Source organism: Eleutherodactylus coqui, chromosome 13 (assembly GCF_035609145.1).
Source record: "Eleutherodactylus coqui strain aEleCoq1 chromosome 13, aEleCoq1.hap1, whole genome shotgun sequence".
Lineage (NCBI taxonomy): Eukaryota > Metazoa > Chordata > Amphibia > Anura > Eleutherodactylidae > Eleutherodactylus > Eleutherodactylus coqui.
Genome location: NC_089849.1, coordinates 66,783,920 through 66,854,726, shown reverse-complemented (window position 1 = coordinate 66,854,726; position 70,807 = coordinate 66,783,920). Strand labels below are relative to the sequence as shown.

The following is a 70,807-nucleotide window of genomic DNA, read 5'->3' as shown; positions in this document are numbered from 1 at the left end:
TCCACAGTAGCCCCAGTAGTAATATTAACACCACAGTAGCCCTAGTAGTAATATTACCCCATCAGTATTAACCCCGCAGAGGCCCTAGTAATAATAACCCCCTCAGTAATAATAACTCCACAGTAACCCCAGTAGTAATATTAACACCACAGTAGCCTCAATAATATTATTAAACCCCTCAGTAATATTAACCCACAGTAGCCCCAGTAATATTATTCCCTTCAGTAATAGTATCCCCAGTGGTATTAACCTCTCAGTAGCCCCAGTAATAATATTAACCTTTCTACTAATATTAACCCCACAATAGCCCCAGTAGTAATATTAACTCCACAGTAGTAGCCCCAGTAGTAATATTAGGTACTGTTGTATCTTGTCTCCACCAGAATGATAGGTGGAGACCTAGTGACACACAGCATCTGCCCAGTTAATGCCCCCAAGCTCCTGATTGGCTAGGGTGACGTATTGGCGATAGGGTTAGGATTATCTTGAAAAAAGCCTCATGTGGGCCGAAACATAGCTCATCCTTTTATAGAATAATCATGGAACAATAAAGATTATTTTATGAGATCCTTATATGCTGCCATTTCCTTCATCTTTTCCGTGAGGGTTAGGATTAGGGTCTGTTATGCGGCTCCCCACTTAGCAGCTATGTGCCTTGCTGTGCTGCTCTGCTGTTCGAAGCCGCTCATACCTTCGTGGCTGTGCTGATTGACTGCTACCTGCGGGGAGGGAAGGCGCTTGTGTTGGGCAAACGATGCATATGCTGCGTCGGCCGCTGTCTATGCAGGTAGGAGCGCACACGTTAGTAGGCCGGGGAGTACTGCAGTCACACCCGGAGACTGTGACAGTGTGCAGCTGGGAGCACACGTGAGTAGCCTTGTGGCTGTGTAGGGAGTTGTGCGCCGGCAGCGCAACACATGGCGGTGAATGTAGCTGTGAGGTGTCAGCACAGCAGCAGCAGTAGGGCAGCGCCAGGGATGCGGAGATCTGAGGCCCAAATTGTCAGACAGACCAGATCAGGAGCCAATCGGAAGATAGTAGTGTGACAAGTGGCGTCAACTGCAGCTAAGGTCGGTCAGCCCCTAGCTTCCAGTGTCGACAAGATACAACAGTACCGTAATATTAACCATACATTAGCCCCAGTAGTAATATTAACCCCACAGCAGCCCCAGTAATATTAACCCCCTCAGCAATATTAAACCCATAGTATCCCCAGTAGTAATATTAACTCCACAGCAGTCCCAGTAATATTAACCCCCTCAGTAATATAAACTCCACTGTAGCCCTAGTAATAATAGCCCTCCCAACCCACATACTTACCTTCTACTTGAAGTTAGTGCTGCTCCTTTTCTCAGAGCTGATCCCGGGGGAACACTGACGGCAGTGTGTGAGCCCGGAACGTTTCCTCCCTTCTCCGCTCCTGCGGAACTAAGGAGGAGTGGTCAGGGGAGGAGGATCCTGCTTTCAAACTGACAAAGTGTGCACAAGGATTACCGCCGCTGTGCGATTACTGGCCAGGGAGCGGTGGCACCCCGGACGGTAATCACTATCTTGGTGAACAGCCGATGGCGCGTGTGCCATAGATTCACCACCATGGACCTAGCCCCTTGGTTGGAGCCCCTGACTATCGCTCGCGGAGCCCAGTTTGGGAAAACACTGCTCTAGAGGAATCCTCATATTTATTAAGGATATGCACCATTATTTGGATGCAAAGCCATAAACCAGCCAAGACGTGCCATAAGGAAGTGTCTAACATTGAAAAGGTGATTTTGATGCAGATTTTGGTGTGTATTTTCCACTGCAGTAAATGTGCACCATTTCTGCTACATGTGAACTTACCCAACAAAGGTGACGTGGCACTGATTAGTGGTTTCAAATCAAATACAGTATGATGGCCCATCCCAAGGATTGCAATGCAAAGTGTGAAATCCATAGCATAGCCATAGAAAACATGTACTATGTGCAGGAAATCTTAGGGTAAATAATAGACTTTCTATACTGTGCACAAGGGACTGGGAGTTGGAGAGATCAGTCTAGAATGTGGGAAAAAATCTTCTGTTTTTTTTTATAGGGATTACCCGCATGCCGTATACCTTGTGACTTTATCTAGTGAACAGCTGCACGTTTCATGCGTTGTATTTCAGTTGGTAAAAGCCACATGTAAAAAAGGTTTTTTTTTCCTTTTCAGCAACTGGATTTTTTTTTGTTACATGCAGTTCACAGCTAGTAGCTCATAACCCTAATTACCCTCCGAAAAACATACAGCGACAGTACCGCATAGTATGAATGCCCTTTTTTTAAAAATCCCCTTCCTTACTACAGTCTGCCATACAGGTGTCAATACGACTAACATCTGTATGGCGGACATGAAAACCGCTTTTATGGTTCCATCATCAGTATGGGAAAGGATTAGAATTGTGGAATGTTTTTCCACAAGAGGCAGGGTTCTATGCCCTGTATATCGCCCGTGCTAATATGCCCCTGTAAAGTCAACACATGCCAATATTCTATTCAGTATTTTGCATCAGTATTTCTGAGCCACACCTGCTAATAGCACTTGGGAGAAACTTCAGACTGGGCCACGGAAAAGTAGCCCACCTCCGCCAATGCTGTGGCAAAACAAGCAAGTACATTTTTTTTCTAAAACTTTGATTTACCCACGTTACAGCAGATGCTGAAAGTGGTCCCCGTTCATTTCTACACACCTTTGGGCATGTTGCAACATGTAGGCTGATACTATCTGCAGTTCTTCAACACTGTGGATAGTCATTTTTCTCTTGAGTTCATCCAGCGTATGCGGATTATTGGTGTGCAGGATGTGGAAGCCATAGCCCCTTGATCAGTTCGCTCTTCAGTAAATAGTTCATGAATAGAGATGAGCGAACCTACTCAGCCACGCCCCTTTTTCGCCCAAGCGCCGCGATTTTCGAGTACTTCCGTACTCGGGCGAAAAGATTCGGGGGCGCCGTGGGTGAGTGGGGGGTTGCAGTGGGGAGTGTGTGGGGGGGGGGGGGGGGGGGGGGTAGAGGGAGAGAGAGAGGGCTCCCCCCTGTTCCCCGCTGCTACCCCCTGCTCCGCCACGCCTCCCCCCCCGAATCTTTTCACCTGAGTACGGAAGTACTCGAAAATCGTGGTGCTCGATCGAGTAATTACTCGAAACGAGTATATTCGCTCATCTCTATTCATGAACCCTATGCTACTGAGTCGTGGAGGTGTGCTATGTTGTTCCCTCTTGTTGAAAATAAGGTGGATGGAACAATACATCTGCAGCGCCACCTATTGGAAAGCAGCATTCCTGCAAGCCAATGTCAGACTCTTTATAATAAGGATTGGAAATTGAAAACCAAAAGCCAGACTCCATGCACAGAGAGCTGTTTTTTAGTAGGTTTCTGGCTTGGCTAGCCAGAGAGTACGCAAGGATTTCATTCATCTCTCCTTGTTGGAAAAAACGGTACTTTCTGTCTTCTGGTGTTAGTTGGTCATAAACCGGTCCTTGCCCAGATAAAGCGCAAATACTCACAGTTGGTGCAAAGAGAATTGGGTGCTTTTAAACAGGACGATTTGTTTAAAAAAAATAGTTCAAACGAGCAACAGGGTACGATAATCGTTCGTTCTGAATGCGAAGCCAAAGACTGGACGACGACCGTGAATCAACGGCTGTGTTGGCTCGTTCGCGTAACATTCAGTTTAAACAGCAATCGTTCGGTCTTTCACAACCGCTTATACAGGGACGGAATGATTCTCATTTGAATGACCAATAGTGCATTTGCTTGGCTAAACAGGCTGCACACGAGTGAATTAGCTGGCGGTGACGTCACTCGCTCCTCCACTTGTTCAAATGAGAATCAATGGATCTCTGAGTCTCAGGTTGTGCATTTAGATCCAGGATTTGGGCATCCAAATGTGCAACACGCTCACATCTCATACAGCAGTATGTACCCTCAAACAACTGTTCAAGGACTACATACATGGCGCAAGATGTACACTGGCCGGCACTGTCAAATATGGAGCCCATTCTAAGCGGGGATCATACAAAAAGTAATATATGCAAAAATTACAATAAATACAAGCGACTCTTCGAAAGTTCATGAAACCAAAGTCAATAATCTTAAATCACACACTTTAGCTAACTTAACACGGGCAAGCGCAATATGGGGCTGTGAATCCCGCCCCCATATCATGCTTGCCATCCATATGAAATCCCCAAAGATTTTCATGGGAAAACAGCCTTGCATCACTTCGGGGATCCCCATCAGCAGCACAGGGTCGCAGAGTTTCTCCCCTTGCTTTCAATTGGAACAGATAGAACATGCTGTGCCATGTGGGAAAACATAGCTCATGAGTATGACCCATTCAAAATGCACAAATCTTGTGCGATTTTATCGTCCATGTGAAGCCGGCCTAACACGTCTGTAAAAACTTCCCTAGACCTAGCCAACCCCTTTAACCCCTTAGTGACTGAATTTTTTTGCTTTTTTTCCTCCTCCCTTTTAAAAAATCGTAACTCCTTTATTTATCTATCGAAGTCGCTGTATGAGGGCTTGTTTTTTGCAGTACATAAATTTTTAATGGTCCTATTATACCATATAATGTACTGAAAAACTACGATACCAAACCTCTATAGTTTTTTTAAAAATTAAATAATTTTTAAAAATTATTTATTGTGTCCATCTTCTGCGCACAACTTTTATTTTTCCGTCAACATAGTTGAGTGAGGGCTCATTTTGTGCGGTATGTCCTGCCGTTTCCGTTGGTACCATTTTTGCAAACAATTGACTTTTTGATCGCTTTTTATTACATTTTTTCTTGGAGATGAAAGTGTATTTCTGGCGTTATTTTTTTATTCCATACCACGTTCCCCGTGCGGGTTAAATAATGTATTAATTTGATAGATCGGACTTTTACGGACGCAGCGATCCCAAACACGTATTTTTGATGAATTTTAAGTTTTTTTTTTTGCAAATATGGCAAAAGGGTTTTTTGTTTTTTTTAACCCCTTAACGACCAATGACGTACCTGGTACGTCATGGAGCGTCGGGGTATGTATGAAGAGAGGTTGCGATGCAACCTCTCTTCATACAGTGCGGGCATCAGCCGATCGCGGCCGCGCGGCCGATCGCGGCTATTAACCATTTAAATGCCGCTGTCAATTCTGACAGCGGCATTTAAATCCCCCGAACGATGTTCGGGGGTCCCGCACGGCCCCCCCGCGGTGAGATCGGGAGAGCCGTGCATGTGTCATGGCAGCCGGGGGCCTAATGAAAGGCCCCAGGGCTGCCTTAGCAGACTGCCTATCAAGCCGTCCCCGTGGGGTGGCTTCATAGGTTGCCTGTCAAAAAGCAATATGACGTAATGCTATAGCATTACGTCATACTGCAGGAGCGATCAAAGCATCGCATCTTAAAGTCCCCCAGGGGGACTTCAAGGTAAAGTAAAAAAAAAAAAATCAATAAAGTTTTTTTTTAATTGAAAAAAAAAAAAAAAGTTGTAAAAGTTTAAAGGGGTTCTGTCATTACAATCTGTATTTTTTTTCTCCAGTAAATCTGCCCCGCTGGCACAACCTGTGGTAAATAACACATATAAAACGTTTTTTTCAGAAGTAGTACTTACCTAGGCTCCATTTTTCACCTCCATGCTCTGTTTACATCTTCAGCCCCTCCTGCTAGGAGGTCATCTCCCAGCACCCCTTGCTGTGCTGACCACTTCCGCCCTCACAAAGCTACTTCCGCCCATCCAGTGCAGTGAATAGTCCTGCCTGCAGTCTACCAAAATCTGCTAGTGTTTCTCCCTGGGTCTCTGAACACCCAGAGTTTCCCAAGGGCCTCCAGATCTTCCCTGCAATCTCACAGTAGCCACTCACTGTAGTCACTCATAGCAGTCACTCATAGCAGTCACTCATAGCAGTCACTCATAGCAGTCACTCATAGCAGTCACTCATAGCAGTCACTCATAAAAATCACTCACAGTAGTCACTCCACATGGTAAAAACAGGAATATTCCCCATGCAATGTATTGTATGAGTGTATGTATATATACATTTATCTATGCGTATATGTATCAAGATGTGTGTGTATAGATATATGTATGTATGTGTGTGTGTGTGTGTGTATATATATATATATATATATATATATATACACACACACATACATACACACACACACATATAATATGTATAGTAATATATCTACACACTGCATAGGACATGTACGTTCCACGCTTACACCCATGTGCGGCTGCCCTCAGAGAGACAAAAAAGTGCACAAAAGTGTGCGCAACTGCACTTACATCTGTGTAAAGCTGGTCCTATTGTATGTATATATGTATGTCCTGTTGTACCGCCTCTAGCTTGGATACAAGATGTGATACAGGGGGCATGCAGGCTCTAGTACCCTGTTGTACCACCTCTAGCTTGGATACAAGATGTGATACGGGCAGGCATGGAGGCTCTAGTACCCTGTTGTATCGCCTCTAGCTTGGATACAAGATGTGATACAGGCAGGCATGCAGGCTCTAGTACCCTGTTGTACCACCTCTAGCTTGGATACAAGATGTGATACAGGCAGGCATGAAGGCTCTAGTATCCCGTTGTACCACCTCTAGCTTGGATACAAGATGTGATACGGGCAGGCATGCAGGCTCTAGTACCCTGTTGTACCACCTCTAGCTTGGATACAAGATGTGATACAGGCGGGTATGGAGGCTCTAGTACCCTGTTGTACCACCTCTAGCTTGGATACAAGATGTGATACAGGCAGGCATGGAGGCTCTAGTACCCTGTTGTACCACCTCTAGCTTGGATTCAAAATGCGAAACGGACGGGCATGGACGTTCTAGGACCCTGTTGTATCGCCTCTAGCTTGGATACAAGACGTGATATGGGTGGGCACGCTGCCACTTGGGATGCATTATGCATTGACACTTGGGGGTCAGGATAACAGCATGCTGACAATAGAGGGCAATGTATAGCTTTATGTCTTTGGTGATGTTAAATTCATTCTCTGTGGCTGATTTTACACAAGTGAGCACTAGATCAGCACGAGAAACTCAAACCAATATCTTGCATGGCAAATATGCGAGTGTGTCTGCCAGTGCAGTGCGCCTTGTAAGAACAATGCCTTGTGATGTGCGTATGTGTGTATCATATATATACACATACATACATACATACAAACAAACACACACACACACCGCTGTAGGAGCAACTGTAAGAAACAAAATAAATGGTGGGAATACGGCGGCCGCCTGATCTTTCACGCACATAGTATTCATAGGGGAGGTCCTATATTTTATCGGTCAAGTATTAACGAGAGAGAAACCACAGTAATCATAGGCTTAGTTTTGTCCCAATATACGGCCGTGACAATCATGGCCGCATAAGGGAAGAAAATTACATTCGCCTGAAACCGCCATATACACACACACAGACAAATAAAGCTAGATAGATATATGTGTGTATATACACATAAACATATAGATGAATAGACGCGGATGGATAGACGGGCAGACGCAGACTGATAAATGCAGACGGATAATTACAGACGGATAGATGGATAAATACAGATGCATAGAGAGATAAATGTAGACGGATAAATACAGACGGATAGACGGATAAATACAGACGGATAGACACAGACGGGTAGACAGATACAGATAGTATATATATATATATATATATATATATATATATATATATATATATATATATATATATATATATGCATATATATATATATATATATATGCATATATATATATATATATATATATATATGCATATATGCTTTTTATATATATACTTTTATATATATATATATATATATATATATAAAAAAGCATATGTGTGTGCATATATATATATATATATATGCTTTTTATATATATACTTTTATTTTTATATATATATATATATATATATAAAAAAGCATATATGTGTGTGCATATATATATATATATGCATATATACATATATATACACATATATATATATATACATATATGCATATATACATATATATATACACATATATATATATATACGTATATATGCATATATATATATGTATATATGTATATATGCATATATATATATATATGCATATATATATATATATATATATATATATATATATGTATATATATATATGCATATATATATATATATATATGTATATATGCATATATATATATATGTATATATGCATATATATATATATGCATATATATATATATATATATATATATATATGCATATATATATATATATGCATATATATATATGTATATATGCATATATATATATATGCATGCATATATATATATGCATATATATATATATATATATATATATATGTATATATGCATATATATATATATATATATGCATATATATATATATGTATATATGCATATATATATATATGCATATATATATATATATATATATGCATATATATATATATATATGTGTATATATATATGCGTATATATATATGCATATATATATATTTATGCATATATATATATATATGCATATATATATATATGCACACACACATATATATATATGCATATATTTATATATGCACACACACACACATATATATATATGCATATATTTATATATGCACACACATATATGCTTTTTTATATATATACTTTTATTTATATATATATATTTATATAAATAAAATATATATATGCTTATATGCAGAAGCTTGCATTTCCATTGGCTAATAGAAATATATTCTGCCTGACAACAGTGTCAGGGATACATTTCTATTGGCCGAGAGGCAGCAGAAGCTTGCATTTCCATTGGCTAATAGAAATGTATTCTGCCTGACAACAGTGTCAGGGATACATTTCTATTGGCAGAGAGTGTGCACGTGTAACGTGCTCCCAGGCGAGCGCGCCGCAGACTCGCGCATGCGCAGTCGTGTGCCGCTGTCTCGCGCGTGCGCAGTCGTGCCGTTGTCTCGCGCGGCTACCTTCATTCCGCGCTTCCTCACAAGACAATGTACGCACACGTCACAAGTGACGTATGCGTACATTGACCTGAAGGAAGCGGAAGGTAGCCAGTGTACGCTTTTTGACCGGATGGAAGAAAATCGGGTGCTGGAGGTCACGTGACCGAATTGACAAGCGGCTCCAGGAGAAGATTTGGGATAAGAAGAAGAGGTAAGCAGGCTGCCTGGGGAGCAATAGGTAAGTATAAAATTTTTTGTTTTTAATGACAGAACCCCTTTAAATCACCCCCCTTTTGCCATATCTATTATTAAAAAATCTAAATAATAAATTAAAAATATGTATTTGGTATCGCCGCGTCCGTAAAAGTCCGAACTATCAAAGTACCACATAATTTTTCCCGCACGGTGAACGTCGTTCGAAAAAAGAAATGAAGAACGCCAGAAATGCATTTTTTTAGTTACCCTGTCTCCCAGAAAAAACGCAATAAAAAGCGATCAAAAAGTCGTATGTATTCCAAAACGGTACTATCAGAAACTACAGGACATCCCGCAAAAAATGAGACCTTGCTCAACTACGTCGACGGAAAAATAAAAAAGTTATTGCGCGCACAAAATGACCGCAGAAAATAATTGAAAAACATTTTATGTCTTTAAAAAAAAAAACCTATACAAGTTTGGCATCGTAGTAATCGTACCGACCCATAGAATAAAGTTATCATGTCGTTTTTGTTGCCATTTGAGCGCCGTAGAAGCAAGACGCACTAAAAGATGGCAAAATGTCGTTTTTTCATTTTACTCCACTTAGAATTTTTTAAAAGTTTTTCAGTACATTATATGGTACTTTAAATAGCACCATTGAAAAATACAACTCGTCCCGCAAAAAACAAGCCCTCATACAGCGACGTGGATGGATAAATAAAGGAATTATGATTTTTTTAAAGGGGGGAGGAAAAAACGAAAATGGAAAAAGAAAAATGCCCGCGTCATTAAGGGGTTAATAATTAGTAAAACTTTTTTGTTCTTTTTACACTCTTTTAGTCCTCCTAGAGGACTACAACCAGCGATGCTTTGATCGCTCCTGCTATAGCATTACGTCATACTGCTTTTTGACAGGCAGTCTATCAAGCCACCCCACGGGGATGGCTTGATAGGCAGTCTGCTAAGGCAGCCCTGGGGCCTTTCAGAAGGCCCTCGGCTGCCATGACACCCGTACGGCTCCCCTGATCTCACCGCGAGGGGGACGTATGGGACCCCCGAACATAGTTCAGGGATTTAAATGCCGCTCTCAGAATTGACAGCGGCATTCAAAGGGTTAATAGCCACAACCAGCCGTACGGCACTATCTCACTCCATACACGTCCTGCCAACGCAGGACGTAAAAACACTATTGGGCCGTCACTAAAGGGTTAATAGACATGTCCGCAAACACCCCCCCCCCCCCCATGGCCAACCCCTACAATAGACATGTGCGCACCCCTCCTCCAACAAAGAAAGCGATTACACAGCGTTAAACTCAATTTTATTTTTTGTTAGAAAACATTAAAAAAAAATGAAATACAAATTAAAGAGGGAAGGGACTGTAAATTACCAGTGATCACAGACTGCAGCTTAAAAAATACACATTTCCTGTATGTTGATATAATTAATGAAGACACCCGCGGCTAAGGTTCATTTAGATTGGGATCATTTGGCTGCTCAGGGAAATCTCTGGGACTTATGCGATCGCAGCAAAATTACTATTTCATTTCTCGCTCCTGGAGGGTAGTAGGTTTGTGCTGTATTTAATGTTCCGGATTTCTAGGGGAATTATTAATTAAATCACTTCAAAGCAGCAGCCGGAGAATGAAATTTACTCTGTCTGCCAAGGGATAAGAGGTTTCTATTGTCTCGTGTCCGCTGTCCAATAAGCGGAGGGGATATAGATGATGTGTTTTGTAATATATAATTAAGTGCTGAACCAGGTTATGGGGTCATTTCATGGGATTATAAGAAACATGACGTTTGTCCATGAGTTGTGTGCAATAGTAGAGAGCTGCCCTATGCAAGTAAATGGGCTGAGCTGTAATGCTGGACGTAGCCAAAAAGGACAAGAGTGGCGCCGTTTCCATTTCTCCTCATCTGCTATACAGCTGTGGTTAACATTATTAGCACCCCTGAATATTAAGTACTAGAGGTTATAAAACTATCTCCTAAGACATCTTCGCTTCAACAAATGTTAACAAGAAATCTGCTACTCATGGACCAATCAAGAACCTTCCAAGATGCGGTGGAAAGAGGAAAGTTGATGAGGGAACCCCATGAAACTTGGTTCAAAAATCAGATAAAAATCAACCATTGAGATTATTCAAAGAACTTCATGATAAACTGGAGATGTCTGGAGTGATGAACCAGTACCATAAGGTGCACACTGTACAAAACAGGGCTCTATGGGCAAAGGCCAAGGAGGACCCCATTCTTAAAGAAAGGCATAGAAAAAAAAAGCAACTGAACTTTGCCAGAAGTTACACAGACAGACCCCAATCCTTCTGGGAAAATGTTCTATGGACAGATGAAACCAAACTACAGCTCTTTGGCAATGCATGCCAGCATGATGTTCATAGATGATGAAATGAAGCCTGTGAAGTGGAGCCCACCTACTGTGAAGAATGGCGGAGGATCCATAATGTTGTGGGGCAGCTTTGCCGTCTCCAGGACGGGAGGCCTTGAACGTGTTACAGGAACAAGGAAATTAAAGGATCAGCGTGACATGTGCTGCCAGGGATAGGAAAACTAGATTGCATCAAACAAAATAGGTCCTCCATAATGACCCAAAGCACTCATCCAGATGTACACAAGAACGGGGAAGGAAGAAAGACCGTCAAACCGGACAGAAATTATTCCTGATCTCCATCCCATTGAAAATCTTTGCAGAACCGAAATCTGCTGTCGAGAGAAGGAACCGGCAAACATTCAAGTGCTTAAAAAGAACTGGAGCGGAAGAAACTACACGCAGACCGAGACAAGAAGCCAACTGATGGCTACAGAAAGGGTTTGGAGGCGTCATTGCCGAAGTTGTTCAACCATTAGGGCCTTTAATCCTGTCCAGGTCACATACTAGGCCTATTCGCCATCTCTCCTTAGAAAGACGGCAGGTATGACAACAGGGAAACGTTTCTGTTGAATGTATTTGCACATGCTATTAAAAATGTTCTAAAAAGACACAATATTAGTACAAATCCACTTATTTCTGAGGATGCTGGCTTTCTGATAGTAAACAAACAAGGGTACCAATAAGGTTGGCCACAACTGTACATAGCAGAATATGAATTTATCATAGAGTTGGAAGGGACCTCCAGGGTCATCGGGTCCAACCCCCTGCTCAATGCAGGATTCACTAAATCATCCCAGACAGATGTCTGTCCAGCCTTTGCTTGAACACTTCCATTGAAGGAGAACTCTCCACCTCCCGTGGTAACATGTTCCACTCATGGATCCCCCTCACTGTCGAATATCTAATCTGTTTCCTCCCTTTCAGTTTAATCCCATTGCTTCTAGTCTTTCCTTGTACAGATGAGAATAGGGCTGATCCCTCTGCACTGTGATAGCCCTTCAGATATTTGTAGACAGCTATTAAGTCTCCTCTCAGCTTCTTTTCTGCAAGCTAAACATTCCCAGATCCTTTAACCGTTCCTCATAAAACATAATTTGCAGACCGCTCACCATCTAGGTTGAATTTGCATGCAGGAGCCCGCAGCGGAATCCGACCCTGCCTGCAGCCAGCAACCCTACTTACCTGTCTGGGTCTTCTTTTTTCAGTACTGTGGATGTGTGCGGAAGCGCCGGCCAGCGCACATGTGCAGTAGATTTTTTTTATCCAAACTCCTGCTTTCCTGCGGAATCCACAATATCAGTTGTGGACGTGCCACGGATTGGACGGCTTCCATTAACTTCAATGGAAGCAGTCCGTGCAGGAACCACAGCAAAATGGAGCATGCTGGAATTTTATTTTTATCCGCAATTGGTTTCCGCTCATGGACATGAAGGATCGTTTTACCATAGATTGCTATGGAGTCTTATAGCTGCGGAATCCGGAGCAGAACGCCCACTCCAGGTTACGCAGCAAGAATCTGCCTGTGGACATTAGGCCTGAACTGAAAAACCTCATGCAGGTCAGCAGAGATGTAACTTGAAGTTGCTGAGGGCCCCAACTATAATGCTTCATTCATATGCGACAGGATGATAGGAGTTGTAGTGGATGGGAGGTATAATTTTCCTATCATGCTGTAAAGCAGCAAGCTCACCTGCTAATTAATTAAATTAATGGCCAGCATCCGTAGTTGTGTGTTAAAAGGGCAGAGGAATTGCACAGCCTCTCTCTACGTCTGGAGACAGACACCCAAAGCTGTGGGAGCTGCTACACTGTGTAAGTACAGGACTTCTATAAGGACCCGTTTTGCTTATACAGTTAGGCTGGAAGGGGGTAGCCCACCAGTCGGTAGTGAGGGCTGTGCTATATAAAAAGTTAGATCCAGACAGGCGGAGTATTTCTGTATCAGTACCCAGATTGGCCGATATTTGTAAAGCTGCAGCGAAGAATAAACGGCATTTTGAGTTTGAAGATGAATATCTGGGCTGCTTGCACTGAAGGTCTGACTTGTCATGCGCATCCCGGCTGATCCCGAGCCAATTCCTACACACATCGTACTGGTCTCCTAAGATGGGGAAGAGAGAACTTATGGCCCTCTAAGACTCCAGGGCCCAGATGCGACCATATCTTCTGCACCCACTATAGTTTTACCTCTGTAGGTCAGGTCTAGTCCTAGTGCTGGAACTTTGGAGGATGTGCTGGTCCCAGTGCCGATTTTAACGGGCAGACAAGAACATGCCTTACATTAAAATCACCGCCAAGACCCACATGTTCCACCGCGGTTCACCACAAATCTAATCCATGTATGACTTACATAATGTCAAATCAGTAAAACGAAATCATTTTAACTTTAATTAGATAGAAATGATATTTTTGGCATTTCCATATTAATATGAAACGATGTAGTAAAGATTTTTACATTGATCCTAGAACGGAACTGAGAGACCATTCAGTAACATGACAGCTGAAGAATAAAAACCAATCAGCAGAAAAAAAAAAAAAGTTAAAAATTCACATTTGGACAGAGGGTTTGCATAGGGCAAGATCTTACAATCCAACCTAAAGACCAGGGAGATGCAAATCATGAATGACCATAGCGAAACTGCATAAGGGGTTGCGCTTAGATTGAAAGTTATCCCTATAGTATAACCATTCAATAGGCGAGGGTCCAACGATGAGACCCCCGCTGACATGTGCAAAGGGGTGCCGTAAGTCCCTGGATGGAGAGGCAGTCCTGTTAATGGAACTGCTGGAGACAGCCGAGGGCTTGAAATTTGCCATGTCCAACAGTCCTATTGAAAGGAAGGGAGGGACATGCTTTAACTACTGCTCCATTCACACGAGGCTCAGGACCCTAATATCTTGCGGTTAGCAGGGGTCCCAGTTGTTGGAGCTCCTCTAAGCAGATATTCATCAATACATAAGATACTTTCAATCTCGCCACAACCCTCCGGGTCTAGACAAACAAAGATGGCCACCGCTTCTCCGATTACCTGATGCACACTGTGTCTTAGTATTCATTGATAGTCTAAGACACTGCATGCTGCTCTGACTGGTCAATCAATGCAGGTATAATGTCTTAAGACTAATGATGCATCTTAATACACATTGTGCACCAGTCAGAGAAGCTGGTGCGGCCATCTTTGTTAGTCCATGCCCAGAGGGTCGCTTTAACATAAATTGAACAGGATCCTTTAGTAAATATGCATTAAGGTATCCATCAGACACCGCTATGGATATGTTATTGCATACCATTTGCTGACCAGTGCCCAATATTACTCAGCGGGCAGTCACCGGGCAACCATAGCAGAGCTTCTGGATGTCATGGGATAATGATACCCTCTGCATTTTACTCAAAAATGAATTGAAAAACTTTAGAGAATGAGCTAATGAACCAATGTGCCACCCGAAGGTCAATGAAACAGGCCAAGTGGCAGCTTCAACCTGCACAGACCTCATTTGCTGCAGGAGCTGGTGTTAAAACCACTGAACTATTTAACGTAACTGACCCGGAGGACGTTGCAAAATTAACGTATAATTAATTGCCTGTTTAAAAACCTAAAACGTGATTCTGAGCATGCTCAATGCAGATAATTTCCCAAGAGGCATTGCTACCATTCTTCATCCGGTAAGGACAATTTGAGGCTTCTCAACCCTTGCCAGTCATCATTTCAGAGGGAGGAGTACAGAAGTTAGTATTCATACCAGTAATGTACTATATATAAAATGGTGGCACTGAGCTTGTTCTGTAGATACCGAGCAGCAAATTAGGGTAATCAGAACTAAGAAACCGTCCCCTTGGGATCATGTGCAGGAACCATTTCTGTCTCTGGTTGAAACACTGTGTCCCGGCTGTCACCTGGAGGAGCTCCGCTCTTTGCTGACGCAGTCATCCTGCGTGGTGCTGTCTCCGTTCCCCATCCCACTGCAGGTTCTCCTCTTCTTCTTTCTGTGCGTCATCGTCTCCGCTCCAGAGCTTGAGTCGTCCTGTGGGGAGAATAAAGTGGGAAATGAGAAAGTGTTCTTAAAGGGAAAGAACATTTGCTTGTATGCTAGAGGAATGCATTTACAAAAATACCAAATATTGGCCTCCTGCACACGGACGGATTTGCATTACGGAATCCGGAGTGGGCATCCGCCTCCGGATTCCACAGCAAATACCGCCCATAGCATGCTATGGAAAAGCGTTTTTTACTACCCACAAATGGAAATCAGTTGCGATTTTCTGGTCGCGGAGGAAAAAAAAAATTAAATCGCAGCATGCTCTCTATTTTGAGCCAAATTCCGTGCGGACAGCTTCCATTGAGGTCAATAAAGGCCGTCCGACCCGCGGCCCTTCCGCAATCATCATTGCGCAAAGGTCACAGCGATGGCACGCCATAATCTGTACTGTGCATGTGCGACGGCCCGCAGTACGGAATCTGAAGACTGCGGACAGGTATGTGGGGTCACCGGCTGGGCGCAGGGTTTAATTCCGCAGCTGGATCACATATGCAGAATTTGACCTGGCCGTGGGCAGGCGGCCTAAGTATCTAGAATTGTAGCTTTTAAAGGGAGACTAGGATATGAAAACAGTGTCCAGTGAACCCATGTGACCCTGTCGATCCTTACAATGAAGCGACTAGTCAAGTCCCCGCCACTTCATCTCTTGTTGGCCTTTTTCCCAGCAGCCGAATGGTTGACAATCTACTAAAAGGACCATCCATTCTTCTACCCAAGAAAAAAAAAATCCTTATTATTCGGTATGGAAAAGGGAGCATCTAAACCAGACAATACATTAACCCCTACAGTTTACTGAAAAGGACATTACAGTTTAGGACGAACTGAGCTTCTTCTACTTCAAATGGCTGTACCTTTGTTCTATCAGCGTTACCGACATCTTGGTTTTAAAATGATACTAAAAACACATTGATAGCACTAATAGAGCAGGAGATCCAGCTGTCTGAAGTGGGACCAGGAATACAGAACTTACAGCGGTCATGTCTGTGTGCAAAGCAGGGGGGGAGAATAATTTGTGTACGGTTCTCCTGTCTGTCCAAGGGGCGGATAATGTGGACTTTTATTCATGTTATCACCCCCTTTTATCAATTGGAGAACATATTTGTCTTTGATTGTCACACTCCTCTACGCTTTTCACCTCCACAGATGTCGCAGTCATTGCAGACAGCTGCATGTTAACGTTTTACAGAAAAAATTTGTTTTTGAAAAAAAAAAAAAAATCTTGCTTCCACAGAACAGAAATGAAAAATAATCAAAAAATCGTTTTATCAATAAAAACTACAAGTGATCCAGCAAAAACAAGTCCTCATGCAACTCTGTTGATACTGTAGTGAAATAATGCTTTGTTCCTGGAATGTGGCGACACATTTTTTTCTTTTCCTAAATGATTTATATTGTGGAACAGTAGTAAAACATAATAAAAACCTTTTATAAAAGTTGGTGTTGCCATAATCGTAATGGCCTACAAAAAAATAGTTAACATAATATTCATACCGCATGATGAATACCGTAAAAATATATCCCAAAAACAATGGCGAAATTTATACTTTTTTTTGTGGCAGGTCCATGAGAAAAAAAACTAAGTTTCTATAAAAGCGAGAACTCATCCCGCAAAACACAAGGTGCCGCGCAGCTATGAGAAAAATAACGTTATGATCGCTGGAACTCAGAAGAGGAAACTATTTATTGGTCCTTATTGCTAAAATGAGTTGTCACCAAGGCTGTATTTACACGGGTGAGAATCTTGTGCAAGTTCAATCCAATGCAACAAAGACTGACATATGAAACACCGCGACGCATTCTGAGCTGAACAGTCCAATGGGCGAGGCTATCAGTGATTGACAGCTATCTATATGACTGTACACACAGAGGGCCGTCAATCACTGATAGGACCACCCAATGGACTGTACAGCTGAGGAGGTGCCCAGTATATGTGCTGTGGCTCCATTCAACACTGTATGATTGCCAGAGATAGAAGAACACAGGACCCGTGTTCTCACGACCACTGAAGGTCCTGGCAACTATTCTGCAGGTAGATGAGAAATGTCAATTCTAGGTATACCTCTTTAAATCCTCTGAGCTCCTTGGTCTCCTACACAGAGGACAAGTCACTATTTCTATTAATGTTTGGTGGACATAGTGGCACCAACATTCCTTAAACCACAAAGCCAGAGATGTATGAAATCCATATTGTAGCGACAAGCTTCGTGCGGAAACTACTAATCATATTACTTCCGCTAGTTGCGGTTTTTAGATGCAGGATTTACCTTCACTGGAGATCTGTCACAACAGATCAACCCAGTGCTACAATCAGACTTGTAGAGACATCCCGTCTGCTAATGCTTATTACCATGTGCTGCCAAGTAACTAAACTGGTGGAGGGAGGCGAGAGGCTCCTAGAACACTTTAGAACTACCTCTGATCCGGATTCGGAGGAGCTGGAGGATGAAGAGCTGGATGAGTCACTTGAAGAGTCAGAGGCGATGCCGGTCGATTCCTGTAAGTCCACAGTATCAGCCAATGCTGCCAGCTCAGGACGCTCCTGCTTTAAGATCCTACAGAGGAAAAACAATGCAAAAAAAAATAAAAAAAATCACCAAGAGTAATATGGGGCAGTGTACAGCTTCCGGAAGGAGCCGAAAACGTCCGACAGAGTAGAAGCGCTCCGAAGGTGAAAGTGCAGGTACTATAGCAGAGAAGCCGTACGTAAAGTGTACCTGCAGTTTCACAAAACTTTTGAGAGGTCATAGTGACATGCCAAAAGTTTTGATTAGTGGCAGTTTCTGAAACAAAGGGGCGGGAGCATGCAGCAGAGCACTGTGCCCTTTAGACTGTAATCAGCAATGCTCGGCTGATCCTCAGACCAGAGCAGAGCGGTGTAGGGATCCACAGAGAGTATATCCAAGTCCGTACGCTTGTGTCTCCTAGCGGAGCCAATCATAGTTAAAGGGGCGCAGTGCTGCTTCTGCCCCATTAGTTTAGCAGTTAGTAGAAGTCCCAGCACCGGCCAGGATCCTCAATGATCAAAGCTTCTAACATGTCAGAGGTTTTCTGAAACTCCAGGTACACCTTAAAAGGGTACTCCCATTTCATTAATCAACGTCCATTGTGTCTAAGGGTGCGTTTACATCAGGGCAACAAAATCCAGTGCGGATTTTCTGCTGCGGAGAAGCCGCTACTTGTGAAAGCGCCCTAATAAGTGAAATGGAGCAGCTCACCAATTTGCTTGCTGCATCCAAAAAGCAGAACTACAGAGAAAGCTTCACTTTTCTAATTTTGCTGTCAAGAGGACCGGGCATCTCCGTTCTCCTGTGGCAGCGCTTGTGTGCGCCAGTTTCTCATGACTGGGTTCTTGGGAGTACCCTCCCGGCTTGGCCACTGCTCTGCAATTCATCTCAGGAGGACAGCTTTTGGGCATGTGCAGTAGCTCCGAAGCCGTATAGATCTTGTTTATGGATCTGCTGAGCCCTTCTTGGTGCTGAGACTGTGCCGGCACTAAAGGCCCTTTTACATGGAACGATTATCGTTCAAAAAAAAAAGATAATAATTCAGACTAATGAAAATGAACGATAATCTTTTGCTTTTCATTTATTTTCTACAAGCATAAAAATCATCGTTGGCTCATTCACTAATTGTTGGGTTTTAATACCAATTGTTCAGTCATTCCCATTCACTTATTTATACAATGAATGTGATCAACTGAACAATTTTTCCATTTGAATAAGCCAACGATATATCTGTCTGTAGAGAACTCGGACATCGTTCGCTCCTTCAAACCATAAATCGGCTCGTCTACTGGACCCCAAATGTCTGGACCCCATTATCTCTATGTAAGTTACAGAGATAGCAGCCCAGGCTGTAGAGCCGGCACCTTCTGTATCTCGGCAGCATGTGGGTTGAGCAAAACAGATGTAGCAGGCGAAGGCAAACATGAACAGATGGTGTAAAGGAAGTCCCAAGTGGTAGGGGGACTGAAGAAGAGCAATGGCGGAGAGAACAAGACAACTAGCACAGTTGGATGAACCATGGAAGGTGGTTTTTAAGGCAACAGCGCTATCAATCAGCAGGCGAGGTCCCACTGCAGGGTAGCCAGGAAGTGGCCAGCCGCAGAAGATGTACAGGAGAGAAAACAGGCAGAAGGGAACATCCCTTTAAAAACCAGATGGAATTCTGTTATTTTTCCCACTAGGGACTCGCATTTTCTTGACGGCTTCAGTAGGTCATAAGAATCATGCAGCAACTTAAACTATAAAATAAATAGATCGTACTCCCCACTCCTCAGAGCTGAGCGACTCACACTGCCTCAGCTTCCAAGTAGGCGGCCAGGCAGAAGCAAGTGATCGCAGCGTCACAGTTAGCACTCCTGGCATCAGCACTAACATCCTGGGTGCCATGATGCCAGGAGTTTGGTGATGTGACATTACAGCCTTTGATTAGGCACATGCTTCTGCCTGTCCGTCTACCCAGAAGCCAATGCCAGAGCAATGTAAGCCGCTCAGCTTCGGGGGTCCTAGAGGAGAGGAGTGTGATCTATTTTTTTTTAAATTTTATAACGGGCCCAGCTGCTGGAGAAGAAGTTTTTCATAGTCATGATAAAACCCCTTTAAGGCAATACTAAACCTGGAAAGTATAAAAAGAAATATGTAATCTTCCAGCCCTTCCTTAGAGGGAACTAGTCACCAGGTCCATGCTTCCTGAACCACGGCAGAATGAACCCTAGACAGGTATGTACTGCACCCCCATGTAAGTGCGATTCTGAAATGCTGTAGCATTTCAGAATAAATGATTTAAAGTCCGAGTCAGAACAGAACTAATGAGTCTTAGAGGAGAGTGGCGCCGGCCTCCTCCCACCCACATCATACTGACTGACAGCTGTCTCACTATATACAAGTGGGCACAGAGCTGACAAGCTACATGATCAGGAAGGGGAGAAGCCGGCACAGCCTTCCTCTGACTCCAGAACTTTTAATTATCTTTTATCCGACAGTTACATGGGGGATGTCTCCGGTTCATGCTGCCTGTGGTTTTTCCCTTATTGGGGGCCACTAGGATCCACTGATGACCCGGTGACTGTATCAAATGCACTACTGGTTGTTATGTCCAGCACAGAAGCAAAATAGGTAAGATTCCACCAAGTCCCCATCATTCCCTACATGTAGTCCCATGAGGAGATCCGCCTGTTTTAGTTCTCTTTTATTACCCATCGCTGACATATGGATCACTCTCGTAGTGGTGGCATGTCTACATGTGTATTTCCAACTCTTACAATGCCCACAGGTAGGGATCCAGCTCTGAGCTGCTGATTACAATTATTTTTGCTCCCTAATGCCGCACTGGATTGTTGGAAAGTTTTGTATGAATAAATCCATGTCATAGTAATTACAAATTGTCAGGAGGAGGAAAAGCCAAAATCCTTGAGATGACGGACGGTTGTACTAGATCAGTGGATGCGCTGGTGAGCGGAACAACAATACTGGGAGGTACAACACAGGCTAATCCAACTGAAACAAAGACGGTGATAGTAGAGCGGAGGCACATCTTGATCTCCTACTTCACCATTATCCATAGGGGTCTAAGCAAGAAAACGGAACGGGGCAACTCTGACGGGTACTTTTCATTACTATTCCATTACTACTAGCACCTCCTCTTACCTGTACCACTTTCTGGACAGTTTAGGCCTCCCTCTGACAGTCTTGTGCCAAACCACCGGGAAGTTAGTACAGCTGGCAAAGTTCTGGGTAATGGCGATAGCGGTGTCTAAGTTCAGTACAACATGCCACCAACCACCTGGGGGAACAAAAAGATATATTTTACAGGACTTCACAGGATGCATTGATAGGGCAACATGGCAGAAAATAAACTAGTTCAATACAAATTGCGTAGAAAATACACTGAACGGCCACTTCCTTAGTCACACCCATCTAGTAGCGCGCTGGGCTTCCTTTAGCTTTCCGAATCGCAGCAGTTTGCAATGACAGATTCCATTGTGTGGGATAAACTGTGATATTTTAACCCTTTGCAATCCAATTTTGGATTCAGGGTTTCCTAGGGTGCTTTCTCTTTTTGCCATTATACAATGGTGCCATCTGCTGGCTAAAGCCAGTAGTGCAGTATGGGACATGCTGGAGAGACAATATTGTAGTATATATTTTTTTATTTAATTTTTTAATATTGCCTTTGAAGCCTTGCCACGGGCATGGCTTAAAAGGCAACTATGCATGGCAGCCATGGAAGTCTTCAATAGGCTCCGGGCTGCCATACTAGCCCATCACCACCCACCGATCGCGTCCCAGGTGCGGGAAAGAGTTACCTCCTCCTGCAGACTGTTTAGACACACGGACAGCTTTGACAGCGGTATCTAAACAGGTAGCTGCCATAATCAGAGCCAACTCTGATCACAGCAATTACCAGCAGTTGTTAAAAACAGCTAATAATCGCCGGGTATGGAGCAGACTTCGCTCCCGAGGCCGCTCCATATACCCTGCATTATCGCATGACGTATATTTACTTGATGTGGTCAGGAAGGGATTAAAGACAACATACAGATCCCATCTCCTCTCCCATAAGATCAGTGGAATGCGTGTTTTACATTGTAGGTTATTGAAGTTACTGACTGTCAAGTGCAAACTGCTGATGCCAGCTGCTATTGGATAGATAGTTGAGCCAAACTCTTTAAGGTGGTCAGATGTGCGCACATAACACACATTGGTGACAGACTGTTGGATATACCACCGACGAGCAGGGACCGGACCACCGTGACTCCAGACGATCACTAGAACAAAGTGGAATCCCAGCTAGGAGGACACGTCATTTTAACTCCCGTCAGTTCCGCATATATCGCACGTTGTGTACGTCAGCAACACAAGTATTCCCATTCGCTGACCGCAAACACAGGTCCAGAAAATGGTGAACGCAAAGCGTCATAAGACAAGATACACAGATCCTTCCCTTGTGTGACAGATATAGCAGAGCTGAATTTGTAGTTTAACATTTAACACATTAGGATATCACGAGGAGTTGTGACAAACTCTGTGCAGCTGCGCTAAAACAGCCAGCTCTGCTATGTCTGCGGGTATCAGAAAGGAGTATTTACCTGGTACAAACACCGTTTCTCCAGGCTTCTGTAAGATCTCTAATGGCTTAAACTCAGCCGGCCAAGTGGGCAGCAGCGTACGGGGATAGATGACATTAAACCAAGTGATGGCCTCATCCTGCTGGTTACCTCCATCTTCTCGGGTCACTTTGATCAGCTCACGTGGAGTATTGGTGGGGAAGAGGCACCAGCGCTTGTGTCCATGGACCAGAGCGTTCCACGCACTGGTTCCTAGCGGGTCGATGTGAATCCCTGTTCCAGAGCGAGGCGGTCCCATCACAAACCATCTGGAGGGAGACAAGCACATGCGTCATTTCAGTGACCGGTCATAAGCCACAACCTAAAGTCTACTAGTCTCTAAAAATATTTCTAGCATTACTAAAGACCAACAGCCTCCAGCCTATTGCTCTCCAGCGCTCAACAATTTCTTTAACCCCCCCACCCCCTTTTTTTTTTGTATTCCTCATTTTTGGCTTTCCTTCCCCACTTAAAAAAAAATAAAAAATAATTATATATATATATATATATATATATATATATATATAATAACTCTTATTTATCGATCAACATGGATGTCTGCGGCTTGTTTTTTGAGGGACGATTTGTCTTTTCCAATGGCACTATCTAATGTACCCCATATAATGTACTGGAAAACTGTTAAAAATCTGCAAAAAAAAAAAAAAAAGCACATCTTGGGGTGGTGGTGGGGGTGAGTTTTGTTTCTACGGTGCACACAATGCAGCCAGAACGACATAATGTTATTCTATGGGTCAGTACGATTACTACGATTCCAAAGCTTTAGTGTTTTTTTGCCGCACTACTACTTTTAAAAAATAAAGTTGTTTTTTGCCGCCATCTTCTGATAGCCAGAATATTTTTATTTTGTTTCATTGACTTAGTCACTCATTATTTTCGGGACATCCTGCAGTTTCTATTGGAACCATTTTGGAGTACATTACATTTTTTTTTTCTGGAGACAGGGCGACCAAAAACTTTGTGTATTTTCTGATGTTCACCGTGCGGGGTAAATAATGTGTTCATTTTATTGATCATACTTTTCTGGACGCAGATACACCACTTTTGTTTTTGTAAATATGAAAAAAATAATAATTTTGCTTTTTTTTGTACTTTTATTGCCTTTTGTTTTAAATTATAAAAAAACTTTTTGAAACTGATTTTTACATTTAAGAAAAGAATATTACATTTTGCCCCCTATGGGAGGACATGAACTTGCGATGGTTTGATCGATCCTGCACTATGATGTAATGCCATAGTATTACATTATACCGTGATCTGACAGGGAATCTGCAATGGCAGCCATGGGGGCTCTCTGAAGGCCCCAGGCTGCCAAGGTCAACAAACAGCACCCTGAGATCTCATTGCAGGGGACCGTTCAGGACCCCTGAACTCCGATCGGAGCATTTAAATGCGACTTTCAGAATTGACGGCAACGTTTAAGGGGTTAACAGCTGCGATCTGTGGTAGTGCTGAACACAGCTGCTGTGGGCGGGTGTCAGATGCCACATGCATTGTATGGAATGGCATCGACTCCCCATCCCCCTCCAAACAAACCCTGAACCTTCATGATGCAACTGTAGGTCATGATACATTAAGGGGTTAAAAAAGGTTTTGGGGCCTTTTACCATTGATCGATCCTCAGGTATAGTCATCAATAGTTAATCAGTGGGGGGGGGGGCTACAGCTCTGGATCCCCACCAATCAGCTGACCCCTGGACCCTCTAACTGTGTAGACAGCACTGTCAACAATGCAGTGGCCCAGTTTGGTACTGCAGGCCCAACTCTCATTGAATTCAACAGGTGCTGGGCCTGCACTACCAAACTGGGCCACTGCAATATGAATAGCGCTATCTGCTTCCAACGCCGTCAACATTAACAGCTGGCCCGGTGACCTCCCAAGCAGCAGACCCCCACCGGTTCACTATTAATGACTATACCCCAGAATAGGTAATCAATAGTACAAGGACCAGACAGCCCCTTTAACAAATAAACAACTTTGTCTACCATGGGTGACAAGGATACCCCCCCTTTTTTTTTTTTTAAATAAACCAGAACTGGAGTGTTATCAGGTACCGTAGTACTGCCACACCTGTACGGTGGTCGCCTTTTCTCTCCTGCGAACTGAAAAAGGTCATCTTGAAAATACTTTGGCACATCATAATCTTCCAGCAGTTTCCGTCTCTTAGGGTGCTCCCCGTAGCTGCTATCAAATATGTACAACGGACTGTCGTCCCGCGTCCCTTCCATGTACTCAATGTAATATTTCATCTTCATCTTCACCGAATACCCGTCGTTATCTTCTCCGCACTTGAACTTCTGGTTGCGGTACTTGCGTTTAAGTCTTTCTAGGGTCCATTTCTCTTGAGCTGGCCAAGTCAGTGAAGCGTTGAGAATCACCACCGGCTTGTAAGGCTTCTCGTAGCGCTCGATGAACTCTTCAGGGGAAAGCTGTATGGAATCAACACGCTCCACATTGTCCTAGAGTAAGAAGAGAAGGAACACATGAGTGATACCGGCATTACTGCGGCTCTACGGAGTACGGTAGACCAGTGGGGTCTCCAGACCATCGGATGCTCAACTCATCGAAGTTTACTCTACATATTTCCTTTTTTGATGCATCGACCCTCTAAGGCCCCGCTCACACATAGGAATTGGCCACAGAATCTCACTCCATTCATACTCTATATCAAATTTGTGGCAAATAAGCGGCCCATTCAGTTGAACGGGAATCAGCGCTACGGTCTATACGGTGGCATGTCACTTCACGACAAGGATGCCATGTCGGGATACCCAAATGCAGATCAGCCCCATTCAATGGGGACAATCGGCACGCAGAGGGGCAAGTTGTAATGCAAACGTGCGCCAGAAATCCGCATCTACGTTTTCCAATACGGATTTTAACCCCCCTACAGTTTAGAAGGAGCCCTGTTGGTTCTGCAGGGAAAGGGCATTACGGTTTTGGACGAACAGAGCTCGTTCTACTTCACACGGCTGTAGCTCCGGTTCTCGGTTCAAGTTTATTGGCCGGGGTCCGCCGATTGGGACTCCGGCTGATCAGACACCGCAACACTCAGCGATTTGAAGCGGAAGTTGCTGCTCTACCCGTGTAGTGCGGACACGGATCCCATCCATTGTAATAAGACCAGCGCCTGCAGTTACAAGTGGCAGACACTGCCAGTGTGGGGGCAGCACCTTCCGCTCCGCACCCCGCTGTGTTGCAGCGCTGACAGAAAGCGCTTGATTAGCCGCGGTGATTACTGCTCCCCTCCTGCCAGTCCAGTCTGCCCACTCCCCGGTGAACCTCACTTCCTGGAGGGGAGTGATGCCGACATAACACCGGGTCACGTGAGTGCCCCAGCTATTTACCAGCTGAAGAGAGTTGGTGATTGGCTGCAGCAGTCACATGCCCATTGCCGGCTCGCTACATTGTGAAGTTCACCGAGCACCGGAGAGTGGCGAAGGAGCGCGACGGGGCGAGTAAGGGTCCTTGAGAGGAGGCCATTTTCATTTTAACGAGTGAGTGACGTCCCCGCTAACTCGTTAAGCCGTTTATACAGCAAAAGCATCATTGGCTCGTTCAGACGGACCGAACGGGCGCCGTTTAACCCGGACGATAAACGAACGAGCTAACGATGGCTTTTATGGACGAATGAGAAGCAAGCGATTCTTGTTTACCGTTCGGCCGTCGCTTCGCGTTCAGACTGAAGCATAATCGTCCCGTCTAAATGCAGCATAAGAGCTCCGCTATTTTACTACCGCCGACTGAAGGGGGACAGAAATGTGTGCTCCCTTTAAGGCGACCGAGTTCTGCCCCAAATCTACTAATACGAGATATCAATTCAAAATCTACAATAAAACAAGCAACATTTTTAAGAGGGTTTTTCCAAAATAAATGTGACTGTTGGGAGTTAACCATGTGAACAGAACATGAACCGTCCCTCTAGTGCCCAACAACCAATTCACTGCAGTACCTGCACCGCAGCGCTCTACTCCAGGAGGCTGGTTGCTATGCTGCAGTACCAGACACGGCCACATGGGTATCTCTGTGAGGTACTGCAGCAATAAGTCAAAATTTTCCAGCAAGCTCCACGGCGCCTTCTCACTATCCCCTAGAATGACACACTGAGGGCCGACAAGCAGGATGAGAGCCATACTAGATCTATAAGATTTAAAAATACTACCGTTAGGTGATATACCCGTGTGTTGTGTATTATATATACTAGGCGATATACCGGGGCGTCGCACTGTGATTTCATGAACAGTCCTGGAATATATAAAGTGGGCCACACCGCACTGTTATGGAAGCTGCCCTAAAGAAAATCTGTGGTGCCCATAGCAACCAATCACAGCACAGCTTTCATTTTACTTCAGCAGTATAAAAAATGAAAGCTGCGCTGTGATTGGTTGCTATGGGCGACATAAATTACAGAGGAAGTGGGTGGGTTTTCGATATTTAATTCTGCCCGTATTTATCGTTTGGTGCTGAAGAACGCTCAGGCAACATTTCACTAAAATCGGACAGAACTGCGGATTTATATATAACAGGAACAATTAGTGTAAGGCCGCCTGCAGACGGCCGGGTCGGAGAATTCTCGCAGCGGGACCCGACCCGGGCCCCTGCAGGCACCAGTCCGGCCCTCACCTCTCCCACGGCTCTTTAATGTGCCGGCCAGCCAGCGCATGCGCAGAGCGGAGTTGGCGGCCCGGGAGTGACATTTCTGTGCGGGCCTCTGCGAGCTCCGCACAGAAATAGAGCATGCCGCGATTTGTTTTCCGCGTGTGATTTCGCGCGGACAAATCGCAGCCGTCTGCCTAGGATTGCGTTTCTAATGCAACCCCATGGCAGCTTCCACAAGCGGAAATATTGCGGGAAATCCCGTCGCAGAATTTCCGCCCGTGTTCAGGGGGGCCTAAGGGTTTATTAAAAAATTGTAGCAAAAAATTGAATAAAACAGTGAAAAGATATACAACACTTCTAGGTTGGCCGGTCCAGACCGCCTCAGGGGCCCCACAGCCGGTCCAGACCGCCTCAGGGGCCCGCACTGTTCAGGTATGTTCACACGGCGGAATCCAACGCGGATTTTGCCACTAAAAACCGTGACAGAAATCTGCAGTCAAGTGCCAAAGTTCTGTTGCGTATTTAGCCTCGTCTACGAGCAAAACCTGCAGGCGGACTTTCCAATGTGACTCTGCGCAGATCTGTGGTAATTAGTCACTGGTCACGTCTAAACGCGGATCCTGACAGGAAATTCTCTCCGCAGATTTTGCCGGTTGACAAGGCTAAATCCGTATGCGAATCTATGAGAAAGAAATACGGATTATTCACACCAGCGTATTTCCTGGCCGTATGTTTTACTGAATACGGCCCTATTGAATTAGTGTAGTCAGACGGGTTTTTTTATGTGCGCCAAAAAAATAAATACAAGAATCCCAGCATGTTAGACAACATCACAGACCTAAATCGCCCACGAAAGTCTATAGGAGTGTAAAAAACGTACGTAACACCCGGTTTCACGGCGTTTTAACACTTCTATAGACTTCCATGAGCGATTTTGCATCGAGATGTTGTCCAAAATAAAACATGCTGTGATTTTTTTTTTTTATTATTTAATTTTTTACGCACATAAAAAACCCGCCTGAATACACTAACTCAATAGGTCAGTAAAAAATACGGACCAAAAATACGCCAGGGTGAATAAGCCGTATTTTTGTCTCACAGATTCGCGTACGGCTTTAGCCTCGTCAACGGGCAAAATCTGCGGGAAAAATTTTGTGTCAGGATTTGCGTTTTTTTTTTTTAAACACATGCTGCCAGTGGGAAAAAGCGACAACAATTTGGGTTTTTGCGTATTTTTTGTACATGTGAAAACCGAAATGAATGCAGATGTGCCACGGACATAAAAAATGCGCAAACGCACATGCAAGCAATGAAAACTGCGTTTTTCACGTCCCCAAACTGTAAACGCCAGTGTGAACGAGGCTTTAGTGAGAGAGGTCTGGCGTGGTTTTCAGAAGCAGGATAATGGTTGTTTTGCGCCGAGCGCGCTCACACGGGACGTGCGGTCCGTAGGGGGAAATCTCTTTAGGCGTTGCTGTAAATTGGCGGCAAAGTCCAGATGTGTTTTGCGCAGACGCGCCGCGGACTTTGGCACGTATTCACCGCAGATGTAATCCCCTCATTTGAAGGACTGAAAACCGCGGTGAATATCCGCAGCACAGACCGCTTTGCGGTGGATTTAGTATCCGCGCCGCAGCTCCGTTCACGCTACAGATTTTCCCACGACGCGTGGATGCGATTTTGCTCGGGCGGCTGGTACTGTAACGCGCTCAGTATTGTCCGCATGCGAATCCACAATGTATAACGCTACGTGTGAACATACCGTTACGTGGGGCAGGTACACTCAGGTACCTGCGGGGGGCGCACACGCCATTATGGGGGCGCTTGTGGCTTATGTTCACATCGGCCATTTTCCCAACCGATTTTCTGTCTGAAAAAAATAAAAAATAAAAAAAACGTACTGAATTTGGACGGAAATAAAGCGCAGGATTTTATAGGCTTACATCGACACGGCGCATTTTTAAAAATCGAAAAAAAAACAGTCCGACCAAAAAAATATTAATTTAAGGAAAAAACAAACATAAGAGATCACAGCATGTTTGAATTTTGTTGTGATTTTCGGCAAAAAAATTAGTCTACTCAACTTTATGGGTGCGTTATGCCTGTAACCGTGGTGACAAACAAAAAAAAAAAAAGCAGGAAAGGACGAGCATTTTTTTTTTTTTTTTTTAAACTTTAAACGCAATCATCAGGATGAACGTACTTTACCGCTATTTGTTCGCTTCTCGCTCATTTCACGCTCGCCTAAAAATCACCGTTGGCTCGTTCGCTAATTATTCAGTTTAAATACCAATCGTCCACATTCACTGTACAAAGCGCCATTTACACCGGATTATCGCGCAAATTCATTCAAACGAACGAAAATGCGCCATAATCGTTACATAAACGCACAGCTATCGTTTACCGTTAATTTGTCGCTCACCGCTGATTCGCCGACTTCTCGCTGCGCCTAAACACTCCCCGCTCACACATAGCATGTGAAGCACTGAGCGCCGACAACTAGCGGTGACGCCCCCTGCAGGGCGTTTAGCCAAAGGCTGTCCCGTATAAGTGGTCTGAGAAGGACACAACGAGCGCCATTTAAGCTTAACAATGATTTTTACGCCTGCGTAAAACGGGCGACGAGCGAAAAGCGACTGGTACTCGTTGGCGTGCGTTCAGACTGAACTAGTCGCTCACTGCTTTGCCCGATAATCGTTCCATCTAAACTGAAGGATTTGTAATTGATTGATCTGCCTGCAAGCTGCTCCGTGTAAGAGCGCCCGAACAGCGCTTGCACTGCTCCAACCCTGGCGCAATGCGCTCACCTGCACGCTGCTGGGGCTCAGCCCGAACAGCTCGGCATAGTTGTGGCGGCTCCAGTCCTGAGAGTCCTTGAGCTCCGGCCGGGCGCTGCGCTTCGCCTCCTTGATCCTCTTCTTACTCTTGTGGTTCATCCCGGTGTCGCCGCCGATCTCCCCAGCGCTCACCGATGTCCCCGCAGCCCTCACGCCCCGCCCGCCTATCCCAAAACCCATTCCTATTGCCCGACAAGGAAGCAGGAAGTGTGGCGTCGCATTGCCGGCGCTGTCCGCAGTGGGCGGCCATGTTGGGAAGGGCAGCAGGAATTTGCTGTGACGTAGGCAGGTCTCCTGAGGCCGGACTAGACGGGGTTTAGTTTCTTAACACTTGTATACATGCAACGGAGCCGAAATCCTGAGTGTATACAAGCTACGTCTAGGTCCGCGTAAAAGTGCGCGTAAACTACCAAGTGCGGTCGCCTCTACCAAGATGGCTGCTGGAGCCATACACTGTCAAGTGCGTCATCACTGTGCGACACTATGGCGCCCACGTGTAGCGCACGGCGATGTCTGGGGGTGAGAGGAGCGGGAAAGAACAACGGGTCGTGTGTCGGGAGTACTGCTACCGGGAAGATGAGCGGACCGGAGGAGCGGAGCAGTCCCGGGAGCTCCGGCTTCGGATCCCCGAGGTGCTTATTCATGTACTGGCCACGTGGGGCGCCATGGCGTACGTGCGAGAATGCAGGCTGCGAGTTAACCCCTTGTGTCTGGTTGGAGAGGGAGCCATGTTGTACTGTATTCTAGCCATTGAGAGGCGCTATTGCTGTAGATTGCACTTGCTCAGGCCGCATTCACACCATCGCATGCAATTGTGTATTTTTTAACTTAACAGAAAATCTGCGCTTGTTAACGAACTCATTGAAATCAACAGGTTCTGCTCACTGCGTATTGCGCGTGCGAATACAGCCGGCCCTAGACAGTTGGGCCACATTCCACATGCGGAATCCGGCTCGCCGTCGGACATGCACAGTACAGATTTTTTTTTTTTTAAACTCCTGCTTTTCCTGCATCATGGCCTGGTAATGTAGTGGAATCCATGATCCTTCTGCAATGTCAACTGTGGAAGGGCCGTGGATCGGACAGGTTCTGTTCACGTCAATGGAAGGGATCCATGCAAAAATGGAGCATGCTATGATTTTTCATAGGGGGTCCGGTTACTGGGCAGCAAATACCCCTATAAAGTAACAAAACGAGCAGTACTTAACCCCTCCAGCGCTGTAGCCCCGCCATGGTCCCTGGGTTTATTGTTGCTGATGATGTCATCAGAAATCACCTGACCGCTACAACGTCACCATCCTGAACTCATGGTGCCCAGGATGTAGGTGCTGATGCCAGGAGAACAGGTGGTGCCGCAGCAGTCATGTGACGTCCTATGACATCACCAGCAACAACAGATGGCGGGCCGACAGCGCTGGAAGTATTTCTCTCTTTCTCATTTTAACACGGAGTAACAGGCAATGTTGTCTGGTAATCAGACTTCCCAGGAGTTTTCTTGGCCTTTACTATTGCTGACCTATCAGGTCGTTTACAATGGGACTTTAATATACCATATAAGATGCTAAAAAAAACGTTAATATTTGAGTGTTGTGAAATGGGGGGGGGTGGGGGAGTGCAATTGTGACATTTGGGGGGGGGGGGGGTGTTATTCTGTGAGTCAGCATGATCACGACGCTACCAAAATTATGTAGGCTTATGTAGATCACGGTCGGGTCGGATTCCGCCTGCAAAATATCGCAGTGGAATCAGACCCGGCACCTCCCAGAGACCCTACACTCACCTTTCCGGATCCGCCATGAATGCCTCGCCTGCGGGCCGGTGCGCGTGACGCAGATTCTCGTGGTACTTCAGCAGGGCTCACTGCCTGAAATAACGCGACACAGACAGCTACCGTTGATTGCAATCGAAGTCGTACGTGTGATTTTACCGCACAGAATAGAGCATGCTGCGATTCTCTCCCGCAAGCAGAAAATCGCAGTTGATTTCCGCTCGTGGGTATGGGAGAATCATTTCGTATGTGTGTGTATAAGGCCTCCTTCACACGGGCAACACAAACAATATCACCGTGATATCGCATCGGTTCAAATATAATCGCTAACCCAAAAATAAGCCCTAGCTGTAGGGAAAAAAAATGTTAAAGAATACATCACCTTACAAGCGCTGTCAGCTATGCTGCATCTTCCCCCGGCACTGGTCTTCATCATCTATTGGCCAGGGATTGAAAAATCCCCGCCTCCTGGAAGTGCTGCTTCTGATTAGCTTAGCTGTGATGTTTAGCCAATCAGAGCCAGTGCTCGATGAACCAATCACAGTCATTCAATGATTCATTGAGTGCTGGCTCTGATTGGCTGAGTGCTGTGATGCCTAGCCAATCGGAGGCAGTGCTTCCAGGAGGCGGAAATTTTTCAATCCTTGGCCAATAGAGATGATAAACAGTGCTGGGGATCGGGGAGAAGATGCGACGGGCGAAGGTTTTTGACTCCCAATCTCGAATGCTACAAAACATCGCAAATGTGAAGGAACCCATAGGAAGGCGTGGGCTTCACATACATGCGATTTGTAGCATTGTCGCAACACAAGAAAAATCACGCAACTTTGTCGCCCCCTTTTGTGACTGAGGCCTTTTTGCTTTTTATAAAAACCTTTTCTTGGAGACGGAGTGACCAATAAAGTGCACTTCTCTTATTTTCCTCATTTATATCATGCATGCAAATTGGCGCAGCCCTGGACGCAGACTGTCCTCACTTGATACTGGGTTGTGACCCCACTGGGACCCACATCCTACAATGCCATTTTATTAGGAGTGTGGAAACCCGCACAAACACTGGGCGCAGGACTAATAATATTTTTATAAATTATGACAATAGTTAATATTTTCACTTTTTATCATTAAACTTGTAGATATGCCCCTATGACAGCGGGTAATCCTCCCGTGGATCTGCTGTGGGCTATGAGATGTGCCCACCGCCCGGTACAGGGTTTGTAACACTATCTCTTCTCTTACCTTGCAGGTGCTGGAGTCGGAGTACGGGATGTACGTCTGGCCCTGTGCGCCAGTTCTTGCCCAGTACGTCTGGTTTCACCGAGTTGCCATGGCTGGAAAGAACGTGTTGGAGGTCAGTCTTGTCCTGGTGTGCGAATCTCTGGAAGCCATGGTATAATACGGGGAATCTTCCGAGAACTGTCTACAGGGGACCCTCTAAAGTGTACGGGAGCCTTCTGACTCTCGGTAGAGATAGGGACCGGGCGGTTAAATTTTAATTTCCTGGTCCCGATGTCTGACAGCGGCATCTTCCCCAGAACTCGTGCATGCTCATCATCTGCACCGAGTGCGCGTATAAGGAGTGCTGAGTGAGCATTCCACTTGGAGCGTTCTAAAGTGGATTAGTAGCCTAAGGGCGCGTTCCCATGTCCTGATGAGTGAGCGTGCCCATACACAAATATGCTATGTCTATGGCTAGCTCCAACAGGACTTGTCACATTGTATCTATGGGCAAGAGGAGCAGAGCAGATTAACATACAGGGTGCCGTAGAAATACCCTGGTGCAACGCTGAAAGATCTCTATTGCCCCTGGATTAGGTATGTGTGGAGCTGCTTATTCCAGTGCCAGAATAAGTGGTGCACCATGATGAACCACTTCTCCTTCAGGACGTCTTATGGACTGGAGGCTCCTTGCTCCCTTTTTTACTGATGGCACCCTAAATTGTGATGGATATCTGAGCACACAAAAATAATTTTGGTAGTTGAAGAAAAGAAACTATAGCAGTAAAATCACCACATGGGTAAAATCCCTAAAAAATTGTCTGGTCTGTAGGGTCCCTACACACGGCTGAGTGCGATATCGGGCTGCGAAGCTCTGCGATGTATGGGCGAATGTGCCTCACATCGCACGCCATAAGATTTGTTTTCCGGTCCCATTGAAAACAATGGACGATGAAATTCAGAAAAAAAATTGCTCATGTGTATGACCCCATTTAAAAGAATGGGGTTCATGTTTGTGCGTCCTGCAACGTACAAATCTCGCACGATTTTCACGGCTATGTGAAAGCGGCCTTAAAGGGGTTTTCTGGGAAAAATGCTGTCCTCAGGATAGGTCTTCAATAGTTGATCGGCTGGAGTCCATCGTTTGGGACCCTGACCAATCAGCTGATTGTGCGCCCGCTGAGAGTGCCACAATTACATGGGAGTTGGAGCAGAAGTCTTCTGCTTTTACTCTGTCTAGTGGCCAGCGCTTGTAACTGCAGGCACAGTTACAAACAGTTACAAACTGTGCCTGCAGTTACAGCGGTTCGTTTTGATTTCAATGAAAGCCGTGCTTGCAGTTACAAGCGCCGGCCACTAGACAGAGTTGGAGCAGAGACTTTCACTCCGACTCCTATCTTTCTGCGTTGCTGTTAGCGGGCACACAATTGACTGATTGGTTGGGGTCTCGAGTGATGGACCCCCGCTGATTAACTATTGATAACCTATCCTGAGGATAGGTCATCAATAGCATTTTCCCTGTAAAACCCCTTTAAGGGTGACTACCCACTACAGTTTATTTTTCACTGCGAAATTCGCAGCGTTTTTTTTCTGCAGGGGTCTATGGGACTTGTAATGTTAAAATCGCGATCACGCAAAATCGCGATTTCACAGTAAATTGCGATTTTTGCGCGATCGCGATTTTAACATTGCAAGTCCCATAGACCCCTGCAGAAAAAAAAACGCAGCGAATTTCGCAGTGAAAAAAAACTGTAGTGGGTAGTCGCCCTTAAAGGGGTTAAAAAGGCTCCCCGATGAGATGATTATTTGGGGTCCACCTGCTGGTACCCTAAGAAGTAAGCAGTTCTGGAGGTGGGAGAGTAAGGGTTTCTGGGCCATGTTGTCTAATCTGTGGATGTATGCCTTGCTGTTATAGGTGGGTGCGGGGGTGAGTCTGCCTGGTGTCGTGGCTGCCAAGTGTGGCGCCAATGTCATTCTGTCAGATGCAGCGGCTCTACCGCAGTGTTTGGAGAACTGCCTGAGGAGCTGCGCACAGAATAACCTTACCGGGGTACCCGTCATCGGACTGACCTGGGGTGAGATATCACCGGATCTGCTCACCCTGCCGCCTATCGATATCATTTTGGGCTCTGATGTTTTCTATGAGCCAAAAGGTAATGTGCTCCACAGACAACCAGCCAGATAACTGCAGGTTTAAAAAAATATGCCGTAATCACTTTTTTTTATTTGTCAGATTTTGAAGACATCTTGGTGACTGTGCATTTCATAATGGAAAGAAACCCCAGCGTTGAATTCTGGACGACCTATCAAGTCAGAAGGTAACGCTCACACTCGTGATTGGAAATGAAAAATAGGTTATTTTCTTCTAGGAACAGCGCCACTCTAGGCCATGGACCATGCCTGGTACTGCAGCTCAGTCTCGTCTATTTGGATGAAATGAAGATGCCATATGAGGCGCAGCATATGGATAAGAGTGGAGCTGTTCTTGGGGAAGAAACAGACCATTTTGTATAATCTCAGTAAGTCAGGAAAGAATAGTGGAACTCAGACAGTAGTATGTGTTGCTGACAGACTTCGGTGGAAGTCCTCCGAGTAATGTAGGGGGGAATGTTTTTGTATTCACAACCCTTATAACCCCATAAGGACCAAGCGTCGCAGATATACAACACTTGGTCTAGGGCTTTAATCCAGCGCTTTAGTAAAAATACAACGCAAGATTAAAGCCCCTCTTAGTGCAATCAAGCAGGAGCGGGTCGGGTCTTTGGATGTCAGCGAAGGCCACAAGTTCTAATGACATTGGCTACCTAGCCTTTGTCCTTTGAGTATGCCCTGCACACAAACTTTATCAACTTTTTGAAATTATTGCACCCTGATTCCTCCTAGTTGTATGCTGCTCTTACTAGGGCCACAGGCTGCACCTGTTTTTGGTAGTTGAGTTGTTCCCATCATTCTTCACACTTGCTGGTGGTTCTCCAGTCGACTTGTAGGTTCATGGGGCTTCTCCTCATCAGCAGGGATGATTGCTGGGACTTCCACCTTTTAAGTCACTGCCCCACCCTGTAATCCAGGATCTGCAGAACCTCCAGAGTAAGAACCATCCTTTGTCATGTACCTTTCATGTAATTGTATCAATGTTTTCCCTTAGTGCCAACTGGTCAATGGAAGCTCTACTGCACAAATGGGATCTCAGATGTTCAAACATTCCCCTGAAGATGTTTAATGCTGACCGAGAAGGCCTGGCAGGATCCAACCTCCCCGGAAGGCACAGCATTCAGATGATGGTCATCACGTTGAAAAGAGGTTCCTCTAAGTGACCGTCTGCTCTTCTCCTTGTGAGGACATTTACAGTGGGGATTAGGGGTGACTCCAGCTGCACCAACACAAAACGATGGAATATAAGAAGAGGTTCTTCTGTGAAGAAAGTGAGATTGGTGGAGGTGAAATCCATGCAGGTGTCTGCAGGTCCCCTCCTCCGTATGGTGGGGAAGTTTGCAGAGGAGTTGGAGAACCAAAATTCAGAAGAGCTGTACATAGGGTAATGTCTTTAGAAACGTCAGATGTTTGTGTATGAAGAACCTCTTAAGAATGGTTTCACTTGTGCATTGGAACCCCCAGTCAGCGGTACTGGCACACAGTACTGGAAGAAAAGGCACTGCATGCAGCACATTTTCTTCTGTCCAAAAGCTGGGCAGACCCCAGTATAGTCAGTGGGGTCCGTCCGGCGCTGTTCGGTTCCATTCGTCTGCGTGGATTTATCTTTTCTGCTCCTGAAACGTAGCAGGAAAGCCCAACCCCGAGTGCAGATGTGAGACCACGCTAAGGCCTCATGTCCACGGGGACAGATCCGCAGTGGGTGTTCCGCATGCGTGATCCGCGCCTCATGGGGATGCATTGGACACCCGCAGGTAATTAAATACCTCCGGATGTCATTTTCCCTTGAGGCGCGGATTGCATGTGCGGGAAAACACCCGCAGCATGCTCCATTTTAGTGCGTGGCTCCCGCAGGCATCTATTGAAGCCTATGGAAGCCATCCGGATCTGCGGCACACCCGCAGCTGAATTCCTGCTCTCCGGCCGTGACGGAGGGAAGATCCGCAGCGTCCGGACAGGTAAGTAAATCTTCTTTGTAGGCCTCATGTCTGCGGGAAAGGAGGGACCCGCTGCGGGATCAAAGCATCGCATGTTAAAGTCCCCCAGGGGCACTTCAAAGTAATGTAAAAAAAAAAATCAATAAAGTTTTTTTAATTGTTAAAAAAATAAAAATATGTATTTGATATCGCCGCGTCCGTAAAAGTCTGATCTATCAAAGTAGTGCATTATTCTTCCCGCACGGTGAACGTCGTCTGAAAAAAAAACAAAACGCCAGAAATACACTTTTTTTAGTTACCCTGTCTCCCAGAAAAAACGCAATAAAAAGCGATCAAAAAGTTGTATGTATTCCAAATTGATACTATCGGAAACTACAGGACATACCGCAAAAAATGAGACCTTGCACAACTACGGCGACAGAAAAATAAAAAAGTTATTGCGCGCACAAAATGACCGCAGAAAATAATTGAAAAAAATTAAATATCTTTAAAAAAAAAATTAAAGTACTATAGAAAAAAAAATACTATACAAGTTTGGTATCGTAGTAATCATACTGACCCATAGAATAAAAATATCAGGTCGTTTTTGTTGCAATTTGTGTGCTGTTGAAACAGGACGCACTGAAAGATGGTGGAATGTCGTTTTTTTTCCATTTCTCTCCGCTAAGAATTTTTAAAAAGTTTTTCAGTAAATTATATGGTACAATATATAGTGCCATTGAAAAATACAACTCATCCCGCAAAAAACAAGCCCTCATACAGCGACGTCGATGGATAAATAAAGGAGCTACGATTTTTTAAAAGGGAGTAGGAAAAAACAAAAATGGAAAAAGGCAAAAAAGCTCCGTCACTAAGGGGTTAAATACCTGCAGGTGTCATTTTTCCCGTCAGGCGCGGATCCGCGTGCAGGAAAAAATCCGGACATGCTCCATTTTCGTGTGGGTCACCCGTGCCAGAATTAAAACTCACCTGTTCCGGACAGTGTGGTTCTTCCCTTCTTTGCGGCCAGATCTTCTTTCTTCGGCCTGGCGGATGTGCTCGGCACGCTGCCAACGTGCTGAGCACATCCGCCGGGCTGAAGAAAAGATCCGGCCGAGAAGGGAAGAACCGCACTGTCCGGAGCAGGTGAGTTTATTCTTCTTTCTAGGCCTCATGTCCTCGGCGGGCCTGATTTTCCACGTGGCTATGAGGCCTTAGGCTCCCTGCACACGGCAGAGCCGGATTCCGTGTGTAGAATCTGGCTTTGCAAGCAGCGGGGTCCGTGCGTTCCTGCTCTGTCGCAGCAAATATCCGCCCATGAGCAGGAGCCCTACCTGAATGTATTGTCATGTATCTGTCGGAGAAATGTCGTCTGCTTTTAGTACACTAAATATTTATTATTCAGCCAAAAGAGCCGTTTGTTACCTGAGAAACTCGCAGATGTGAGTGCGTCAGGGAAGTGAAGAAGAGACCCAATTCTGCCATTTTTTTCCTTTCCCAGTATTCATTATGCAGTACAAATCACATGACTTTTTCCTCTGCGAGTCGGTCTGTTTACAGCTTAATTATATAGACAGATTTTTAGTCTTTCCAATTTTGAACACTAAAAGTCCATTATTTTTATTTTTTTGCAGCACTGCATTCGAAGATCCATCAACAGCTGTGTGAGGACTTGTTTTTTGCACGAGAGCTGTAGTCTTTATTTGTTACACTTTGAGGTACATATAGCTTTTTTGGCAGGGTGGGGGAAAGGACGGAGTGAACAGGGAAAAAAACTATTATTAATAAGTTGGCTGTGTGGGATCAAAAAGAGTTCAATTTATGATCTGTCATTGCATATGTGTCCAAAGTTAGCAAATGTTGCTTTTTTTTTTTTAAATTTCGGGAACTGGTTGTAGACTGGACCTAGAACTCTACCAACCCTTTTAAGGGTATGTTTATACATAGAGGAAATGCTGCAGATTTTCTATGGCCAAATCTGCATTATTTTACATCACGATCTGCACTAAGGTTGGGACATCAAAAACCGATATATGGCTAATGCTTTGGCGATACTTTTCATGGATATTGTTATGTCGGATATATCGGTAACATCGATAGTTTAGGGCGATATAATATCGAATCGTGTCTTGTGGTCCGGTGACCAGACTTTCTTTCCTTACATTCCGCCCTTTCCTTTTGTGTTGTACAGGATGTAGTTTTGCTCGAGGCACTAATGAACTTATAAACAAGTTCTAGAAACTTTTAGAAAGTGTGAATTGACTCTTTGTCACCAAGAAGGTTTGCTCCAGGCAAAACGACTCTCAGACAAAGTGGGGTCTTGGGCCGCTCCTCCACATGCGTTTGTTCATGGCGTTAGCCGAGGCTCTGAAGGCTTGTGTCTAACGCCATGGCTGTGGGCAATGCTTTCTAAATGAAAGCATCTCCACATGCAGATGGAGGGCTGCGCTGAACGCACGAAGGTCGCGTCCAGAGAAGGAGATGCGACATGTCATGTGTTCAGCGTCTAACGCGAACGCAGTGCCCATAGAAAAGATAGGAGACCCATCTAACGCAATTACAATTGCCTTCAGGGCGCTGCGTTCGCGTTACCAGGCCCCGATTTTTCTAATAAGAATGGTTTCAATAGCTGGTGAAATGATGTCTGCTCGAAGGAGCATTTAAAGGAGAGCATGCAAGCAGATTAATATTTCTTGGCTCATTAGATAACGATGATTGGGGCCAATGATAAAAAACGTCTTTTCATATACCTCATTTTAATTGTTTCATCTGTAATGTTTTATCTTCATTTGTGACTTTAATATATTTTCCTGTTATTAATAGTTAGAAGTTCATAATAAATTCAACAGTTTTAACGTTTTAAAAGAAAACTATAATTTTCTTGCTGATTGTTGCTTTATTAACCCCAGACCGGTTTTATTTGTATACAGCAGTTTAAAAAGTCGATATATCGATCGTTTTCCACCGATATTTTACAATAATCGATAGTCGATACTATCGATATTTTTGTGTCTATGTCCCAACCCTAATCTGCACCAGTGCTGTGGATTGGGACTAGGAATCGGCTATGTACCCACAACTGATTTCAGTGTGTTACAGCGCCCCCTTGGAATACTTTGTGCTGCCAGCTACTAGGGAGCGTTGTGCTGCGTGGCATCACCTCACTAGCGGCTGCCCGTGTACTCAGAGGGGAGGGATGCACTGTAGCTGTATATATGCAGCCGAGTGTGAGTCAAAATCCAGTGGTGTGAATGTTGCGGCGAAACCCCTGCAGATTTTGCCATGCATCACTTCCGCTACGTATGACGGGGTGCCAGAGTTCTAGTGTAAAACTATTTCCCTAAGCAGTAACCTAATCGCAGGCAGCTGCTTCCTAATCAAAAGATGCAGCAATCAGGTTGATTTGCAGGGGAAAATCTGCAATGTTTCTGCTACGTGTGAACATGTCCTAAAGGAGAGGGCTAGCGCTTAACATTTAATGCCTGATCACTAGTCTGCCGCATTGGTGTGCTGCCAGAAACATGCAGTTCTGTACCTACTGCAGTGGCTGGGAATGGTACTGCAGGCAGTGTTTATGTCCAGCTTTAGATGCAGCTTTTATATGACCTTCAGATTAAAAAAAACCCACTGAAGGGCGTGCAAGGATTCCTTTTGTATTTGTCCTTTTTATCCTTTGCTGTAGCACATGTGAAATAACTAGTTGTTTCACACACAGATCTGTACACAGTAGGGGCAGTCTGATCAGATTGGAGGCCAGTTTTGTTGATGACACAAACTTCACTGACCCCAATTCTAAGCTCCAGCGATCGGGTGTCATCGGACTGAATGGATCTGCGCTGCGTCATGGGTTAACAGAAGGCACGAGGCAAATATGAAGTAAGCCTTCCAAGGTCACCCCAGAAATTCAGAGTTGTGACTTGAGGGACTACCACCAGTTAAAGCTGTCCACATGTCATTGTTTCCCCACTACAGTCAGTGCAAACAGCAGCATGTGTTGGACTTGTGTAGTCAGAGAGGAAACTGCAGCAGGCGGATCAATTAAAGCTTCTGATTAGTTTACCTTGTGCTGCAGGAGCAAATCAAAACCTCTCTGCCATGTGATAAATGCTGCCTGCAGACTCCACAATGCGGCCGTTACTGCCTGCATGTTTATAAGGTACAAGGCTGGGTTCACACAGCACGGAAATTACACTGCAGAAATCTCGCCCCCTAGAGGAGAGCCAGCAGTATGAACGGCGATACAACTGCCCCGTTCTGGATTTGAATTCTGCGTGGCTTGTCTGCAGCGTGTGAATGAGATTTCTGCGAAGCTTCTCCACTTTGCTACTTGCTCTCAGGTTTAAAAAAAATGTTTGTTACGAAAATTCCGCCCCGTTTGACCCCAGTCCTAGAAACAATCATGTATTAAATCGGTCGCAGTGCAAACACAATGTGCAGAATGGTCATTTTAGTGGATGACCAATCTGATTCCTTATTGTAAGATCCAGCCTCTGTATTCTCAGACAGCAGGTCAGGGCCGTGGCTAAGGGCTAGTGCAGAATCTTGGAGGAGCAGATGACCCCGATCACTACTGCTGCCATGTTAGTAGTAACCCTGGAGGAGCAGATGACCCAGATCACTACTGCCGCCATGTTAGTAGTAACCCTGGAGGAGCAGATGACCCAGATCACTACTGCTGCCATGTTAGTAGTAACCCTGGAGGAGCAGATGACCCAGATCACTGCTGCCGCCATGTTAGTAGTAATCCTGGAGGAGCGGATGACCCAGATCACTGCTGCCGCCATGTTAGTAGTAATCCTGGCAGCTGCTGGCATCCTAGAACGAAGTTGTGTCAAATGAAAGTGGGGGTCCTGGCAAACATGAGAAGATGTAATGTGGGATGAATTGCAACATGGCGGCAGGTGCCTTCATGGGTGACCATTGTTATGGGGAGTGCAGGCAGCTCAGGTGTATAATAGTCCTATAAGATACCAGTTGGCCTTTTTACCAAAAGAGGAAGGGATTTTACTCTGAAACAACGGTTTTCTGCTAAAGATGTTACTTTCAGATAAACAGCTTTGAGCTTATCTACAATGTCTGCACCCACAAAGAACAGAGCAGCTTAGAGTCTGACTCTACTAAACCCAGATGTTATCGGCAAGGTCTTTCTACCCCCATTCGATAAGCATAAAGTAACCCAATCCTACATAGAGGTAGTGATGCAAGCTGCGCCCACGCTCAGAGGATGCTAGCGCCTCAGGCTGTTTGGCTTTAAGATCCCATAATTGAGGAGTCCTGAAGAGGGGAGAGGTTTTTTAATGCTACTTTTACCAACTGCACAACTAGTGACACTTCTCCAATGTCTCCTCTTCAGGATCTTTAACACGTAACATACAGGCATCTCTAGCTTCTACATCAGGGATGTCAAACTCATTTTCCCCAAGGGCCACATCAGCCTTATGGTTGCCTTTGAAGGGCCGATTCTAATTGTAAGATGGTATAGTAAAAGTGAAGCCCATATTGGCCCGATTGGTAATAAGGTCCCCCATAGCCAGTGGTGCACACTGATGTAATGCATATAGGCAAACACTATTATGGCTGCTGTCAGTCTTTTTTGGGGCCCTTCTGCATACTTGGGCCCCTGATGTCTCCCAGGCCTGCAGCCATGAACAGAGGGAGGGCCGTTGAGAGGAGGTCAGCGCTGAGCTGCTCCTCCCCAGCGTCGCTCTGCTGGCTCCAGAAATTATGATTTCTGCCGTCTTCTTCCCTCCTCTGGGGCTGTTATGGTGAAGACAGCAGCACAGAGGGTGAGGGAACTTGGTACACAGCCAGCAGGCCAGAGAAAATGAGGTGGTGGGCCGGATTCGGTCCGCGGGCCTTGTGTTTGACACCCATGTTCTACATAAATCCATCTCAATGGCAAATCTCGTTTCTACAAATGAATGTTCATGGTATTTCTTTCTGTAGTCCATATAAGAAAACCATTCCCCATCTTCTGCATTAGACATTCCTCTTCATCTATGGCTGCAAACATCAGGCCTAGATAATTCCCCTAATACAGGAAAGATGTCATATTGCCTGTTTGTTACATTAAAAACTTTGGCCCGTACCCCAGTGGACTGGAGTGTACCTACTTTTGATATTGGAGTCAACACTTCAAGGGGGGGTTCTGAATACCCCCCCCCCCCCCCTTCTGTCCCCAGTAAGTGTCTTTGCTATTTTTGTCTTTCGGACAAATATTCTGCTTATACTATATCACATCATCATAAAGTGCAGAGACCCCTTTTCTAATAGAATATCATCCATATCGGTGGGGGAAGCCCTCTATGTTCTGCAGCTCTCCCGACATCTTGGGGATTGGATGTATGTGAATGGGACTTTGAAGATCTTGTGGTGCATTCCTACAGTGTTATCTCTAATACAGAAATCTCTTGGAGGTCTGCAGGCTTTATAAAACAAACAGAGGAGGCGGTCTAATTCACCAAAAACCTGAAATTTCTTATATGACCATATACTCTTTAGATGCCCAAGACACGTGTTGTATTTAATAGCTTATGGTTTTGTTTAGAGGTAGATCCCTCTTTTCAGGGTCCATGTCCAGCAGCAACACTAAATTAAAGGCTAGTCCTTTCCATTAGTTGTGTCTGACCCATGGAAGGTCAGGAGCAGATGATCCAGGAACAAGTGTTCACTTCACCTCTTACATAGATCAGAGGGTTTTAAATCTTGTGCCAAGGAGGAAAAAGCCTTCCCAGGCCTCTGAACAAGCAGCTGGAGTTGGTGCTTTACTTCCACAGTATTCCCTTGTAATCCCACGTGGCGCAGCAGATGCCCCAGTGTAACCAAGCACTGCCATCTGATGGGGACTGAAGTCCGACTGGCCACTAACTGCAGGAGTGCAACAGACCTGCTGGGTCTCATCCACTTGGGTACCGATCTCCCATAGTGGCTATGGAGACTGGCTCTCTGCCAAGTGTAGGTAGCCTGCTCCAGAAACTACCAGTAGGAGGTCCTCTTGCCAATTGTTTAGAGTAGGGACTGGAAGACACTAGAAATTGGTCAGATTGGGCTTACATGGGGTGGAAGTGCTGCAGAATGCATGCAGCATTTTCACATCCCCAACACTGGTGCGGATTTCGACAGTCAGCTGCATACTCCTAGCGGATTTAGGGAGATCTGGTGCTCACCTCTGAAGCCCTCGGCGGCTGTCAGTGTACTGCTTAACTGAGTGCAGCTCTGCTGGTCAGGTGATTGTATGGCTGCACTTACTACTGGGTGAAGGGAAGCACCCACAACTGGACAGTTAAGAGGGGAGCGCAGGACTTTGTTTTGGATGCAGAAATGCTGCAGACATTCCACTCTGTGTAAACATACCGTGAATCTCCATTACCCATTGTTCCTGCTAGGCACAGAAAATAAGCCACAGCTGAGCTCTGACAAGGAGTGGGGGACTGTCAGTCTGCTCATTAGACTTGAGCCAGCTCCACTTTTCCATCACCACCCATGCAGGGGGCAGGCTCAAGTCCCTCACCTGGGACATCACTGACAGGACCACAATGCCATGTGCCTCCTTGTCAGAACTCCGCGGGAAGTGGCTGATCCAACTTCCCCTTTAAAATGACGTTACATTTGATTGGCTCATTTATTGGCAATATGAATGCTTAAAAACCATGTTCAGGTTGTGGGTTTAGTAAATTGTCTTTCCCATGCAGCATAACTAGCATATACTTACCTCTCCCACTGTGTCCCATGCCACCGCTGCTCCCTTTACAGGATGTCACAGGTATTGGAGGCCAATAACGGAGCTCCGCGATCAGTAACTGAGCCTGTAAATGATGCCAGAGGGGAGACCCAGGGCAGGGAGGAGAGTATATAACTTATCGCTCTAAACAGTGTGAAAGAACCCTATGGGCCGTATCTCACCTTTACTCATCCATGTGAAAACCTCCGTGGATGCGAGAAGTTAACGTGAAAACCTTGCATCACTGTGGGCTGCAGGGAATTCCCGTCACGGCTACCACAGCCGCAGCAGAAGATCGCAGAGTTCTTCCATTGTGACTGTGATAGGACATACTATCTATGCAGAACACAATGCTATGCAGAACAAACATCACTAAAGTGTATGACCCCTTTCAAAAGACAGCTTCATATATGTGAGGTGTGTCACAAATCTTGCACAATTTTCACGCCAGTGTGAAGTGTAGTAAAACCTTACACCTACAAGTGTATTCCAACTGTCCTGTTGGATCAGAAAATACCCAAGGCTCCCCCCAAGGAACGTTCACACCAGACACCAATTTCTGGGATTTTTTTTTATAAAGAAAATGTTTATTAACTACATAAACAGTGGTTATAGTACAGAATGTTAGAGCCAGATATCAATACATACAAAAGGAATGACACCTGCATGACATAGAAATGCTCAGATTGATCAGGTTCTGTAAAATAAGGTGTTTATCATCAGTTAGATGTGCTCACTGTATGCTCCGTTATTTTATGCAAGGCCCGGGCGACTGGACGTGCAGTTGTCAGCAATTCTAACAAACTGGACAGCCATTTGTTTTTCTGCGTTACACAGGAGCAATCAGGAGAAAACAGGAAACAGCCAAGCACTCTGCACTGCAACACGCCACCTTAACAGCTAACCAGCAATACTCAACTGCTACACAACTGCGCCTAGTGCACAAAAATACACAAGAGAGAAGATTAGAGTTGTGGTCAAATGAAAACACTCCTTTTGCAAATTTGTTACTAACACATTTCATACAAAATACAGTTGCATTTCCATAACCTCCCGTTAGAATGCAGTTACAGACAGGAAAATTATTAAACATTTATTAAATGAAGCTTCTTATGTCCAAAAGCGGAGGCGTTGACAAAGTTTAGCAAATAACATTGATCGACCGCCTAACAGCCCCCGGCGGAGCTGAAAGACACTTTATTGAAACAATTGACATTTTTTTTTACCTCAAACATCCAAAGTCAACAATGAAAATCGGTTGTCGCTCACTAAGTTACAAGAAATAGCAACGAAATGGCACATAAAATAAGAGTCTGCCACACAAGGCGCAACTTAAACGGGTAAAAATAGAGAAAAGAAAAAAACCAAAACAAATCATACAGATAACCACCTTTTCGGCAGGCTGTTCGCTTGCTCCACGTACAATTCCAAGGGCTGTACATTTACTGTACAGTTATCCCAGACACATCCAGCAGGGGGCGATTCCTTTAAGACGACTCTGGAGGTTGTGAGAAGAAACAAAGCGATGAGCATCATTCTAAGACAACAGTCATCAATACAACAACACGTGTGTAAGAGGTGGAGAGAATATAACGTTACCAGTGACGGCCGACACTGATCAGCTTCATGTTTAAAAAAAAGGTCCCTACTCTTTGGCAAAGTGAACTGAATGTAGGCTGGAGGGTCTCGTATGTTTGGGGGCATCTCTCCATAAGTGGAGTTGGAGGTTTAGTAAAGCGTTTGTCAGTAAAACTTTAGAAAAATAAAAAAAAATAAATCACGGCTGAAAGACCAAACAGTTAAAGATTAAAGACGCACTATCCTTGAAAAAGGCAGCCCTAAACCATCCTTATCCAGAGGGGTCGGGGTCCTCCTGCCAGGAGGAGTAGGAAGAATTTGTCAGCTTCTACGTGAATTTGAGGCAAAGTGATGCAACCTAAGAAAGCACAGAGTCTGCAGAAATACCCCTTTACGCTTATATGGCCCTAGAGCCGTAAGGTGGCCATACATATTAGACAAACAGCCCCGGCCGACCACCTAATGTGTATGGGCTGTCCCGCGTGGCAGTGCCTTCTCCGCATGAGGCACTTCACAGATTTGCCGGAGTCGGGAGGAATAGCTGACGGCCGTCTAAAGTGTACGGCCACCGTGACTCGGTGTGACGTCTGACAGATCCCAGGATAGTGCATCTTTAACAACGGACACAAACCTGCTCCATTACACGCCCACAGAAACTGCTCTCTGGAGGATCAGGAAAAACCACTTAATATCTGCAATACAGCTCACTACTCCTTAAGCAACTGGAGCCCGCAGCTTTGAGGGGAAAATGCAGATATTGTTTAAACAGTCAGATGGATACCCCAAAATAATACAGACATTATAAGACTACAGACATCCCCCAAGCAAGACCTGATCAACATACAAACCTTGTCCGGCTCCTGCGGTACACTAACAGTATGACAAGACCCACCCGGTATGACAGAACCCACCCGCGCTCCCAGCAAACATTACCTCCAGTCTAAGATGATGCCACTTCTTCTGGAGATTTAGGGGGCGGAGTTGGGGATCTTGATCTGGACTTTGAGGTCTTTGGTGGGGGCGAAGTCTTAGATCTGGAACGAGACCTGGATCGAGAACGTGATCTGGACACCGAGGAAGACTTGGACTTTGACCGCCGGGCAGAACGAGACTTGGAACTGGAGCGGGAACGAGATCTGGTGCGGGACCTGGACTTGGAGCGGCTGTACCGGGATCGGCTACGAGACCTCGATCGGCTCTTGCTTCTGGAACGGCTGCGTCGTCTTCGTCTTGGGCTGGAACAAATAAGAAGGTAAGTTGACAACCAGCAGCTTACAGGATTTGTAAGGTGGACACAGTAAGAGAAGCTAATGCTCAGAACCTAAGGGACACAGTCTCTGCGCATGTCCACAATCCGCTTGGGAAATGCCAAATTACATATTCTGCTACAGTCTGGAGCTGAAATCAAATGGGGCCCCTTGTTGGCAGGAGGTCTACAGAGATTGCTCTGATGATTTGCATTACAGGAAGTGCAGTAGTGGCTCATTAACAATTCAGTGGCACTTCTCTGAATCTTGAGCAGCTCCTTTAGAAAGCCTGCAGACGAGCGGGTCGGATCCAGTGGCCAGGATTCTCGCCGCGGGACCCGACCCCAGCGCCTGCAGGGACGAGCGCGTACTTATCCGCGCCCGGCGGCCCCGGCTCTTTCATGTGCCAGCGCATGCGCAGACCGGAGCCGGCGGCCGGGTGAGTGACATTTCTGTGCGAAGCTCTGCACAGAAATAGGACATGCCGTGGGTTGTTTGCCGCGAGATTTCATGCAGCCGCCTGCATAGTAGTGCGTATTGTTATGCACTCCTATGCAGGCTTTCAGTGGCGGAAATCCTGCCGCGGGATCCCCCCCCCCCCCCCCCCCCCCCCCCGTCCACAGGCGTTGCAGTATCCCGCGGCGGATCTTCACTGTGGGAGCCGCTGCCCGAGAGCAGGAGCCGGCATAGGCTGACCTGTGGAGAACCTATCTGACAGATAGGCTGACCGCGGAGAATCGGGACAATTCGCAGCATGCTGCAAATTGCCAGCCAGGAGCGGAGAATCATAGCAACGCTATGGAAAGCTTCAGCCTGCATGAGTCGCCGGTGAATTCATGGTGGTGGACAGGGGACCTTCGGTCGCTCACATTGAGCACTAGCACACTGTCCATTAGGTGGTCTGCTCTCCTGCCCCCCCCAATGTTGCATCTAACCCCCACCCTACATGGACACTTCCAGCTCCTGGCAGGACAGACCAGGCACACCGGCACAGAGCTGGAAGGGTCAAGCAAGCAGCGGGTTCGGACACAACATTGGGGGAGAGCCCGACCAGTCTGAAGGAGAGGACCACCCAGCAGACGGTATGAAGCTAGTTTGCATTGGGGTGGGCACCACCAGAAACAATCTTGGGGTCATGGAGGGACTAACAAATTGTAAAGAGGAAAAAGAAAAAGGGGTGGTCACTGGTGGTCTACAAGAACAGCATACGGCCGGCCCCGGCTGCAGTAGTCACACCAACACTACAGAAGCTGCGGCCACCAGAAGAGCAGCATGTACTAATACTAGTAGTCTTACACCTACCTGCCTTCTCAATCTTTTTTCTTAAAGGGATTGCCCAGTAGCAGGACAAGATGGCCCCCTATACCACCATCTGCTAATATAAGGGGATCAGTACTTACCCCCCTGCTACAATCAGCACTGCAGCAGTGGAGTCACCTGACCGTTGCACCGGCACACACTGATACCAGGCTCCGATTGGCTGCAGCAGTCAGGTGACAGGCTCCACAACAGACTGCAGGAGTACTAAGTGCTGATGGCCTTGTTATACTATAGTCAGAAGTATGTAGGTGCAGTCTGGTAACAGGACCCCTGAAGGACAGCAGCTGTGGATGGAGGCAGCAGTACCTGCCCCCCTTGTAAAATACCACCTGACCACTGCAGCCAACCAGAGGCCTCGGTGGTCAGGTGACCCCCTGTAGGTCACCAGCAGCACTCAGGTAAGTCCTCTTAGAACAGTCAGCTGGGATTTAATTTAAAGATATATATATAATAGTCCTGCAACTTCACATTTGTGACAGATCCGGCCCCTTTAATGCTGCAGGTTTTGGCCCCAGTCTGCACCAACATGTTTTTTAGTTCAGAAATCCCTTTCTGCCCGCTGCGGGCGTACTACAAGGCTCAGGAAGCCATCCTAGTCACACGGTGGGATCCTGTATGTCGCTTCCTGCCACGTTACCATAGCAACAAGTTCCCCACATGGCCGGTACGATGTGGTCCGCTCTCAGGTAGCACAGCGCCTCCTAGGGGCTCCGCAGACCGCCTCTTGGAGGCGCCATTTCTATCGCCCATCTGCCTTATTTTGGTGCGTTTTATCGCTCCCCGCCCGCCTGCACAGCGACGGGTGCGACAAGGCTGCAGGAGGGGGTGAGGCACCGCGCAAAGTCAGTAAGACGCAGCGACATGTGTGAGAGCGGCCCAACATCCGGCACAGAGCCGGCCCCAGCCGACAGAACTACCCAGAAGACCTGAAGACACCACACCCACCCAGGCTACTGCTCGTCCGCTGAACAGGGCAGGCTACTGCTCCCTGGTATCAGCCCCCCACGTGGTGCGGTTACACAGACACAACGGCGGCGCCATCTTGGCCGGGCCTCGTGTCCGCGCGGCGCCACACTCACCTCCTGCTGCGGCGGCCGTAGTCTCCGTACCTCCTGGGCGGGGGGCCCCGGCGGCCCTGGTGAGAGTCGGGCGGCCGGCCGTAGCGCGCCATCTGCACCCGCAGCTCTCGGCCGTCCAGCACGGCCCCGTCCATGGCGTCCATCGCATCCTCCGCGTCGCGCTTGTCGTGGAAGCGCACGAAGGCGAAGCCGCGGCTCTCCTTGGTGTAGCGGTCCCGCGGGATGTACACGTCGCCCACACGGCCGTACTTCTCGAACACGCGGCGCAGCGTCTCCGGGGACGTGCGGTACGTCAGGTTGTCCACCTTCAGGGAAGTCATGCCCTCCACGTCCGGCGGAGGCCGGCCATAGCTCATATCAGCCGTGGCGGCGGTGTAGAGAGAACGTTACTAGGGGGAGAAGAGCGCCGCCCGCACGGGAAAGCAAGTCAGCGAGCGCAGCACCGAGGCACGTCTCCACCGCCTCACACCCGCTTCCGTCTGCTACAAAATGGCCGCGGCTAGCCTGATAGACTGCCAGCCGTCCCGCCTCTTTCTCCGGACCAATCGGAAAGCTGGAAGGCCAGTTGAAGAGTGGCCTCATTGGTTACGCTCCACATGTCCCGCCCCTCAGCGGCGCCGCTCTCAACAAGATGGCGGCTGCCGTATATCTTCGTATACAAGGGCCTGCCGTAGTGCTTTTTGGATAGGAGGGGATAAAGGGGTGGGGGAAAAGTGCGGGAAAGATATTAGCAGAGAAGAAACGTGGGAAGGAGAGGATATTATACTCACCACTATGGAGATTGAGGCAGCACTGGAGCAGCTCCGCACTGCTGCTGGCATCCGTGGGCTGCAGTGGCTGCGGAGGCGGATGGAGGCAGTGCTGGAGAGCGCTGGTGCAGCAATCGTGCCACTGGTTGGTCATGAGCGTCGGACATCGCCAGAACGTCTCAGCCCTGAGGAACTGCATCCAACCCGGCAGCAGCTAAAGAGTCCTCCAAGGGGCGATGCAGCAATCCTGCCACTGGTTAGTCAGGAGCAGCGGTCACCGCCAGAACGTCTCGGCCCTGAGGAACCGCCTCCAACCAGGCAGCGTACAGAGAGCCCCTCCGGGGATGATGCAGCGATCGTGTCACTAGCTAGCCAAGAGCGGCGGTCAGCGCCAGAACGTCTCAGCCCTGAGGAACCGCCTCCAACCCGGCAGCAGCTAAAGAGTCCTCCAAGAGGCGATGCAGCAATCCTGCCACTGGTTAGTCAGGAGCAGCGGTCACCGCCAGAACGTCTCAGCCCTGAGGAACCGCCTCCAACCCAGCAACGTCAAAAGATCGCCTCCAAGATTGTTGCAGTGATTGCGCCACCCGTTAGTCTAAAGCGGCGGTCGCCACCAGAACGTCTCAGCTCTAAGGAAGCGCCTCCGACCCGGAAGCGTCGGGAGAGCCCCTCCAAGGCTGATGCAGCGATCGTGCCATCGGCTAGTCGGGAGCGGCGGTCGCTAAAACGTCTTAGCTCTAAGGAAGCGTCTCGGTCCCGGAGCCGTCGAGAGAGCCCCTCCAAGGCCGATGCAGCGATCGTGCCATCGGTAAATCGGGAACGGCGGTCGCCAAAACGTCTTAGCTCTAAGGAAACGTCTCGGTCCCGGAGCCGTCGAGAGAGCCCCTCCAAGGCCGATGCAGCGATCGTGCCATCGGTAAATCGGGAGCGGCGGTCGCCAAAACGGTTAAGCTCTAAGGAAGCGTCTCGGTCCCGGAGTGGTCGGGAGAGCCGCTCCAGGGAACCTCCAAGCCGGGTCACCCATTCCAGCAGGGAGAGTCGGTCTAGGAGGTCTCCCACGAGATGCAAGGACTCAGCGGAGGGTGGCCGGCCGCGCTCGGAGGAGAAGGCGAGGTCTAGAACCCGACAGGCATCTGACGGAGAACAAGACACTGCGGGAAGCTCAGCTAGTGATGTACCGGTCGAGGAGCTTCCCTGTCAGCCATCAGAGAAGAGCGAAGCAGAGAAGGCCTGCGGTCCAACAGATGACCAGATCAACAGTCAGCGTGTTAGTGGTGGCGGGCAGCAGTCGGCAGGCCCTGAAGCGCAGGGCAGGTCTTCATCCCCCAGGACAGAGGTGACTGCTTCTGACACAGCGGCTTCTTCACAGACAGTCCAGATGTTGGGAGGCTCACCGGTTATGGAAGTTGAAGCGGTGGTGACATCTCAATGTGACCATCAGGATCCAGAGACCACGGCCAGTGTAGTCACCGCTCCTATGCCATCTGGTGAGTGTGTGTCAATCTTGTGTTTGTTTGATTTTGACAGTCAAATTGGGTTCGCAGGCATCGGTTCAGGGATACAAGGGAGAACATCTGGAGCCAGTGTACGGGGAACATTGTCCAGGGCCAGTGTGCCGAGTACGGAGGAGAACATCCAGGGCCGGGGTATGGGGGAAGACATCCGGGGGCTGGGTAGAGGAGAGAATGTCTGGGGCTAGTGTGCACAGTGGCGGTGCAAGGGGGAGAGCCTAGTATGTTAAGCTGAATGAAGACAATGTCCACCTAGTTCAGCCTGTTCAACGTCTGGGGTCAGCGCGCATAGTACGGGGCAGACTGTCCGGGACCAGTGCGCGTAGTACGGGGCAGACTGTCCGGGGCCAGTGCGCGTAGTACGGGGCAGACCGTCGGGGCCAGTGCGCGTAGTACGGGGCAGACCGTCGGGGGTCAGTGCGCGTAGTACGGGGCAGACCGTCGGGGGTCAGTGCGCGTAGTACGGGGCAGACCGTCGGGGGTCAGTGCGCATAGTACAGGGCAGACCGTCGGGGGTCAGTGCGCGTACTATGGGGCAGACCGTCGGGGGTCAGTGCGCGTACTATGGGGCAGACCGTCGGGGGTCAGTGCGCGTAGTATGGGGCAGACCGTCGGGGGTCAGTGCGCGTAGTATGGGGCAGACCGTCGGGGGTCAGTGCGCGTAGTATGGGGCAGACCGTCGGGGGTCAGTGCGCGTAGTATGGGGCAGACCGTCGAGGGTCAGTGCGCGTAGTATGGGGCAGACCGTCGGGGGTCAGTGCGCGTAGTATGGGGCAGACCGTCGGGGGTCAGTGCGCGTAGTATGGGGCAGACCGTCGGGGGTCAGTGCGCGTAGTATGGGGCAGACCGTCGAGGGTCAGTGCGCGTAGTATGGGGCAGACCGTCGGGGGTCAGTGCGCGTAGTACGGGGCAGACCGTCGAAGGTCAGTGCGTGTAGTACGGGGCAGACCGTCGAAGGTCAGTGCGCGTAGTAAGGGGCAGACCGTCGAAGGTCAGTGCGCGTAGTACGGGGCAGACCGTCGGGGGTCAGTGCGCGTAGTACTGGGCAGACCGTCGGGGGTCAGTGCGCGTAGTACTGGGCAGACCGTCGGGGGTCAGTGCGCGTAGTACTGGGCAGACCGTCGGGGGTCAGTGCGCGTAGTACTGGGCAGACCGTCGGGGGTCAGTGCGCGTAGTACGGGGCGGACCCTCAGGGGTCAGTGCGCGTAGTACCGGGGCAGACCGTCCGTGGCCAGTGCGCGTAGTGACGGGCAGACCGTCCGGGGCCAGTGCGCGTAGTGCCGGGGCAGACCGTCCGGGGCCAGTGCGCGTAGTGCCGGGGCAGACCGTCCGGGGCCAGTGCGCGTAGTGCCGGGGCAGACCGTCCGGGGCAGACCGTCCGGGGCCAGTGCGCGTAGTGCCGAGGCGGACCGTCCAGGGCCAGTGCGTGTAGTGCCGGGGCGGACCGTCCGGGGCCAGTGCGCGTAGTGCCGGGGCGGACCGTCCGGGGCCAGTGCGCGTAGTGCCGGGGCGGACCGTCCGGGGCCAGTGCGCGTAGTGCCGGGGCAGACCGTCCGGGGCCAGTGCGCGTAGTGCCGGGGCAGACCGTCCGGGGCCAGTGCGCGTAGTGCCGGGGCAGACCGTCCGGGGCCAGTGCGCGTAGTGCCGGGGCCAGTGCGCGTAGTGCCGGGGCAGACCGTCCGGGGCCAGTGCGCGTAGTGCCGGGGCAGACCGTCCGGGGCCAGTGCGCGTAGTGCCGGGGCAGACCGTCCGGGGCCAGTGCGCGTAGTGTCGGGGCAGACCGTCCGGGGCCAGTGCGCGTAGTGCCGGGGCAGACCGTCCGGGACCAGTGCGCGTAGTGCCGGGGCAGACCGTCCGGGGCCAGTGCGCGTAGTGCCGGGGCAGACCGTCCGGGGAGTGGCTGGGTACAAGAGAGAACGGCGGCTAGTGTGCAGAGTGGCAGTACTTGGAGGAGAACATAGTAACATAGTATGTTAAGCTTTATGAAGACAATGTCCATCTAGTTCAGCCTGTTCAACATCTGGAGTCAGTTTACGTAGTACGGGGGAGAACATCCAAGGCCAGTGTGCAGGCTACGGGGGAGAACATCCGGGGCCAATGTGTGCGGCACAGGGGAGAACGTCCGGGGTCAGTGCACGCGGTACGGGGTGTGAATGTGCGGGGCCACTGTGCGGAGTGGCAGGGTACGGAGAGAACGTCTGGTGCTGTTCTGCAGGGTACACTGGACAATACCTAGGACCAGGGTATGGTGGACAACATCCTGGGCCAGTGTGCGGGGAAGAACTTCCGGGGCCAGTGTGCGGAGTGGCTTGGTACAGGGGAGAACATCCAGAGCCAGGGTGCATGGTACAGGAGCAAACATTTGGAGCCAGGGTACGAGGGAGAACATCCGAAGCCTGGGTGTGGGGTACGGGGAAGAACATAGTATATTAGGCTGAATGAAGACCATGTCCATCTAGTTCAGCATGTTCAACATCTGGGGTCAATGTGTGTAGTACAGGGAAGACCGTTCGGAGCCAGTGTGCAAGTTACGGGAGAGAACATCCAAGGCCAGTGTGCGCGGTATGCAGTGAGAACGTGTGCGACCAGTGTGCGGAGTTGCGGGGTATGGGGGAGAACACTCAGGGCTGTTCTGCAGGGTACGAGGGACAATATCCAGGAGCAGGTTACAGAGGACAACATCCGGGGCCAGTGTGCGGGTGAGAACATCCAGGGTCAGTCTGCGGAGTGGCTTGGTAGAGGGGAGAACGTCTGGGGTCAGTGTGCGGAGTGGCGGAGAACGGGGGAGAACGTTCGGGGGCAGTGTGCAAGTTATGGGAGAGAACTTCCGGGGTCAGTGTGTGGGCTACGGGGTAGAGCGTCCGGGGCGAGAACGTGCGGGACCAATGTGCAGAGTGGTGTGGTCCGGGGCTTTTCTGCAGGGTACGGGGGACATGCGTGGGGCACTACCCCGGCCAGTGTACGAAGTGCCTGGGTACAGGGGAGAACATCCGGGGTCAGTGTGCAGAGTATGGAAAAGAGCATTTGGGGCTATTGTGAGACTGATGGGAGAGAACATCCAGGGCCAGTCTGCGGGCTATGGGGGAGAACGTCTGGGGCCAGTGTGTGTGGAATGGTAGGGTACGGGGGACAACATCTGGGGCCAGTGTGAGTGGTTTTGGGGAGAATTTTTCGGGGCCAATGTGTGTGGTACGGGGGAGAACATGCGGAGTGGTGGTGTGTGTGGGACCAGTGTACAGAGTGGCGGGGTACGGGGGAGAACATCCGGGGCCAGTGTGTGGGGGAGAACATCGGTGGCCGGTGTGCGGAGTGGCCGGAGTACGGTGAAGACCGTCCAGGGCCAGTGGGTGGAGTAGCCGGGTATGGGAGAGAACGTCTAGGGCCAGAGTGGCGGGATAGGGGGGAGACTGTCCAGGGCCAGTGTGGCGGTGTACTGGGAAGACTGTTTGGGGCCAGGGTCTGGGGAAAAAAATGTCCGGGACCACTGTGCGGGTTGTGCCGTACAGGGGGGACCGTCCGGGGCCAGTGTGCGGGAAGGATCTGAGGGATATTTTGGGCAGTGTGTGGGAGTTGTTAAATTGTTACGAGAGAAAATCTGGGTTGGGGTTAGGGGTGCCCCTGAACAGTTCTGGCAAAGGAAAGCGGTTAGCCCAATTATTAGATGGGAGCACAAGGACATTGGCTTGTGGTCGAGGGTGATGGCCCTGGTAAGATACGGGCAGTCTCTCCCAGGCGGAGTCGAGTCATCAAGCTCAGCCAGTAGTGCCCATGCTTCTGGGCAGTCAGCGGGCAAAAGACTGGCCCGTATTGGTAGTGTAAAGAGGTTGTCCCAGCTCCGTACATTGCGCAGTGGCTCAGGTTGGTATGGTAGACTGAATTCTATTGAAGTAATTGGGGCTTAGTCTGCAATACCAACCCTGTCCACTGCACAGTGTACAGAGCTGTCTGTAAACAGCTAGAAGTGGGACAACTCCTTTAAGGAAAGCCAATGCAAGTTCGCTGGGAGCTGTAAATTTAAGCACATCTGTTCCCACTGTGTGATTGTTCTGAGTGAGAGAAACCAAGTTATCTTGTGGATATGATACCTTTTAATGACTAACAAAAATACATGATGTTATAGCGAGTTTTTAGATCCTCTATTGATCCTTCCCCAGGCTAAAATGGAATCGTCAATCAAACCAGTTCCATTTTCGCCTGAGTAAGGATCAATAGAGGATCCGAAAGCTTGCCGTAACATGTATTTTTGTTAGTCATTAGGGATGAGCGAGTATACTCGCTAAGGCACTACTCGCTCGAGTAATGTGCCTTAGCCGAGTATCTCCCCGCTCATCCCGAAAGATTCGGGTGCCACTGCGGGGGAGAGCAGGGAGGAACGGAGGGGAGATCTCTCTCCCGCCCGCTCTCCCCCGCACCCCGCCGCAACTCACCTGTCAGCTGCGGCGGCCCCCGAATCTTTAGGGACGAGCAGGGAGATACTCGGCTAAGGCACATTACTCGAGCGAGTAGTGCCTTAGCGAGTATACTCGCTCATCCCTATTAGTCATTAAAAGGTATCATATCCACAAGATTACTTGGTTTATCTCACTGAGAACAACCACACTTTGCTCTACTGGCTAACACAGGACCAAACATTATTTTCATTGTTCCCTCTGTCTAACTGGGCATTCCATTGCTTAAAAAAAGGAAAAGGGAAGGGATCATCTAGTATTGGGCAAAGGGATGATGCTGGTGAAACTTCCAGAGATGGCCCCCTTTCTAACTAGGTTCCCTGATAGGCTTAAAGTGTAGCTTTTGTTTTTAGGTTTTTGCGAAGGTTTTAGGATTCCACCCCCTTTACTATGAGTTCCTTGTTTCAATAAAAATCTTCAGTCTGCCCTCATGTATCCGTCAGTAGTCAGGTCAAGGCTGGGAACGGAGGTGCTCTTGCGTCACATAGTGGAGCCTTTCAGGGAACCTCCATGGTCATACTTTGAGGATTGGCGTTTGCCTATGGGTTGCTTTATTTCTTGTGCATATTTGGAGTGGGCGGTTAGAGATGTAGTGGGCATTGGCTCAGTGATATATTACCTTGACGATTTTCTATGTATTATTAGAAAGGGTGTGTCATAATGTTTAGGAGACAGTTTGATTTCGCCTGGCTTTTGCCATAGCTTTTTTCGGGGCACTACCACTGGGGAAACTAGTTTCTCCCAGGGAGGCGGTCTTTGGGAGAAGGATGTGATTTCCTTCGAGGAACAGCTTGAAGTATGGTTTGGCGTTCCAAGACTGATCAATTGGGTAAACGGTGGAGGATCATTCTTGGGTGTGTGTTGGGGGTGTTAATGTGCCCGTTTTAGTTGCTTTTCAGTTTCAAAGGCCGTTATGAGGACAGTTCTTATGTCCAAATTTCGGTTTACAGCGTTTTTTTTCGCAAGGCCTTGACGGTTCCCTTTTTTGCTTCTCACTCTTACCGCATATGGGCAGCAATTCAGGCGGCAGGTTGGGGCCTTTGTCCGGACATGGTAATGCGAATCTCAGTGGTATAGCTCTTATATATGTCCGCATTTGCTATAAGGTCAAAGTTAGAAGGGTGGGGTGCGTAGAAATTGGTGCCGGTGTTGAAATTTTAATGATACTTACGTTTTTGTGGTATGTTCTTTTCTTCTCTTACAGGTCGACGTCCGGCTCTGGTGTGGATATTTGGCCATTCATACGTGCATCGGAGTGCTGACGCGGCAAAAAATTACCCGACCGGTAGACAGCTTGGGATTTCTCAGGATTACGCTACGGTCCGCTGGATAGGGACGCGCGGCATGTTGTGGCGTGAGGTTTTGCCTGAGGTACATCGTTTTGCACGTTTAGACCGTCCCCCAGACATTCTGGTACTTGACGTCGGGGGGAACGATTTGGGAATTCGTCCTTTTCGGGAACTAACGCGGGATATTCGTTATGATATCCTGCGCCTTTTGTCTTCTTTTCCTGGGCTAATAATTGTGTTTTCAGAGCTTACCATACGTAAAACGTGGCACAATGCTAGGTCGGCTGACGGGATCAATAAAGCACGGATAAAGATTAATCGGGTAATTTCACCTTTTGTGGATCAGAATGGAGGAGTGGCGGTTAGGCATCGGGACTTGGAGAAAGGGCAAGGGGACTACTGGCTGGACAATGGTATCGATTTAAATGCAGCGGGCATTAATATATGGGCTTTGGCGATTAAGGAGGGGATTGAGAAAGCATTATTGCTGTGGCGTGCATCGCAGGCTTGAGGTTGTCAAGTCATGCTAGCTTTGGCGGGTGGGGGTCCTTGGAGTCTGTTTTAAATTGGTTGGGTGGGATTCAGAGTTGAGGATAGCCCACCTTCTTCCCCTTCCTTATTGGAAGGCGTGTGTGGGGTCTGGTGCCTTGTGGCTATGTTAGGGGGCAGTCCCTCAGAATTGGTGGATGTTATAAATTAACTTTATAAGGGCTAGAGGTGCCTCTGAGCCTGCAGGGGTCGGCTGGAGGTAAATGGGATCATTTTCTTTAAAGTTGTGGCTCCAAGGACCTCCCCTCGTAGGTGGAACGTTATTGAGTTTTTCTTACAAAATAATTCTATATGTTGAATGTGGTTCATAATAAAAATGGCCTCTGTGGCCAAAATTACCCAAAAGAAATAGTTGTTTGTGTTTTATTTAAGGAGGAGTTTGGAAGCACACTAAAAGCGGCGAGCGTCAGCGTGGCACACGGGTATCTTCACACATGGTGGATTTTGGTGCTATCCACAGCGTGATTCGCACTTTGTAAATTCAGTGCAGATTCACAGTGGACATTTTGTGAGATATTGGCCTAAATGAACAAAACGTGGTTTGAGGGGCCTAAGGGCTCATGTCCACGGGCAAAATGTGATTTAAAATCCGCAGCGGATCTCCCGCGCGGATCCGCACCCCATAGGGATGCATTGACCACCCGCGGGTCGATAAATACCCGCGGATCGTCAATAAAAGGCATTTAAAAAAAAATGGAGCATGAAAAAATCTGGACCATGCTCCATTTTCATGCGGGGCTCCCGCGGGCTTCTATTGAAGCCTATGGAAGCCGTCCGGATCCGCGGGAGACCTAAAATAGGAATTAAAAGCATTTACTCACCCGCAGCGGGCCGCGAAGCTCTGCTCTTCCTCACGGCCGCATCTCCCTTGCTTCGGCTCGGCGGATGTGCCCGGCGCATGCGCGCGGCACGTCGACGACGTGCCGGCGACGTGCCGCCGGCGTCAGGAATTCATCCGCCGGCCGAAAATGAAGATCCGGCCGTGAGGAACAGCTGACCTTCGCCGCCCGCTACGGATAGGTAAATGCTTTTAAATTTCTATTTTCAGCGCTCATGTCCGCGGGGCAGGAGGGACCCGCTGCAGATTCTACATGTAGAATCTGCAGCGGATCTGATTTTCCCCGTGGACATGAGGCCTTAGGCTAGTTCTGCCCACCTGTACAGGTGTATGGCTGAGCAACAATGTATAGTATTATGTCACAGATAAAACGCTGCATGTAGCGCTTATTCTGATGGTTCTAGAGCAGATGTGAAACCAACCTAAGGCCACTCTCACATGACCATATGTAAAAACACTGCTTTTTCATGTAACATTGCATGTTCGTCTGAATGAAGACAATGTCCATCTAGTTCAGCCTGTTTCAACCCCTCCCCCCACACCTTGTTGGTCCAGAGGAAGGCAAAAAAAAAACCAAGCCAATTAAGCTCATTTGGAGAAAAAAAATTTCTTCCTGACCCCATAATGGCAGCCAGAGTAATCCCTGGATCAAAATTTGAGATCAACAACCCAGCTGGTCACCTAATGTCTATATCCTGTAATATCCTTCCGCTCTAGAAAGACATCTAGTCCCCTCTTAAACTCCTCAATTTTGCCATCACCAAGTCCTCAGGCAGAGAGTTCCACAGTCTCACTGCTCTTACAGTAAAGAACCCCCCTCTGTGTTGGTGATGAAACCTGCTTTCTTCTAGACGTAGCAGATGCCCTCTTGTTACCGTCGCAGTCCTGGGTATAAACAGATCGTGGGAGAAATCCTTGTATTGTCCCCTCATGTATTTATACAGAGTTATTACCCCTTAGCTGTCTTTTTCTAGGGTAAATAATCCCAATTTGGATAGCCTCTCTGGGTATTCCAGTCCTCCCATTCCATATATTAGTTTAGTTGCCCTTCTTTGAACCCCGTCAAGCACTGTAACATCTTTCCTGAGCACCGGTGACCAGAACTGTATGCAGTATTCCATGTGGGGCCTGACAAGTGCCTTATATAGTGGGAGGATAATGTTCTCGTCCCTCGCCCCTATACCTCTTTTAATGCACCCCAAGACTTTATTAGCTTTTGCAGCAGCTGACTGGCATTAGTTACTCCAGTTTAGTCTACAATCCACTAGTGCCGCCAGGTCCTTTTCCATATCACTTTTCCCTAGCAGTACCCCACTTAGTGTATATTGGTGACATTTATCAACATTGAACTTCATTTGCCATTTTTCTGCCCAAGCCCCCAGTTTATCCAGGTCCGTTTGTAGCCGTACCATGTCCTCCGTTGCTTTGATAATATTGAATAATTTTGTGTCATCTGCAAATATTGAGATTTTACTGTGCAGCCCCTCTATCAGGTCGTTTATGACTATATTGAACAGAATGGGGCCTAATACTGAACCCTGTGGCACCCCCACTAGCAATGGTGGCCCAATCAGAGTACGAACCATTTATTACCACTCTCTGCTTTCTATCTCTGAGCCAATTCTTTACCCAGATACACACGTTTTCACCCAATCCGAGCTGTCTCATTTTATATACCAGCCTATTATGTGTCACAGTGTCAAATGCTTTAGAGAAGTCCAGATATACGAGATCAATAGACTCTCCCAGGTCCAGCCTAGAGCTTACTTCATCGTAGAAGCTGATCAAATTGGTCTGACATGAGCGACCCTTCATAAACCCATGCTGGTGAGGAGTTATTCCGTTGTTTTCCTTGAGGTATTCTAGGATGGCGTCTCTCAGAAACCCCTTTAGTATTTTTCCTATTATTGAAGTGAGACTCACAGGCCTGCAGTTACCTGGCTCCCTTTTGGACCCCTTCTGTGCATGTTTGCCTGTGTTTTTACAGCATATTTTTACACAATAAAAATGTCAACAAGCAAGCTGATGTCACAACTTTTATTCCCACTCCCAGTGGCATAGCAGCCTGCGTAAAAAATGCCGTATTATGTGCGCAATTATGTATTTGCTGTGGTTTTTACGTACCCCATTCATTTCAATGGACGATTTATGTGTGAAATACACGCTAAAACACAAAAAATATGCGGCACAAAAGCCCTAATGTGAGAGGCCCCATTGAAATATTTGGAGGTTTAGTGCTGAGTGTTTCGCACGCATGAAATAGGTGCTTAATAGAGATGAGCGAACGTACTCGGTAAGGGCAATTTCGCAATCGAGCACCGCGATTTTCGAGTACTTCACTACTCGGGTGAAAAGTACTCGGGTGCGCTGTGGGTGAGCGCGGGGTTGCAGCGGGGAGTGGGGGGGAGAGGGAGAGAGAGAGGGCTCCCCCCTGTTCCCCGCTGCTTCCCCCCACTCCCCTCTGCAACCCCCCGCCCCACAGCGCACCCGAGTACTTTTCACCCGAGTAGTGAAGTACTCGAAAATCTCGGTGCTCGATTGCGAAATCGCCCTTACCGAGTACGTTCGCTCATTTCTAGTGCTTAATATATGGAGAAAAAATGCTCGCGTGAGAGTGGCCTTAGGCTGTGTTCACACTTGTCAACAAAATGCATTAAAAAAACATTTTACCAATACCCATGTATCTAAAAATACCACATGCTGCAGTATCTTTAAAAAAACACAAAAAGCAGTTTTCTAAAACTGCAAGTGCTATTTTTAACACACGGGCCCATAGCAGGGCACAGCTACTTAAACACTGCATTAACAGCACAGAGACATTAGAAACTAACAGAGGTGATCAGGGTCTTCTGGGACCCTACAGCTCTGCTGTAGCAGGTTACGTGACTCCTGTAGTGGAAGTTACACTTTCACTTTTTAGTACACAGTGCTCATTAAGCGCTGTGTACTAGGAGAAGGCAGAAAGGGTTAAAAACTCTTCCTGCCTTCTCCGGGATATCGGCTGTCACTAACGGCTGAAAACACGCCCTGCCCTCTGATTGATTGCAGAGAAAGGAAGCTTAAATCCCTGCCGTAATTTTATATACGGCTGAGCTTTAAGCCCGGGACCAGGTGCTGTAAATTTACAGTGCCTGGTCCTAAACAGGTTATTAAAATGAAGGACCTGTGATGACGTCACCGTCATGTGAAATCGGGGGCAGAGCTCAGAGGTTCAGTGACAGATCGTAAAATTGTGACATCATGCCATGTAACTCACACAGGCACTCACAGACAAGTGGTTGTTAGTATTTTGACTAGTAATTATTAGGAAGTGTTTTTGATGGGTGCAATGCAATATAATATAATATAGTGAAAGGGATCGGAGCTGAAAGCACACGCATGTTGTTTTAGGACCTGTGATGACGTCACTGTCATTGCACCTCTAGGGTGTTTGATAAATAAAAATAGATAACTCTGGTACGCGCACGTCGCGCAGTCACAGATGCAGCTCTGGTACGCGCACGTCGCGCAGACACAGACGCAGCTCTGGTACGCGCACGTCGCGCAGACGCAGCTCTGGTACGCGCACGTCGCGCAGACACAGACGCAGCTCTGGTACGCGCACGTCGCGCAGACACAGACGCAGCTCTGGTACGCGCACGTCGCGCAGACACAGACGCAGCTCTGGTACGCGCACGTCGCGCAGACACAGACGCAGCTCTGGTACGCGCACGTCGCGCAGACACAGACGCAGCTCTGGTACGCGCACGTCGCGCAGACACAGACGCAGCTCTGGTACGCGCACGTCGCGCAGACGCAGCTCTGGTACGCGCACGTCGCGCAGACACAGACGCAGCTCTGGTACGCGCACGTCGCGCAGACACAGACGCAGCTCTGGTACGCGCACGTCGCGCAGACACAGACGCAGCTCTGGTACGCGCACGTCGCGCAGACACACGCAGCTCTGGTACGCGCACGTCGCGCAGACGCAGCTCTGGTACGCGCACGTCGCGCAGACGCAGCTCTGGTACGCGCACGTCGCGCAGACGCAGCCCTGGTACGCGCACGTTGCGCAGACACAGACACAGCCCTGGTACACGCACGTCGCGCAGACACAGACGCAGCCCTGGTACGCGCATGTCGCTCAGACGCAGCCCTGGTACGCGCAGACGCAGCCCTGGTACGCGCACGTCGCGCAGACGCAGCCCTGGTACGCGCAGATGCCGCCCTGGTACGCGCACGTCGCGCAGACGCCGCCCTGGTACGCGCACGTCGCGCAGACGCCGCCCTGGTACGCGCACGTCGCGCAGACGCAGCCCTGGTACGCGCACGTCGCGCAGACGCAGCCCTGGTACGCGCACGTCGCGCAGACGCAGCCCTGGTACGCGCACGTCGCGCAGACGCAGCCCTGGTACTCGCACGTCGCGCAGACGCAGCCCTGGTACGCGCACGTCGCGCAGACACAGACGCAGCTCTAGTACAACAGTGATGATGATGATATCACAGGTACTGAAAGTACACTGCTTCTGTCCGGCTCTGCAGATTTTTTAATAAATTGAAGGACCTGTGATGATGTCACCATCTCAGTCATGTAGTCGTTAATATTCCATAGCAACTGAGGCTGCGGGGGTTTGTAGGGGATGTAATTCGCTCGTAATCTGCACAGGCATGAAGGACCTGTGATGATGTCATCCTCATGTGTTATTGGGCGGAGCTCAGAACCCACCTGACTGATCACATGACATAACTCACTCACGGACAGGTGGTCATTTGTATTTTCATCAGTGCAGAGTGCTAGGGCAGCTGAAGTGTAGTCCTAAGCTTTGGCTCATGACCTGAAGGTTGTGAGTTCAATCCCCGCGTGATTCAGGTAGCCGGCTGAAGGTTGGCTCAGTCTTCTATTCTTCTGAGGTTGGTAAAGTGAGTACCCAGCTTGGTGGGGGGTAATAAATCAATTATTAGAAAGCACTGTGGAATAAGTTGGCGCTATACAAATAACAAGATTTTTTTTTTATCAGTCAAAATATTAGTCACATGAAGTACTAAGTACACCAGCATAGGAGTGAAAGTCTACATCAGAAACACCTGGGGTAATAACCGTGGATAATACATACTGTAGTCAATAGACATGATCAGCCCAACCGAAAGACAAATGTCCTGGGAGACATACAAGGCAAAAGGCAAGGGATGGTGCAGCACATATACATGTAGTTCACCATGATATTGGCACGCAGTCACCCACTAAACCCAACACCATTTCCTCTTTCCCTATCCCCAGCCAGTCATATACTTATGGGCAAAAGCCCATTTGTTTCCAAATCCCCGGCCCATTATAAATTACTTCCAAGTTTAAGGCTAATGCCCATGGATGGATTTCTGCCGTGTTGTCCCGCAGCTATTAGGTTCAATGTTCACGCTGTGGAATTCCGCAGCGTGAAAGAAAACGTGACACGCTCTATTTGCCGCGGGAATACACACGGCCCACTTCCATTGTAGTCAACAGTAGCCGGCCATCATGCTATACTTCCTCTGTGAGCATAGTAGAAATATCGCGTGAATATGCATCTCCGCCTACCGCTAGCACGTCATGCGCTGTACTGTGCATGCGCGCTGGCCCGGTAGACAGAATTCACGCAGCAGATCCGAGAGGTGAGTATGAGGGTTTGCGGGGCGCCGTGGTGGTCTCTGCTGCGATATTCTGCTGGCGGAGTCCGTCACGGCCGTGGGCATGAGTCCTTACCATCATTTCATTCCTCATAGTGCCAAGTATTCGAGTACCAGTACTTACAACTACTATAACCCACTCCCCTTCCGCGTATTAAAATAATAAGAAGTGTATATATATGGATACATCTATTCACCTATGTTTATCTGTTTATTATCTACATATTCATTCTGTGGGAAGGTAGTTTTATACAAGAACACTACTACTTAAATGAGAGGGAGGGAGAGGGATGTGACTATTATTTTACTATGGGGTACAGGGAGAAAATGTAACTAATATTAAAGGGAACATTATGGCTATTTATTACAGGGGGGCAGTATAACTCATTATTTACAATAGGGTGTAAGTACAGCTATATTACTACAGGGGAACAATATCGCTCCTTATTTACTACAAGGTGAACAGTACAGCTATTTATCACTACAGGGGAACAATTTGGCCCCTTATTTCCTACAGGAGGACGGTGCAGCTTGTTATTCATCACTTAGGGTGCTGTAAGTTGCACTGTTAAACTTTTAATAGTGGCATACATGGTTTCCCCTAAATATTGTATGTCTTAATATAGGGATAATGGATATGTAAAAGCAAAGACGACTGTGTTGTAACCTCTGAAGATACAAATTGTGTCCAGGAGAAGTCATATCGGTCTGGACGGGATGGAGAAGAAAACTACAATGCTAATTAGAGATGACCTCATGTGTGAATCGCAATGTCAATGTTTATTCTGCCACTGGCTGCCTCTTATCAGTCCTGTAATCACTGTATGGACTGTAGAGTGGTGATGGGTAGTAACATTCTTGTATGTGAACTGAGAACTGCCATCATACTTTACCATTGTTAAGGTCATACTAGGAAGTACAAACTTGAATAGCAGTGACTGGCTTACTTTACAGTTTATCCCTTTATTGATCTTGGTTCTGGTACTGTATTTATGTTCTAAGCTTAGTTATCCTATATTTATGTAGCTTGGTGCTGGAGCTCTGTTTATAGAATGAACTACTTTAGTATTAATGATTACAATGGTCGGGTAACAATATAACAGTTCAGTCCTTCCAGCTCCGGAAACCAGAGAATTAGAGCAAGAAAGTCCTTAACGCCGGAGGCTATCAGCGAGCTTGTACTCTGTGGTGGTACTTGCACAGGATCCGCTACCCTTCTGGCACTTCTCTCAGCTTTCGATCTCTTGTCCGCAGCCCACATGACCACCACTGCCGCTAAGAAAATTAATCATAGCAAACCACAAAAGCTGCCATTACCTATACTGGCCAGTAGATGGCACCAAAGAACTAATATATGAATATACAGGTAAACAACACATCTCTCTTATTAGGTCTCTACAGGTGAGATTACCTCCTGCACCGAGAACACCACATCAGATAATAAACTATATACACATGGCAAACCACCACCTCTCTACACAGCAGAACGGCTAGGGGCACCCCATGGATCAAACTGCCACCGTAAAAGAAGCGACGTGCGAACCGAATGCAATGGGGGAGGCACATCGCTTAAACGTGCCAGACCTACCGCTGCAAAAGGGATGACACACAAACCAAGCTCTTAATGGGGGCCAGCCACTCAAGACAGCAGTAACTGCTGCAGCAAAAGGGGCAACGTGCAAAATGAAAGTGAGCAGTATCTATATTAGGGCTCCACACGGGTGACAGTCTCTTTGCATCAGCCAATCACAGCTAGCGTTTCCAGGAGGCGGGGATTTTCAATCCCCGGCCAGAAGAGATGAAGAAGACAGGTGGACCAGGTAGAAGCTGCAGCAGAGCCACGGACAGCGCGTCTAGGTGATGTAAGCTTTTTTAATAATTATTTTTCTGCAGTTAGGGTATATTTTCGGGGTAGAGCTTATATTTCAAGCCACTCCCCGAAAATCCTTGCATGTGGTGCTACAAAGTTGTGCGACTTTGTAGCACTACACAATCACGGTATTGCCGTGAGAAGATGCAGCGATGCGATATAGCTGCAATTTTCTCGCCACGATGCCGTCACCGGTGTGAAGGAGGCCTTATGTGTATACAACGCCTATAAATGGCTTCTACTAAACAAGACTAAGTTATCTACCCTTGCTTACACCTGCATGATGGTCTCTCGTATATGGGTATTACCAAACACAGACTTTTTAGAAGAGCAGCAAATAATGAGCCAATACCGAGCGGTATTGTGACCCCCTTGTGTGTGCGGCCGAGCAATGTCCTGATGCCTCTTGGAAGCCGCTGTGAGAGGAGCACGTGGCTGCAGGACGTCCTGAACATATCGCTGAGCTGTCATTGTCCCTCATACCGCTACTAGTAGGGACCGACTGTCGTATGCAATGGACCCCCCAGACCATCTCACCAGCAGGGGGCAGTGTGCCGCTCCACAGCAAAGGCAGGATTGAGGCGCTCACCCCGAGGACTCCAGACACAAACATGTCCGTTGTCAGTGCCCAAACTAAACCTGGATTCATTGCTGTAGGCAACCCGTTTCACTCTGTACCAGTCCAGTTTTGTTGTTCTTGACAACACTGTAAACAGAGGTGATGGTGGGTGTCAAAGACAGCACACATGATGGGCGCTGTGAGACCAATCATCCTTCAGCCAAGCATCCAGAAATGGTTCTGACAGACACAGGGGCCTGTAATGATAGGGCCACCTGTCCCTAAATAGCCGAAAATGAAACAGTTGGAGCTGCTCCTGCTTGTCGGATGATCCTCTCTACTGGTGGTCGAGCCTTGATGGGTGTCCTAACCCGGTCGCCTTGTGTGTGTGTATCCATCCTCATGCATCCACTGGTCCTAACAGTCTGGTCAGAACAGCCCAGGTGACGGGCAACTCATCGATACGACCATCCAGCTTCTTAAAGGGGTTGTCCCGCGGCCAAAACGAAAAATTTATCACACCCCAGTCCCCCATGTTAAGCAAGCATCGCAAACTCCCCATGTAAATCGGTTTTTTAGAGCGTTTCTACTCACCATGAAGCTGTTTCATGAAGTTATAAAAATCTTCTTCCTAAATGGCCGCCGTCATTTCCCAAGGTGCACCGCTGGTCTTCTCCCATGGTGCACTGCGGATGTTCTTCTCCAGTCTGAGCTCCACTGCTGATTACAGCCACCTCATTGGCTGATCGGCACCACGTGATGGGGCGGAGCTACGTGATGACGCTGAGAATGGGGAGGAGCCAGGACGCAGCTCGTGAGCCTGGACCCTCAAGAAGAGGATTCTTCTCTGCGCAAGCGCGACTGCTGCGGCGACCAGAGGAGAAGTTTAGTCATCGCCATGGAGACGGGGATGCCAGCACCGGAGGGGGTAAGTATATAACTTCTGTATGGCCAATATTTAATACACAATGTATATTACAAAGTGCATTAATATGGCCATACAGAAGTGCATAACTGCACTTGCTTCTGCGGGACAACCCCTTTAAATCCCAATAATGCGCCCCTCTTAGTCTCTGGTAACTGCGAGAAATCTCTTCTTTGCATCGTAGAGGCGTCTAGTGGTCAACAAGCTCTACACAAGCGGGAAAAAGAGGTCAGTACACGAGTAGTGCCTGGGAGCCTTCGTATAGGCCATGGGGGTGGAACCATTTCAGGGCTTCAGGTGGCAAGACCATTTATTCAATTACACCACAATTCTACAATTCTAACCTATTGCATATCTGCCTGAGATGGAACTGCATGCCAAATTTGGCAGCAAGATGACAACTCCTTCTAGAACGGTGATATTTTTTTAACAAAGAGTGTATTTGCAGTATTGGGATTAGTCAATCAAACCAATGCAGTACAAACCAAGTTGATTGTGGTAACAAATCAACATACCAGACTACTGGATTACCTTACAGCTGTCCAGGGTGGGATTTGTCGAATAATAGGATCACCATGTTGTTATTATGTAGATCCTAAAGGTAATATGCTAGTTAAAGCTAGTGAGCAGATAGAGGCTGAGATGAGAGATAAATGGCTAAAAGAACACGAGCAAAAGCAGGATACATGGTGGAGTATCTAATGATGGGTTAAAAGCCATCGGAGGATGGATTGTGGTATAGTTCAAGCTTTTATCCAAAAATTATTGCTATGCTTAGCTGTTCATGCTACATTCAAAACCTTAGGGTGCATTCACACGAGCGTAGGCGTATTTACGTTCGCACGAGCGCAACGTATATTCGCCGGAGAGAACGTTTTTCGCCGATCACGACCAGAGCTAGAAAGCGTATTTTCGTTTGTTCCTACTTTGCAAACTATCTTTTCGGCCATCGAATATGCGTTGGCGCGTATTTCGGTCGCATATGTTCCGTTTTTTTTCGGGTTGCCGTTTTTACGCGCCGTAAAATCGCCCATGTGAACGAATACATTCGAAACCATTGCCTCAGATGGTCACGTATATACGTTTGGTCGCAAAAACGCGCCGTTTATGCGCTCGTGTGAACGCACCCTTAAAGGGGTTCTGTCAGAAAAATTTTAAAAAATACTCACCTGTGCCTTACAGGGCTGTTCACCGGGCAGCTGCTGCTCTTCTCCTGTCCATCTGGCAGCGCCCGATTGCAGGGCAGAAGCTGGCAAAGTTCCAGCTTCCACCCCTGCTTCCATCACTGCTGGACGGCAAGTCCTGCCGCCCGGGTCAGTGCTCGAGGCGTCTAACCTCCGACGTCCTCGAAGAGTTGACAGCGAGTGCGCATGCGTCCCTCTTTCCTGCGCGCTGGAACACTCGTTGTCGAGGACGTTGGAGATTAGATGCGGACATGTCAACGAGAGCGCGCAGGAGCCAAGCTCTCATGCACCAGGTAAACAAGGGAGGGAAGAATTGCAACGGGATTAGGTGAGTTTGCTTTGTTTTTTTTAACTCTTTTCTTTCCACAGGTTAGACTCTACGAATGCAGGGCAGGATGCAGGTTAGTATGATTTTTTTTATTTTACTGACCCCTTTAATGATTTGTTTACATTATTTGCTTAAAATACGTAAGAAACAAGCCAAATGAGTTACTAAAGTTGTACGCCCTAAGGAACGCACATGTGAAGATGCTCACCCCTCATCACAACTATTATCTGCATCAGGCTTAGCAAACCAGGTGGGGTCAGTCACCTCATCGTCCTGCTGCTCTTCCTCCGAATCCTCTGTGCGCTCCTCCCTCGGACTTACTCCAATTACTACTACCTGAGTGATAGACAACTGTGTCTCATCGTCGTCCTCCTCCTCCTCACCCACTGAAAGCTCTTGAGACAGTTGCCGGAAGTCCCCAGCCTCATCCCCTGGACCCCGGGAACTTTCCAAAGGTTGGGCATCGGTCACGACAAACTCCTCCGGTGAGAGAGGAACCATTGCTGCCCATTCTGGGCAGGGGCCCGAGAACAGTTCCTGGGAGTCTGCCTGCTCCTCAGAATGTGTCATTGTAATGGAGTGAGGAGGCTGGGAGGAAGGAGGAGCAGCAGCCAGAGGATTCAGAGTTGCAGCAGTGGACGGCGTAGAACTCCGGGTGGTCGATAAATTGCTGGATGCACTTTCTGCCATCCACGACAGGACCTGCTCACACTGCTCATTTTCTAATAAAGGTCTACCTCGTGGACCCATTAATTGTGAGATT

At 47.6% G+C, this 70,807-nt stretch overlaps 4 protein-coding genes across 8 annotated transcripts; 2 read left to right on the top strand and 2 right to left on the bottom strand.

Annotated features, from left to right (window-relative positions):
- Positions 1-10,465: 10,465 nt before the first annotated feature.
- JMJD6 (jumonji domain containing 6, arginine demethylase and lysine hydroxylase) lies at positions 10,466-30,316 on the bottom strand. 2 transcript variants are annotated; one of them, XM_066588049.1, is made up of 6 exons: positions 30,128-30,316; positions 24,792-25,180; positions 22,685-22,971; positions 21,243-21,378; positions 18,008-18,146; positions 10,466-15,579 (listed from the first exon to the last, which is right to left on the bottom strand). In XM_066588049.1, exons 1-6 carry the CDS (start codon positions 30,254-30,256, stop codon positions 15,448-15,450), a joined length of 1,212 nt encoding a protein of 403 aa, XP_066444146.1. In that variant the 5' UTR covers positions 30,257-30,316; the 3' UTR covers positions 10,466-15,447. The 2 variants fall into 2 exon arrangements, with proteins under 2 accessions (XP_066444146.1, XP_066444147.1); XM_066588050.1 differs by having other exon boundaries at positions 22,814-22,971.
- Positions 30,317-30,635: 319 nt separating this feature from the next.
- METTL23 (methyltransferase 23, arginine) lies at positions 30,636-40,190 on the top strand. Of its 2 annotated transcripts, XR_010787486.1 has the most exons (6): positions 30,636-30,789; positions 33,169-33,273; positions 35,056-35,293; positions 35,374-35,458; positions 36,286-36,675; positions 38,842-40,190. XR_010787486.1 is itself a non-coding variant. In XM_066586478.1 (5 exons), the coding sequence occupies exons 1-5, from the start codon at positions 30,667-30,669 to the stop codon at positions 36,452-36,454; spliced, it is 720 nt and encodes a 239-aa protein (XP_066442575.1). In that variant the 5' UTR covers positions 30,636-30,666; the 3' UTR covers positions 36,455-38,237. The 2 variants fall into 2 exon arrangements, 1 of the variants encoding a protein (XP_066442575.1); XM_066586478.1 differs by lacking the exon at positions 38,842-40,190 and having other exon boundaries at positions 36,286-38,237.
- Positions 40,191-45,483: 5,293 nt separating this feature from the next.
- SRSF2 (serine and arginine rich splicing factor 2) lies at positions 45,484-50,643 on the bottom strand. Of its 3 annotated transcripts, XR_010787570.1 has the most exons (4): positions 50,152-50,643; positions 47,439-47,740; positions 46,318-46,425; positions 45,484-45,862 (listed from the first exon to the last, which is right to left on the bottom strand). XR_010787570.1 is itself a non-coding variant. In XM_066587548.1 (3 exons), exons 1-2 carry the CDS (start codon positions 50,505-50,507, stop codon positions 47,446-47,448), a joined length of 651 nt encoding a protein of 216 aa, XP_066443645.1. In that variant the 5' UTR covers positions 50,508-50,643; the 3' UTR covers positions 45,484-46,425; positions 47,439-47,445. The 3 variants fall into 3 exon arrangements, 2 of the variants coding, with proteins under 2 accessions (XP_066443645.1, XP_066443646.1); XM_066587548.1 differs by having other exon boundaries at positions 45,484-46,425; XM_066587549.1 differs by having other exon boundaries at positions 45,484-46,425; positions 50,182-50,643.
- A 156-nt stretch (positions 50,644-50,799) lies between these two features.
- Positions 50,800-59,046, top strand: LOC136587811 (serine/arginine repetitive matrix protein 1-like). The gene is made up of 2 exons (XM_066586580.1): positions 50,800-52,387; positions 58,064-59,046. Exons 1-2 carry the CDS (start codon positions 50,926-50,928, stop codon positions 58,657-58,659), a joined length of 2,058 nt encoding a protein of 685 aa, XP_066442677.1. The 5' UTR covers positions 50,800-50,925; the 3' UTR covers positions 58,660-59,046.
- The last annotated feature ends 11,761 nt before the right edge of the window (positions 59,047-70,807 follow it).

Coding starts and splice junctions, on each gene's coding strand:
- LOC136587811 (XM_066586580.1), top strand. CDS start 50,926: ATGGAGATTGAGGCAGCACTGGAGCAGCTCCGCACTGCTGCTGGCATC. Junction 52,388..58,063: donor CACCGCTCCTATGCCATCTG/GTGAGTGTGTGT, acceptor CTTCTCTTACAG/GTCGACGTCCGGCTCTGGTG.
- SRSF2 (XM_066587548.1), bottom strand. CDS start 50,507: ATGAGCTATGGCCGGCCTCCGCCGGACGTGGAGGGCATGACTTCCCTG. Junction 47,741..50,151: donor TACGGCCGCCGCAGCAGGAG/GTGAGTGTGGCG, acceptor TATTTGTTCCAG/CCCAAGACGAAGACGACGCA.
- JMJD6 (XM_066588049.1), bottom strand. CDS start 30,256: ATGAACCACAAGAGTAAGAAGAGGATCAAGGAGGCGAAGCGCAGCGCC. Junction 22,972..24,791: donor AAAAGGCGACCACCGTACAG/GTGTGGCAGTAC, acceptor GTCTCCCTCCAG/ATGGTTTGTGATGGGACCGC. Junction 15,580..18,007: donor CCTCCGAATCCGGATCAGAG/GTAGTTCTAAAG, acceptor TTCTCCCCACAG/GACGACTCAAGCTCTGGAGC.
- METTL23 (XM_066586478.1), top strand. CDS start 30,667: ATGTCTGGGGGTGAGAGGAGCGGGAAAGAACAACGGGTCGTGTGTCGG. Junction 33,274..35,055: donor CTGGAAAGAACGTGTTGGAG/GTCAGTCTTGTC, acceptor TTGCTGTTATAG/GTGGGTGCGGGGGTGAGTCT. Junction 35,294..35,373: donor TGTTTTCTATGAGCCAAAAG/GTAATGTGCTCC, acceptor TTTATTTGTCAG/ATTTTGAAGACATCTTGGTG.